Consider the following 72089-nt stretch of genomic DNA (forward strand, 5'->3'; position numbering starts at 1 on the left):
ATACACTAATTTAAATTTGATGAAAATTATTTTAAAAATAACTATAATTAAAAAAAATTGAATATAATATTGAAAAATTTAGCTATAATCATGATTAAACCTAATGTTTTAGGTTTTTATATCTAATTAGATAAATTATTTGAAAAATTAATTATAATTACAATAAATTTAAAAGTTAGAGAATTTTTATTTTTTTTGAAATTGAAAAGTTAGAGACTTTATCATTCAAAATTATAAATTTTAGTTATAATTATGATTAAATTTAAAATTTTAAGTATTTGCGTCTAATAAGTTAATAATATTTTATTATCTCTAAAAAATTGAATTAATCTTATTTGAAGATTTGTAAAATGTGATTGATTTGGACTTAAACGGTTAAAATATTATTACCTAGTCTTTGGGTGTAAGCATGCATGGGATTGATGCTGATGGTGATTTTTCCAGTAGCTGATTTTTCTAACAAAGTTGGAAACTTCAACCATCATGCATTTCCCTTGTTTTATTCCTAACCAGTCATAAAACAAGTGGCTTTCCATAATAATCTCAACCCTTTAATTCTTTAATTTCCCTTCATATATAAATAGGCATTAAAACAATATCACTCATTAAAACCCCAAGAAAAGAAAAATCAAAACCCAAAAATGAATAACATGGGCATGAAGATGAAGGCCATAGGAATATTAATGTTGATAATGGCATGCACAGGAGAAAGTGCAGATCGCACAGAATGTCTAAACCAGTGCAGGCCTTCATGTCATGAACAAACAGCTGGATCACAAGATGCTTGTGCTAAAGCTTGCACAGAATACTGCGCTACAGTTAAAGAAAGGCCTAGTTATGGTGGTTGGCTTGGTTTTGGTGGTTGGATTGACAGTGTCCATCCCGCAGGCCTTACAACTAAAGGAGGTGCAAAGCCGAATAGTGAAAGCCCTCCACCTCAGTGATTGATGCGGAAATTCAGTTCAGGAATTTAATTTAAATAAATATCTTCTGTTAATTTTTTTTATTATTGTCCTAAAATTATTGTTGACTTTTTTTTGTTATAGTAATATATAATTAACTATTATAATTCTATTTAATTTTATATTATTTTCAAATTAATTTATTATTAATTATTATTTTTCTAAATAAGTATTCAAAGTATTTTTTAATATTTAATAAAATTTAATATTTTAAAGATAATATAATTAAAAAATTAATAAAATAAATTATTTTTTTAATATACGTAAAAAAATAAAATGAATAAAAAATATAGAATAAAAGAATATAAAATAAATATACATTTAGAAAATAAATTTTTATAAAAAATAATAAACCATTATAATTAAATTTTAGTTATTTTCATTTATTTTTTATTCATTAAAATATATTTTTAATAATATCATTATTAGCATTTGTAAATATATCTTTCACTATCAGTTATCAATCAATTATTTATAATACATTATTATAAAATCGACTTTTAGAATTTTTTTTTGTTATGGTTGTAACATGCAAATATTTAAAAAAAAATATTAAAATAATATAATATTTTAATATATAGTTTATTATTAAAATTTATTTATTTTCTAAAAAATATCCTAATCCATTAAAAATTATTTTCATATAATTTTAATCATGTAAATAGATTAGTAAGTAAGTGAAATAAACACAAGAATATTATCACTTAATAATAAAAATGGTATATAAAAATAAATTAAATAATGAGCGAATAACTTTAAAAAAAAATTTAAGTAAAAACTTAATTTTGAAATTTTGAAAATAAAAAGTAAATTTTTTGAATCAAAAAATTTACAGAAGATAAGGGACTAAATAATAAAAATTTATTTGATAAATGAATTAAAAGATTTAAAATCATAAAATATAATAATTATTTAATTAAATAATTTTAAAATAAAAATGAATGGATAAATTTTTTAAATATTTAGAGATTTAGTAATATTTTTTCATGTTTTAAAAAAAATTATCTATATAATCTTAAAAAATTTTAAAAATTTCGGGCCCACGGCCTTAGCAGTCATATGTATCCGTCCCAGCTCAACCTTGAACCAGTAAAGCCACTAATGAAATATATATATTTATATTCATAGTCTTTTGTTTAGTATTAATTTATTTTATAAGAAAATTTTAAATAAATTATTATAAAATTATGTATGGTTTTTAATTTATTTTTAAAAAAAATTTAAATTAAAAAAAATTAAATTATTTTATTTATATTAAAAAAATCAATTGAATTAATTTATTTTCAAATGAATGGATTAATCTAACTATTGCAGTTGAAATTTTTGATATTATTATTATTTTATGCAATATTCACATGTTTTTATATTTTAATTTAAACATTCCAAATTTTAAATTTATTTATTTTTTATTTTTTTTATTTAGATGTAATTTTTTTAAATTTAAAATAAAAAATTTTTAGGTGAATTTAATCTACTATAAATCCAATAAATATCAAAGTGCGTTTCATCTATTTTTTTTTATAATGAGACCCATTTATTTATGTATTAAAATTAAAATATAAAAGAAATAATTCAATTATTTCAAAATTAATATAAATTTCATTCAATTTTTAAAAGTAATTATTTTAATTATATATTTTAACTCCATCAAATTATAGATATTTTTATTATTTTTTTATTAGTTGTTCATAAAAGGATCAAAATACATTTACAGATAAAATTACTTTTTAATGCTTGGATATGTCTCTTTATTTTTAAAAATTTATGATATATTTTCTATATTTTGAATCTATAAAAAAAAATGCATTGTTTTCAAATATTATCAGCTGGAATTCTAGTTTAATGAAAACATATAAAATTAAATTATTAGTAAATTTTGAAAATCAAAGGAAATATAGATTAATTTAGTGTCATTCAAGAATAAAAAAGAAATTATCCAAATTTAAAGAATAATTAAAAGAAATTAAAATAATATAAAATATGAGAGCTAGAATATATATTTATATATCCGAAAATTATGGGAGAATAACCTGAAACCACTCAGATTTACTTAAATACATTTGATTAAGTCTGTGAATTCATTTAATTGGCTGGCATTTACTCAGAATTTTTTTTTGTTTTTTTATGGATATGTGTTGTAATTTTTTGGTGATTTTATTTTTCTGGTTGTATTTAATTGCAAGTTTCTATTGAGACATGGGTTATTTAACTATTATAATTTTACAATAGAAATTTTGTTATAACACTACAAAATTTATTAATTAGAGAAAAATTTATCATGAAATATTAAAAATTGTTTTTCAAAAATTATTAATATTCATTTTATTCAGTTTTTAAGTTATTATTAGAGGTTTTGTTGTCAAAATTTTTTAACAAGATTATTGTTCCTTAATCGCAAATTCTAATTATGACAATACTATAATCGATTGTTAAAATTTTAATAATGTAATTGAGAAACATATTTGTTAAATTATTTTATGCAGAAATTTGATTTTGAATGATTGTAAATTTTTAATACAATAAGTGAATTTATTTTTTTTAAAAAAAATATAAATTTATCTTTTATTAGTGAATAATTAATATGATCATAAAAATTTTAATAACGATAATGAAAATTATTGTTAAAATTTAAATAAAAATTTATTATTTTTCTATATAATAATTTTAAAATAGTGATAGTAACCAATAAAAATATTAATAATAATTAAGTATATAATATTTTTAATAAAAAAAATTTTAATTTATATTCGCCTTGAGTTTACATTATTTATAAGTTATATGGCTTATTAGTTTACAGTTTCTTTAAGTAACACTTCATTTTTAGAATTGAAAAAAAAAAATATACTTATACTTTTAACTATGAATATTTTAATTTTTAATGATAATATTTTATGACAATCGATCGTTAAAAATTAATATAATAGCGATCAATTATATTATTAAATTATTATATATTATTAACGAGAAAGAGTTAAATTAATATTTTTTCTATTATTAATAGTTATATTTCTAGTGGTATAATATTTTGTTCTATTTTCTTAAATATTAGTAATGGATCAATTTAATAATAAAATTTCCGTTGCTAATTTTGTAACATAATAATTAGTTACTAATTCTGTATAAATTATTAACATATATTCCGTTGCAAAATCTTTTATTAATTCTAATATAAAACTAAAGTACCTACTTTAGTTATATTTTACCTAGCATAATAACCTATAAGTACTCTGACCAGCAGAAGCTGAAGACTGGTTAAATATACTCTGAGTCATGATGCACACAAGTATTTCCTTTATTTGTAATAGCTCAGAGATAGTGTGTTGATTATTTTGGGTGAGCTGTAAAAATCTCTCCTATAAGTGAATCTCATTCGGCTCATGCACTTCTAGAATCCATCTAAGATCAACAACTTCATTTTTCCATCCCTTGTTAGGACGAGCTGAGGTGAATTACTTCCAAGAGACTAATTAAGGAAAAATAAATTAATTTAATTTTGATTAAAATTAATTTAAGAAATTATTATAATTATAATAAATTTAAAAATCGAGATTTTTCAATCCAAAATTAAAAGTTTTGGTTATAAATGAAAATACTCATAAAATCCAATGGCTATTAAGCTTGCATTAACGAGCTCCTTGGTGTCTCTACTTAGTCGTTCACACTAAAATATAAATATAGTTGAATAGTTTATTATATTTATAAATTAATTAATAATAATTAAGATAATATTTAAAGAATTTATATATATTTTTAATGTAAATAATATTTTTTTATGATAAAACTTCTTTTTCTAATTGTAAAAATTATTTATTAAATCTATATTTTTAAATTTTTTATGGTAATTGAAATACTAATTTTTTTATTTTTTTAAATTATAAATAATAATATTTTATTATATTATTAAAAAAACAATATTATATTATGTTAGACTTATTTTATCCTTAATAAAAATACATGACTTAATTAATTTAAAATTTTAAATTAGACTTATTTAATCTCGAGAAAAATATAAGAATTTAATTGGACTTATATTTCAATTAAATTACCTTAAATTTTTATTGGTAGAATTCGTTAAACTCCTTTGGCACGCTCTTTCAATAATAACCATCGGCTATTACCTTTTCTTTAAAGATTAATGTTATTCTTCTTATAATTGGATGAGATGATTATAAGCTACAAAGTCAAAACGTATGAAATAAATAAATTAATATGATTGTAAGCTATAAAGTTAAATTCTTTAAAAATTTGCGTTCACCTTACCCATTTTCCGAAGTCCAAAAAGAGGGTAATGAATTTATATTTAAAAAGTATAGCAAGTTGAGTAAAACTATTGATAAAATATGAATTCAGATGTTAGTACCATTTATGGGCTAAATCTGTGAGAGTTGATGGAAAGACCCAATACAATATGAAGTCATTGACATTCTAAAACTGTATTATAATCTTGAAGATAGTCAGATGGCTTCTAGGGTATGTCGTCTCGTCGTACTTGTCCAAACTAGACAGTTTGAACTTTGTGAGAAAGGTCGCTGCAATTTCTTCTGTAGGGAGCGAGATATCATCCAGACCGTAGTCTTCCTCTTATTCCTTTTGGTACCTTTAAACAGTTCGAACCAACTTCCAGTCAATATCTCTTGGTGTCTTATTTGATGATTCCTCATTCTCAACCTTGGCTTTACCTTTGGACCGCATATGAATTGTCTCCATCCGAGTCTTTGGAGTCTCAAAGGATGCTTCATTCCTTATCCTAGAAGTCATGAATGAGGCATTCTCTCGAGTTTTGTATTGCTCAAGAGTTGTCTGCAACTTCTTGATATATTGCACTATTTGCTCATTATTTAAATTATTAAGGTTTGTCTCGTTAACTGATAGAGCATAATTTAGTCCATTTTATATTAATATTATTAATAAATATTTACATGATTTCTGTCTAATTTATTGCTTTTAATATTATTTTGCAGAAAATGGTGTAAAAGGACAATTTGAAGAAAATCTCCCTAAAACCGCCTTATTTGGGGCAAAAGAGAGAAAGTCTGCCAAATTGAATTCAAGACAAGCTGAGTGGGAAAAATATTTTGAAGCTTAAATATTGACGCAAATGGGCCACGCACATATGGACCACTCACGCCCAAATGGTCAAGCTCAATTCTTGCGCGAGGACAGCCCACTCCAGCATGGGCCGGCAGCACTCCAATTCACTCACACAATGGACCAATTCACCGTAGACCCAGCTCCTGCAACCAAGTGCCCACACTCCCGCTCCATCAACCTTGCACTCATGAGCCCACATGACATGTCCAGCACATCCAACAAGCACATGGACAGCCCGCACTTCAAAGCCATTCACGCGGACCACACTTGCACATGGACCCACCAAGCTTCCTCACGTGGACCGAGCACGCAGCCCACTCCCGCTCAACATTCACATGCAGCATGGTGGCCACACACATCATGGTGGACATGCATATCACTCCCGCACATGGACCATTGCCTCCAGTGGATCAAGACCAGCACCAAAGCACTTCACGCACGTGGGCCCGCCTAGGCGCTTCATCAATTCACGCAATGGCCCACACTCCCAACTCCTGCACACAGCGCACGGACCCGCCAAATCACATGGACCAGGGACCGCACGTTCATCAATTCTCGCACGCGGGACCGCAATTTCCTAATTAGTGCGTTCATCTGCACCTATTTAAAGGCTCTTCAGCAGACAGAGAGAGGGGAGAATTCCACAATTCGGCGATTCCGCAGGAGCAAGGCAGAAGCTCTTCGGTTCTTTCCTTCCTTTCCTTTTATTTTTATTCTTTTCTGTTTTTTTTTTAATTCAGTCAATGAGTGGCTGATTTCTTAATTCTAGTTGAGGATTGGTTGAAAGTAAGGTTGTTTAATGGGTTGGGAGATCTGAACATAAATTATTGTCTTTGATTTTGTTCAATATTTATGTAATTGATGCTTTAATTATATGATTATTTTGTTGTTTTGATCAAATTGGCCACTTGATTTTAATTGCAAAGTTAATTGATTGTTAGTTGAGATTATTTTTAGTCTGTAATTGCTGGAAATATTCTGACCTTAGAACATTTGGCGTAAAAACCAAAGAATTGCATGATCTAGCGTTATCTCCATACGTTTGGGTAGCTAGGATTGAATCTCTCTATACAATTGTTTTGATGTCTATGGCCCAAGGATATTCCTTGGCAATTTGTTAATTAGTAATTAATTAGAGGACGTTCCCTAATTAATTTAATCATAAGGAGAGACATGGTGGTGAGAAGCGTCTTCCACCCCCATAACTAATCTATTGAACCAATCAAGATAATCTAAGTTTCAATGGTCAACCCAAACAATCAAAGTGGATCCATATCTTCAACTAGGTTTTTCTCATAGTGATTTACTCTTTTATTTTAATTATTTGCTTTCTATTATTACTCTCATTATTAGTTACTACAATCAATCCCAAACCCCCCATTTTACTTTTATTGTAATTTATTTTTATTCTGCTTCCAGTTTATCTCATTTGATCCCACTTTCAGTCTTTTATCTCATCTTTAATTTATTATTGTTTCAGTTCATTTTATTGGTCTTGTTGAGAAAAATAAATAGGTAATCAATTCTCTGTTGATTCGATCCTTTCACTACTATCTGCAGTTGTAAAATTGTTGATAATCAGGAAGTTATTTTTGACAGGTTTCGACAACCGTGAGTCAAAAATTGACGCATAAAAGAACTGTCTTGTCCATTGCAAGGGTGGAGGAGACAATGGTTTCTCTATTGACAACATATTTAACGGCAAGTAGTGAATTTTCAGCCATTTTAAGAGTGAGAGATAAAAAAAGGATTCTAAGTGAAGAGGTAGATAGAAAGGTTAGACTAAAATTACGAGTGAGACATAAATGATTGAGGATTACAATTTATTAAAATTTCACCACGGGGTTCCATCGTATGATCACAGTGGATAATATACTATAAGCATTATTATGAATTATTATACCATATTATAACGTAAAAACACGAAAATGCTTTTAATTTTTCTGTTTCATTTACAATAAAATTAAAATACTAAAAATTTTATTTTATTAAGAAGACATTCTTTTATTTAAATTTTATATTTAAATTAACCGTTTAAGTAACATGAGATTTAAATGTAAGAACTTTTTTTAATGAAATAAAAATTTAAAAACTTAAATATTTTAAATTTAAAGTTAAAATATATGGCAATTTAATTTATAATTATAATCAATTGAATAAACTTAAATAAAAGAAGTAATTAATTTATTTTGACGAAAAATAAAGTAATTTATTTTGTAGAGCAACAATTGGGAGAATACATTATTTTAACCTTATTTTTTTAATAGAATAGAAAAATACAAAAGACAAATGAAGAATTAATATTTATGTGGACAAATTTACCCTTGTAATCCTCTACTTCCGTGTGTACTCCCAACTATAAAGCCCCACCCCCACTTGAAACCCCTCCACTAGTCTGGAAGACTCATCGTTCTCCGCATTCCCCGACATAAAGATGGCAGCAGCTGCTCCACCTCCTCCACCAACCCCTGCACCGGATGCTCCCACCGGCCTCCCTGACTCCGACTGCACCCCCGTTGGCCACCCTCTCTTCTTAAGGATCCGTCTCGCAACCCCCGCTGATGTCTCCCACATCCACAAAATGATCCACCAAATGGCTGTCTTCGAGCGCCTCACTCATCAATTTGTTGCCACCGAATCCTCCCTCTCCGCCACCCTCTTTAACAATCCACCGTTCCAATCGTTCACTATCTTCCTTCTGGAGGTTTCCCCCAACCCTCTTCCCAATATAGTCTCCCCAAACTTCATGCCCATTGAGCGTATAATCCACTTCGACCTCCCTGTCATTGATCCAGAAGCCGAAAATTTCAAAAGTGGAGGCAACGATGTTGTGGTAGCTGGGTTCGTCCTCTTCTTCCCTAACTACTCAACTTTTTTAGCCAAACCAGGGTTGTATGTGGAAGATCTGTTCGTGAGGGAGTGTTACAGGAGGAAAGGAATGGGGAAGATGCTTCTGTCGGCGGTGGCTGCTCAGGCGGTGAAAATGGGGTATGGGAGAGTGGAGTGGACGGTGCTTGATTGGAATGTAAATGCTATTAAATTTTATGAGGAAATGGGTGCTAAAATCTTGACAGAGTGGAGGATTTGCAGGTTGACTGGTGAATCTCTTGAGGCTTATCGTGATGCCATTTGAGGATTAGGTTTGAATTCTGCAAGTTAAATTTCATGTCTTATGGAAATTCTTGCTTTGAATTAGATTAGATTTCTTTAGAAATGTTTATTTTCTTTAGTTTTTGTGTGGCTGTTCTGTTTTGGCTAATATCAGAAGAGAGAAATGATATGGTTTTTCTTTTTCCTCCATGGCCATGATGCTCCAGAAGTGAAATGGAAGTGTTAATGAGGTTGTATGATTGATAACTTTAGAAAGTGAGAAGAAGCTTTTCTGTCCTCACCAACCGCCGCCAAAACCACCAAAGAGAAAATATGGATGAACCAAATCTTTGGCAAGAAAATTCTATCTTAAAAAGAAAAAAAAATCATAATCTAAACTATTAGCCAATTTTAAAAATAGATGAATTAGCAAACCCATTTGTATAAATGGATTGATTCAACCAAATGCTTGATTCAACAAACTTTGGATTTTTCAAAAACCTGCAAGAGTTTGCTTTGGTTTTCTCTTCCTTTATATGACTAAAGCAAAAGAACAATGAATTTGGCAAAATTAGAATATAGGGAAGTAATCAATTTCTTCAAAAGTGGGTTTTCTCTGCTATTTCTTTGCAAAAGTTATATAGTTCCAAGTAAGGTGAGGCAAATAGCAGAAGCGTAAAAGTGAAAAGGATTGCATTCTTTTTAGCTTTGCTTGCATTTAAAGATAAAACACGGTTTTCTATTTAATTCTTATAATAGAAAGAAATTTACAGTTTAATTTTTTATTTTAAAAAATATATTAATGTATATCGAACGTTTCAATCAATTTTAAAAAATTTATTAGTCAATCAATTTTAAAAAATTTATTAATTAATTATTTTATTAATTTTTATCATTAAGTGTTTTAGTATTTAATTTTTATAATTTTAAAAAAATTATTAGTTGATTTCTTAATTTTATAAGAAGTCTAATAATTAATTTTTTATATTAAGAGTATTTAAGATTTTTTTTATAATATTTAATAGTCAAAATTAATAGACAGATTAATTAATAGATTTTTTAAAATGTTATGAATATTTTAATATATTTTTTAAAATAAAAAAATTAATTAATGAATTTTTTTAATATTATAAAAATTAAATAGTAATAGATGATATCTTTAAAAACCAAAAAAAAAAGATTTGGATGATACTTTTTCTTTTTTCCTCCAAAGCTAAAAGATTCATTAACTAAAGTTAAAAGAGGCTAAGAAATTAGTATAATAGACTTGCTAAAATAAAGAACCTACCCCAAATGATAAAAACTCCAAGTAGATTTGATATGGGTAATTTCATTTAGGTATGGTTGATTTTGAGTTAAAATTTATAGAAAATTGATATTTTATCTTTAATGAGTACATATTTACTGCAAATACCTATTTTAATTCAATATTCACTATTTATTTTTTTGTGCAATTTGTGGAATAATATTATATCAGATTAAATTAGCCAATGAAAAATATTTTTCTAAATAAAGCCATTCTTAAGAAAATGATTTCCTTTGTAGGAAAATAAAAGTCATTTTCTATATTTTGACAATTTTATTAATATCTCTGTATATAAAATTTTTAATATATTTTATATTTTAAATTAAAATTAAATAATAAAAAATGTTATTTTAAAAAAATATTTTTAAAATACAAAATACAAGTTATTTTCTAAAAATAAACGGAGGTTTAATCTCCCAAATTAATCTCATTTTCAATTTTGAATTAAATACTATAAAAGAACTTTATTTGGGAGAAATTAAGGATAGCACGTATTGAGCACTAGCATTTAAACCATTAATTATGCATGGGTGAAAATTATGAAGAATGATGAGAGAAAAGTTAACTTTATTAATCTCTCAAAAATGAATTATGAGTTTGTACAAAGAATAGTGTGCTTCATATAGTCCTGTATAGCACACATGTAAAATAAAATAACCAAAATAGTCTTATTATTACTAAGTCATTAATTAAATACAAAATAATAATGTACAAATAAACACTATACATTAATATTCTTTATAATCTCTCCTCAAGTTAAAACCGGATAGGACGACAAATTGAACTTAGAAGAGATGTAGTAGTGTTGATCCACAAATAGAGGCTTGGTAAGGATGCATGGAAGTTGCTCTTGAGTTGAGAGACGAGAAGGGCTGATGAAGACTTTTTGGAGTTTCTCCCTAACAACATAACAATCAATATTAATATGAAGACTGGGTTGACTTTGTTATCACGACGAAGAGGAATGGACAAGTTAACATCCATCTGTAAATCTTGAAGAATATAAATAATCTAAAGTAATTCACAAATGATATTTATGATGGCCCTATATTCTACCTCAGCAAAGGGCGTGACAATAGTAAACTATTTTTTAGTCTTATAATGGATTAATAAAGATTTAGAGAAATACAAAACCTAGTAAGAGATTTTCTTGAAAAAGGACAGGAGGCCTGATAAAGTCACAATAAATTGTAAGTTACAAGCTGGATATAATAAGAAAATACAATCCCTATTGCAAAGTACCTCTCAAATACCTTAAAACATACATTGCTTCCTCTGATTGAGGCTTTCAAGGCATATTTATATACCGATTGAGATGTTGAACAACATAATTGATATTTAATCTGGTTAAATTAACATAAAGAAATATGTCAATTAACCTTCTATAAGCATCAAGTTCAATAACAAGATCCCCTGTATCAGGAGACAAGTGCAACCATTTAGACAAAGGGAAGGAAGCTGGCTTACATTGCATCATGCTAGCATCTTTTAAAAGGACTAAAACAAAGAGAGGAAGAACTTAAAAGAGAGTCATGTTAACAAAATCTTGCAGCCATGGTGATTTTTGGTAGATCTCCTAAAAACAGGAGGTAGATAGGAGCTGAAACTAATTGATCATTGTTAAGGGAAGGAGTGGTGGAAGGAAAATAAGATGGAGAATCTGAATCTGTCGTTGAAACAGGCAAACAACATCTTGCACTTTACTCTCATTCTTAAATGGAAATACTTTTTCATGAAACACCACATTCCTACTAATAAAAATGGTGTTATCAACCAAACTGTAGGACATATATGCCTTATGACTCTCTGCATAGCCAATCATCATAATTTTAATAGACCTATCACCAAACTTGTCTTATTACTACCTATTTTAGTTGCAACACATAGGCAACCAAATTTTCTTATATGTGAATAGTGAGGAAATATCCCAAACAATCTTTCATAAGGACTTTCCTACCTAAATCTCTCCATAAGTAATCTATTAATCAAATAGGTAGTAGTGAGGATGCATTCAAGCTAGAACTTTTAGGGGACATTGGATTGGACCTTTAAGGCTCTAGTTATATGAAGAATATGTCTATGCTTCCTTTCTATTATTTTATTTTGTTGTGGAATATAAAGGCAAGATTTTTTTTTTTGTGAATAATAGCCTGGTTTGTGAAAATTCTACTGTATTCATGACTGAAAAATTCATAACCATTATCTGTTCTGATAACTTTTGCAGTAACACCAAACTAATTTTCTACCATTCTTAAAAAATTGGATAAAACATCAACAGTTTGCCCTTTAAGATGCATCATGAAAATCCATATTGCTTTGGTATAATCATCCACTATAGTAAGAAAGGACATATCTGGCATTGGAAATCATGGTTGTTATTAATCCTAATTTCATCAACGTGTTTCAATTTTCCAATAGAAGCATGTCCCGGTCTATCATATAAATTAACAACATCCATAACATGCATACACACACTAAAATCTGGATAAAAGTTTTCTTTATTAGTGCATGTTGTAGAAGCATGGTATTTACAAATGAATTCAATACAAGCATTGCATTTACCACTTTATGTAAACATTTATGCATCTCAGTAAGAGAGACACTCATATGATTCAATCTATACAATCCTATATTTTCCCTTTCCATAATAACCACTCTCTTAATTAGAGGGTCATGTATTATAAAACAGTTAGAGTAGAACATTAGGCTCAGAGAAGTTCTGACAAGCTTACTTATAACAGAGAGAAGTTTGTAATGAAACTTTGGGACAAAGAACATTCTCAACTTGAATAGACTCAGATAGAATAATAGAACCAGCATGAAAGACCTCAACAATAATGTCATCAAGAAGATAAATAGAAATGAATTTATTAAATAATTTTAAGGATTTGAAGAAAGATTTATTGGAAGACATGTGATAAGTTGCACCAGTGTTTAAGATCCAATTGACATCTACATATGCTCTAGCACAACAAAACCAACTAAATTGAAATTACGAGCAAAAGTCATTTGGCTTAAATTAAAAACAAATCCAGAGTAGGATCCTGATTGGTTAGTGTTTATTGTCAAAGTTGTTTTGCATTTCACTAGCTTTGTGACCTTCTATTGCGAAGAGCTTAACATGACATTAAGCTCATCAATCTTAGAAGCTATATTAAGAGGGTCGATTATCCTCTTCAACTTTCTTGTGGTTTTAGGTTGCTTAAGAGACTGTTCACCAATTTTATTTCTAGGATTTATGCCAAACAAGGTACCTTATTAACTTGAAACAATCCTCCCTAACATGTCCATCCATGTTATAATAGGTACAATGCCCTTCCTTGAAATCAGGTCTCTTCTACCTCCCTTGGAGCTGCCCTTGTACTTTATTAAGCAACACAAGAGAGTCCACATTCTCATTCATACTCTCTAAAAACTTCCTTTTATGACTCAAATTTGAGCACCATAAAGTATGCTTTACTCATAGATGCTAATGGATCCATTTCAAGAACCTAATCCCTCATAGACCAAACACATCATTTATGCCCATTAGAAACAACATAAGCTTGTTTCTATTGTTTATTTCATCAATTGCTTTAGATGCTCTATATTTACATAGAGGTAGGGTTTTTGCTGACCTTAATTCATCCTAGAGTCTCTTTATTTTGGTGAAGTAGACTGATACAAAGACATTTTCTTGAGTGATTAAAGAAATTTTCCTATTTAATTAATAGATCATTGGCTCATTACACTCCCAAAATCTATCAATGATTTCGAGCTAAAGATCTCTAACCGAAGCTATACAAATGGATCCATCTAATAACTCCTTGGATATTGAATTTAATATCCAAGATGTCACCATTAAATCACATCTTCTCCATTATTCATATAACTCAGAACCCTTATCAGGCATTAAAATTGTGCCTTTAATAAACCCTAACTTCTGTTGAACTCCCAGGACTATTCTTACAACTCTACTATAAGATTTGAAGTTGGTTTCCACTAAAGGTGCAAAAACTAAGACCATACCTAGATGATCCAACGACTATAGAGTATGAGGATCTTCGATTACTTATTCATATTTTGACATTTATTGACAACAATGACGAATGTCTGATCCCTACTACTGTTATCCCGTTTTAGCATTATCAATGAAAATCTCGATAATCACATGACTCAAATGTGAGAAAGAATAAGAAGAATATTGTAGATCAAGTCATAACCCTCACCCTAACCTGCTATGATACCATGTAAGGATTGGTGAAAAAAAAATTAACTTTATTAATCATTTAAAAATGAATTAAGAGTCTACACAAAAAAAAATATTGTGCTTTATATAGTCCTGTGTAGTACATGTGTAAAAGGAAATAACAAAAATACTCCTCTTATTACTAATTAGTCGTCAATTAAATATAAAATAACAATGTACAAAGAAATCCTAATATGTATGATATTTTTTACAAAAAGTATTATATATATATATATATATAATGCGTGGGATGGGAGAAAACACGTACTCATATGAGGACTAGTATTTCAGCTGTTGATTATGCATAGGGATGGGTGAAAAATATTTCCACTATTGATTATACATGGAAAAAAAGTTTCTCAATCTGGACAAAAAAAATTGGCCTCCCAAGAGGCAAAGTCGCCTCATGAGAGCAATTGTCAAGGGCTACCGCAAAGCAATATGGGTTACTACATAGCACATTGCTAGGGGGAAGAGGACAAGCAATGAAGGCAAGGCCACCTAACAAGGCACATACCTCCATTAGCAGCAGGTCAGAGTCTTCAAAAGATGCATGGAAACTGGGAAGATCTATGTATGTAGAGCTCATTGACATTCATTTAAAGTCGTGTAGGTCATTCACCAGCCACAGCGAGCATAGACCCCAATGTTTTCCATTAATAAAGTTAAAGAACTCCATATGGATCACCAAAACACATCTTCAGCTTAAACAAAGGCTCTGCCATGAGATTTCCACCAGTCACAACAAGTAGTTATTTCCCCCGTCAAGCTTGGGATTGATGAAATCCACCGAATTGATTCCTCTTAAAGCTACAATTTTTTTTTCTATGTTTATTACTGCCTACGTGTATTAATTAAAATCGTTGTCTCTCAAATCGTTCCAAGTCTCTACTTCTTTCCTTCTAAATCATCTCTCAAATTTTAAAATCACTCAAGTCTGTCTTACGTCAAACTCCATAGATTTTTCTCTATGGAGATATTTTTTACTGCCACGTTGGCACGACAAGTGTCAACTTCAGCCTTTGAACTCACTAAATTAATAAACTAGGAAATGTTTGATTTCTTGTGGTTCATTATTTCACCTAACGTGGTCAGCCCCAACCATTGTAAGAAGTTTTGCCGCCTCAATCACACGGCAGAAAGAAGACAACATGGAAGTTTCCTCTCTATTTCAGCCATCACCCAAGGCCTAAGACTAGCTAATGCCCAAGACAAGAGCCTAAGAAACATGTTTCTTTATTTTAGCCTAAATTCATTGTATTCATTGAATCACTGCTCCACTGACAGGAATTAAGTAATCAATTATTTAGTTTTAATAAAATTTATACTATTATTTAGAAATTACTAGTAGGTGTCCGAAAATTTTTAAAAATTTATTAATTCATTTATATTTTAAAATATTTTAATAAAAATATTTTTATATTTTATGAAATTAATCTCTTTGTTACTCTTATTAAACAAATTATTAATCAATTATTTCAGTTTTAATTAGAAAAATTTTAATAAAAAAAATTAAATAGTATAAATATTTAAAATTATAAGTAATAAATAAATACACATAATTAAAATTATAGAGAATGGAACATATAAATAATTTAAGGTATTTAATAGTTTTTTTTAATTAAAAAGAACTAAAAAGTTGAATTTTATAAAATATAAAATTTTTTTAATTGAATGATATTAAAATAGAATCAACAAATTAAATTTATAAAAACTCAAAGATCAATAATAATTTATTCTATTTTTAATTTTTGTAATTTTAAGAGCACAATAAATTAGTTTTTCCTATTAAATTGCAGTTAAGGATAACTTTATCATTTGTATTTAAATTACACGTATTAATTAAATAGTTGAAGTGTATAACATTACAAAATTTTTCCGGATTAGTAATAGATTTTTCCGTTACTAATCAATGAAAAATCCGTTACTAACCAGTTTAGTAACGGATTAGTAACGGATTTACATTCGTTATTATGAACGTCATTGCTAATCCAATAGTAATCGATTAACAATCCGTTACTGATTTAGTAACGGATTTAGTAACGAATTTGTAATGAAATTTAGTAACGGATTTAGTAATGAATTTGTAATGAAATTTAGTAACGGATTTCAAATCTGTTACTAATTTAATAAAAATTAAAAATATATATATAAATTGCATCCGTTACCAAATTTAGTAACGGATAGAAATCTGTTACTAATCCGTTACTAATTTGATAAAATAAAAAATAAAAAAAATATATTAAATTTATATTCCGTTATTAAATCTATTGTTAATTTTAAAAAATATTTAAAAAATTATATTAAATTATTAATTTATTTCATTTTTTTTGAAATAGAATTAATTTATTTCATTATATTTTATATTAGATAATAATTTAATTATGGTAAACTATTAATTTTTTCATTGTATTTTATATTAAATATTAACTTTAATATTTTAAATTTTATTAATTTTATGAAAAAATTATTATAAAATTACATGAGAAAATTTAAAAAAAGAAAAAATGTGAGGGAATAGAAAAAAATGAGATATAAGAGAGAAAATAACAAAAGAAAGAAAATAATGATAAAAATGAAGAGCAAATAAGAAAAAAGGGAAAATTAAAGGAAATGAGACAAAAGGAAGAAAAAATAGAAAAAAGAAAGAAAATGAGAGAAAGATGAAGAAAAAATGAAAAAAAATAAAGAGAAAATGAAGATATACAAAAGAATGTAAAAAAAAAGGTTAGAGTATATATATGAGAGAAAAGAAAGTAAATGAATGAATAATGAAAGAAAAAGGAAGGAAAAATGATAGAAAGTGTAAGAGAAAATGAAAGAAAATAGAAGAAAATGAAAGAAAAAATATGAGAGAAAATAAAATAAAAATCAAGTGATAAAAGGAAGATCAATAATGAAAGAAAATTGAAGGAAATGAAAGAAAATTGAAGAGAAAATTGAAGGAAAAGAAAGAAAATGAAAACAAATGGAGTTAATAATTAAGAAAAAAAATAAGATAAAGGAGAAATGAAGAAATGAGGAGAGAAGAGGAGAAAGAAAATGAATGAAATGAAAGGTAAATAAAATGGGGAGAAAGAAAATGAATGAAGTGAAGGGAGATAAAATGGGTGAGTGTATAAATACGCGAATTAGTAACGGATTAAATCTGTTACTAAATTTTAAAAAAAATGCGGGCAAACTAAAATAAAAATGCGGTATTATTCTCCAAATTTTAGTAACGGATTTCTTAATCCGTTATTAATTTTTAGATTAGTAACGGATTTAGTAACGGATTTAATCCGTTACTAAATTTTAAAAAAAATGCGGGCGAACTAAAATAAAAAGGTGATATTATTCTCCAAATTTTAGTAACGGATTTCTTAATCCGTTACTAATTTTTAGATTAGTAACGGACTCAGTAACAGATTTTTTCCGTTACTAAATTAGAAATAAAAATGCGAAAATTTAAAATTAAAGCGCGATATTTTATTTTCTATAATTTAGTAACGGATTAAATCCGTTACTAAATCCGTTACTAATTATATAATAGATTGCATTCCGTTATTAAATCCGTTACTATTTTATTTATTTAGTAACCGATTTAGTAACAAATTTATTAACGGATTGAGATCAATTATTAATTTTTAGCTAATTTAATAACGGATCTCAAAAACAGTTATTAAAATTATAAATAATTTTATTAAATAATAGATTTAGTAACGGATTGTACTAAATAATAAAAATTAGTAACGGAATATAAAATCTGTTATTAATCCATTACAAATTTGCAACGAATTTAAATTCATTACTAATATCTATTACTATTCCGACAGATTTTTGTAGTGTAAAATTATAGAAACTAAATTGAATATAAAATAAAGAAATCTGGCTATATTTCTACTTCATTTTAGGAATATCCATAAGGAAACAATAGAGTAATGAAAACTCTAGAGAAATTCTGTAAAAGGAAATTCTGATGTGGGACTCATGTCAATTACATGTTAGTCCCTGAATATGGAAAAAATTTATCATATATACCATACTCTACGGTCACACATTTAAATTCGCGTTGAGTTGATATAAGCCGTTGAGATTATCCTCCAAAATAAATTTTTTTAAGATTATTTTATTTTTTATATTTTTTTAAATATATAAATATGTAATACTTTTTTTATATATTTTATTCTAAAAAAAATTTTAATGTGATAATGAAACATTTTAAATCTGTGTATTGATTACTTTTCACTTTTTTCACGCTTAATTTTTAGATTATGTGATCAAATATATGCTTTTGTCATGATTTATTGAGAACAAGCTATAGGAAATGATAAAAGAGATCATAAATCAAGAAAACACACAATTCTGCATATATTTGAAGCTTTACATATATAGCACAAAGCATAATTTTATATATATCAACTCCCAAGGATAAGGAGATTTATTCACACAAGGCTGTGAAGAAGACATTTAGACAGAGCCCTTGATGGCCTTGCTATAACCAGTTTGATCATCATAATACTTGGACCATAGCATGACTCCTCCATATTTAGCAGAACCCTTAATTGCAGGAAGAACTTTTGAAGTGAGATCAGTTGCAGGGATGAATCCACTTCCAGCTGCAGCAGGAGCAGCAGGTAATCCCAAGAAAAACTTATTAGCAGGAATACTTGAAGTCCATTGCTTCCATGCATCTTCAAGATTGGTAATACTTCCAGAGGAGTATTGGCAGGGAGGATTGTTGTAGAACTGAATCCAAACATAATCAAAAAGTCCTGTCTTAAGGGCATTTCCTATCCATGCATCAGGGAATGGGCACTGGGGAGCTGCAGTTAAGTATACTTTTTTACCTTTCTTGCTATATGCTAAAAGGAATCTCGCAAGATCGTCCCAGTGTTGGCTTGTTCCTCCTTCAATGTCAAAATCAATCCCATCTAGAACAGCTGGTCCAAGTGGTCGAGATGACGAATGACCACCCAAGAAGTTATTCCAAAGATAAGTGGCAACCTGTCTAGCATCCTCAGTAGATGCAAGATAATAACTCCCAGCTCCTCCACCAATAGAGAGCATCACCTTGATGCCTTTGGCTTGACATGATTTAATATCAGAGCTTAAGCCTGTGCAGTTGTATGGATCACAATGACCAGCGAGGTTGATCACAGGAGCCTGACCATTGCCAAAAGTGGGCAGGAAAGCTATATTTACAAAGTCATAATTTCTAGTGGCACAAGTCTCAGCCAAGGTCCCTTCATTTCCATTCTGACCCCAATAGATTGCTATTCCACCAGCATCAGAACCCAAAAGCAGCGTTAAAATCACTGACAAGAAGAATAATACTAAGATTGGAGAACTTGAGGGCATTCTTAAACTGAACTAGAAATGTTTTAAAGCACTAGCTAGTATATTCTTCTCAGGATTTTCTGCTTTGGCACTACAACGCTCAAAAGAATTTCCTTTTTATAGGCAAAACTGATCACATTCTGATGGATACAATTTTAGTCTTTGTCGAGGATGCGTGCCTCAGCAGTTGTTTCGTTACGCCTGATATGGACGAACAGATGACAACTAATTTACTGATACAAGAATTTCTCATTCACATCTTCAATTATCAAATCCTGATGACCACTTTCCACACCTTGAGCTGTTGTCTGCTCTCTACTGTTTTTGTATATTTTCTTTGCATAGTTTTCTGTAATTGTCTGTACTTGTTTGCTATTAATAGAAAAAGACAAACATTACATGTACAATAGCTTAATCATGTTCTGAGCATCTTGGGTTGTTGCACAGTTCTTTATTATCATTTATTTGTCCACTTTTACTTTATCTGTCTCTGCATTTTCACAATCAGCTGAAAATGATAAACAATAAAATGCATTAATGGAGTCAGCAGCTGAATCATATTATCAGATTTTTATTGGTTGACAAAACTGTGGCCTCTTTATATCTTAATAAATTATTAAGTGAAGAATTACCAACAACTTCATTTTCACACAGCTGACAAGGAAAGTTGACATTTTTATCAGGCTGAGGTCTGTAGTTTCAAGTTTGTCTCCCTTCCACAAGTATTTGTCCCCCAAATCAACGGAAACATAACAAAGTAGTCTTCATCTATGTGATTGCAAATCCAAATTCTAATCATAGAATTTGTACTTCTAAACTTTTTCATTTAGACCATAAAATAGAAAGTTGATATGTGGTGATGATTTTAGCATACCACGTCAGCAACTCATGTCAAATATGGCAATGACTTTAACCTGCTATATTAGAGGTGGCGATAACGTCAACATATCTAATGATATCAGTCATTATATCCTCAGAATTCTAACCATGCAAAAGTTTAAACCCTAAAATATAATGAAAGTTACCTTAGTGTCTAAAGTGAAAAAATGTGAAAATACAAGTAACTAAAGTTTATTTTTTCTTTTATTTTTCCTCATTTAAAAAATCTAATAAAGTTTAAAAGGAATTATATAATTAATTCAATTCAGAAAAAACAGTTTTTAAATAACCACAAACTACGAAAAAAATACATACAGAGAGAATAACAAATCATAAATCGAAATTTATCCTATCTTCTAATAAAATCAACAAAAGTATCAAATATATTGTAAGATACAATTTCCGAAATGATAAGAGAGAAGAGGACTAATGTTTGATTAGGTGAATTTGGGTCACCAAATAGGTATAAAGTAAGTATAATTAATCTAAAGTAAAAAACTTAACCAAACCCAGTTCATAAACGTGTCGATCTCATTATTTTTATTATTTGGAAGATTCATATATTTATATTTTAGATCTATAGTGGATTGAGTCTAGATAAGAATTTCTTCAATTAAAAATGTGCTTTATTTGACAAGGGTAAAAAGGTTGCTCTATTCATTTTATTTTTCTTCGTCATACAGGAGGATAGATGTTGCATATCATCTCATTTGTCATTGATCGAGCTTAAACATGATATCTATTTATTTTCGTTTATGTGTTTTTATATGTTTAAACCCCAAGACTAATTAAGCATATCTAAAATGTTCATGGCCCTTTTTTTTTTTTTTTTTCTAAGTCTGAATTTACAATGGGTATGAATTCTGCCCAAGAACAACAATGAGATAAAGAAGATGAAACAATATATTAGACATAATATAAATACATTGAGAGTAACAATAGAAAAGCAAAGAAAGATCGATCATAAACAAATATTACACACAATTCTGGACTTATTTACGTAGGACTTCCATACAGATACATCTGCATACAAACAGTAAAGCTTAGATAGAGCCTTTGATGGCCTTGCTGTAACCGGTTTGATCGTCATAATACTTGGACCACAGCATAACCCCTCCATACTTAGCAGAACCCTTCATTGGTGGAAGGACTTTTGAAATGAGATCAGCTACAGGGATGAAACCACTACCAGCTGCATCAGGAGCAGCAGGTAATCCCAAGAAAATCTTGTTAGCTGGGATATCCGAAGTCCATTGCTTCCATGCATCTTCAAGATTGGTAATATTTCCAGAGGAGTATTGGCAGGGAGGGTTGTTGTAGAATTGGACCCAAACATAGTCAAAAAGACCTGTCTTAAGGGCATTCCCTACCCATGCATCAGGAAATGGGCACTGGGGAGCTGCAGTTAAGTATACTTTTTTACCTTTCTTGCCATATGCTGAAAGGAACCTTGCAAGATCGTCCCAGTGTTGGTTTGTTCCTCCTTCAATGTCAAAATCAATCCCATCTAGAACAGCTGGTCCAAGTGGTCGAGACGACGAATGACCCCCCAAGAAGTTATTCCAAAGGTAAGTGGCAACCTGTCTAGCATCCTCAGTGGATGCAAGATAATAACTCCCAGCTCCTCCTCCAATAGAAAGCATCACCTTGATACCTTTGGCTTGACATGATTTGATGTCAGAGCTTAAGCCTGTACAGCCATTGCTGTATGGATCACAATGGCCAGCGAGGTTAAGCATAGGAGTCTGACCGTTGCCAAAAGTGGGCAAGAAAGCTAAGTTTACAAATTGATAGTTTCCTGTGGCACAAGTCTCAGCCAAGGTCCCTTCATTTCCGTTCTGACCCCAATAGATTGCTATTCCACCAGCATCAGAACCCAAAAGTAGTGTTAAAATCACCGACAAGAAGAATAGTACTAAGATTGATGAACTTGATGCCATTCTTAAAGAGAACTAGAAATATTTTGAAGCACTAGCTAGTATATACTTCTCAGGATTTTCTGCTTTGGCACTACAACGCTCAAAAGAATTTCCTTTTATAGGTAAAAATGATCCCATTCTGATTGATACGATCTTGGTATTTGTTCAATTGCGTGCCTCAGCAGTTGCTTCATTACGCCTGAGATGGACGAACAGATGACAACTAATTTACTGATACAACAAGTTTTCATTCACATCTTCAAATCTATTCCTGATGACCACTTTCCACACCTTGAGTTGTTGTCTGCTCTCTACTGTTTTTGTATATTTTCTTTGCATAGTTTTCTGAAATTGTCTGTACTTGTTTGCTATTAATAGAAAAAGACAAACATTACATGTACAAAAGCTTAATCATGTTCTGAGCATCTTGGGTTGTTGTCATGTATTTGTCCACTTTTACTTTTATCTGTCTCTGCGTTTTCACAATCAGTTGAATAATGACAAACGATAAAATGCGCTAATGGATTCAGCAGCTGACAAGGAAAGTTGAAATTCTGATCAGGTTGAGTTCAAGTTTGTCCCACTTCCACAAGTATTTGTCCCCAAATCAACAGAAACATAACACAGTAGTCTTCATTCATGTGATTGTAAATCCAGATTCTATTAATCGTCTCGGTCAAATGGCACAAGAAGTTTATATGGATCACAACAGTTGTTCAGGGCATTTCTTTTAAGAATGTCCAAAATTAGCAAGTGATAATGCTTTATCAGAGCAGGATGAACGCTAAATTTGCAGCCATCTAGTTCATTAGACTTAATGAACTGTGTCCCTTCTTTAAATTCAAGAATTATATAAGAATTTAATTAAATTGATTTTTTTTTGTTAATTCTCAAATAAAAGAGAATTTTAAAAAAATAGAAATTATAAAAATAAAAATTATGAACAATTTAGATTGTTAAAAAATATATTTTATAACACATATTTTTCATAGACAATATTTTATAACTACAAGTTATTTTTCTCGAATGAGTAGCCTTAGAGTGTGTTCTATAACATTGCAGAATTTTTGTTTTTAATTTTTTTATTCTTATTATTTATCTTTTAAAAGCTATTTTTAAAAATTGACCGTCATAAAATAAAGTTAATAACTTGTCATATAAAAAATATGTAATAAAATATTTTAGTAATAAAATAAGGATAAATAATTTTATAAATAGTTACATATAAAAATGAATAAATTATTTTTATAAAATATATAATATTATAATAATAAATGATATTATTATTTAGTCTTATAATATAAGAAAAAGTTTTGAAAAATACAAGTTGTAAAAGTCTCTTAGCTAATTTTAACAATTAAATGTTATAAAAATTTATAAAAAATAATATTTATAGTTTATGTTTTTGATAGTAAAAGTAAAATCGATCAACGAACAAAATTTTTATTTTTTTTTTATCAAATAAAAATAACAAACAGAAAACCACGCCACGAAACCAAACGCCTCCTGTTAGTTTTTATTTTGAAATAATTATTATCCTATCCTGTAGTTTATCTAAGTACTTCAAATATTTTTATAGTTTTAAAATTATATTAAAATATTTTTATATTTTGATTCTATTAATTAAAAAGAACATCAACTGGTTAAAATTTTTCTAAATAATTAAAATGCTTTTATAATTTTTATATTATATTAAAATATTTTTATATTTTTATTATATTAACTAAAAATGACATTTATTAATTTTTATTATCAATTTTTATTGTTAGTTTATTAGTTAAATTTGAAAAAAGTTTTTTATATTCATATTTTCCTCTTAACAAATAAAATTCACAATCTACATCTCTTTTTGAACTCTCCATATTCTTTCTTATTATGATATTTTGCATCTCTATATTTTTTCTAAAAAAATAGAGATTTATAATTAATAATAGAATATTGACGATAATATAATATTATCAATCAATAAAATTTAATATTCCTTCTTTATTAATTATATTTGTAGACAATACGATCAATCATGAGCTTACTGATAAAATTGGTGAATAGTAAGTTTTATTTAATATATGATGTTAATTTGGACATATAATTATTATTTTTAATTTTGATCAATAAATTAAAACAAAAATAATAGAAACTAACGAATATTTTTTTAGTTAATAAGATAAAAATATAAAAATATTTTAATATAATTTTAAAATTAAAAAATATTTTAATTAGTTAAGACAAATTATAAGAGCATAATATTAAAATTTTTTTAACTTTAACTAATAGACTAATGGTAAAATGAAAAAAAATGTAATGAATATAATTTTTAGTTATAGAATCAAAGTATAAGAGTATTTTAATATAATTCTAAAATTATAAGAATATTTTAATTAATTAGAATAAACTATAGAGGTATGATAGTAATTTTTTTTTATTTTTTTTATTCGACGAAATGATTGAATGCGCTAAATATCACAGTTTAGGCTAAAAGTTGGAGTGTAAATGAATAAAACTTTTCGTAACCTATTCAAAGTTCGGTTCAATAAAAGCTCCACCGAATTAGACTCGATTTTTAAACGAGTTAAGTTCGAGCATAATTTTAAAACTCATTTAATAAACAATCTAAACTTGAGTTATATAATATTTAGCTCGTTAACGCTTGTGAGCACATCTCATTTCCGAGTTTATGAACAAACTCGTAAAGAGACTTGTGAACAGTTTCGTGCAGGCTGAGACTAATATTATAAGAGAAATAAACTCAAATTTTGTATATATTTTCATGAACTAAATCTAAATATTTTAAAACTCTATATAATTTAATTATATTATTAAGATTTGCATGTATTTGGATAGTTAAAATTTAAGAGTTCATTTTTATAAATTTACAAACTAATTTATATATGTAATTATTTAGCTAAAATAATTTATTTTTAAAATTATTAATTTTAAATTAAAACTCATTATATTAATAAATTGAATTACTTATTAACTATTATAGACTAAACACAATAAAAATTTGACTCGTTTAAATTCATTTGTTAAATAAATTAAATTTAAATTTATTAATATTCAATTTAAGTTCGAATTGAATAAAATTTAAATTTAACTGAAAAATAAAAAAAAAACAAACTAAATTTAAACTTTCCAAATCTCGGCTAGGTTATTTTTACACTCAATCTTTTATTTCTTTAAAGAATCGGTTGCGATCCCATCATCACTCAATTATTAAATGTAAAAGTCAGGAATATTTTAATTTAGTTTTAAAAATCATCACTCAATTAACAAAACGTGTAGGAAATATGTTAATTTATTTTTAAAAATATAAAAATCTACAATAATATCTAAAAATTAAATTATAAATTTCTCTAAAAATTTAATAGGATACAAGTTAAATTCCATTGAAATTTAACCCTTAATCTTCTGCTTCCTCCGATTTTCATACTGGGCCGGGTTTGAAAACTATACTTGACGCTGAATTTGGCAGGTTGCGTACAATTTTTGGGTTTTAATTAAATAAAAGACTTGCCTGGAATTTTTTTCCTTTTTTTTAAAAAAAAAATTGAAAGAATTCATATTTCTTTTGATTCAACCTTAATTTTCCATCGATACTTAGACTAGAACTAAATTGAAATTGTATAATCAAATCAAACTTAACTAGAGATTAATTTTTATATATATAAAATTAATTAATAGACTTTTTTTAAAATTAATGATCAATTAATAAAAATTAAATAATAAAATATTTATCGATTAAAATTAATAAATTTTTAAAATATAAAAAATGTTCTAACATATTTTTCTCTTTTGAAATCAATTTTCTATAATATATATAGATTAAATAATAAATTTTGTTAATAAAAATATATCCTTAAAATTATCTTAAATTAATGATATATCATTATCTTCATCGTCTTGCAATTACCCAAGACCTAATTATCCACCATCATCCTCCATTAATTATTATTCTTCAGCCCTATATAAGGGTTATAAGGACACTTCAAAATCATCTTCTTCTTCTTCTTCTATCTCAGCTAAACGCTCTCTCAAAAGCCTTAAAGAAGCCTCCCTACCAGACAATCCAAATATTTATGACTTTGCTGAAATCTGCAGAGCTACCAACAACTTCCTTTCAGAACCCTTCTCTTCCTCTCCCTCTTGCACCTCTTGGCGCTGCCAGATTCGCCAGAAAGATGTTATTCTTTTCCAGCGCAAGTTCCGGCGCGTTGACCCCATTAGATTATCGGAGCTCCAGCAGCTGTTATCCACTATCTGCATGAGTCACCATAATAGCTTGATTAAGCTTCTGGGTGTTGCCACTTCAGGGAATTGTATATTTCTTGTTTACGAATACGTTCATGGAGCCAGTTTAGCTACTTGTCTTAGAAACCCACAGAATCCCAGTTACACAGTACTGTCAAATTGGCTCTCGAGGATGCATATGTAATAGTTTTTAAATATGGCATGTCAGCAGCTCACGTCAAATATGGCAATGCCATTAACATGCTATATTAGAGGTGGCGATAACATCAGCATATGTAATGATATCAGTCACTATATCCTCAGAATGGTAATGATGCAAAAGTTCAAACTCTAATATAAAATGAGAGTTACTTTAGTGTCTAAAGGGGAAAAATGTGAAAATACAAGTAATTAAAATTTTTTTTTTTTCCTTTATTTTTCCTATTTCAAAAATCTAATAAAATTTAAAAGGAATTGTATAATTAATTTAGAGAAAGTATATCTATATAAATAAGCAAGTATAATGATTTTTAAATAACCGCAGTTACGGAAAAGATATATATATAGTTAGGATAATAAATCCTAAACTGAGATTTATGCTATCTTCTAGTAAAATCAACAAAAATTTCAAGGTAAGATACAATTTCTGAAATGATAAGAGACAAGAGAACTAATGTTTGATTAGTGAATTTCAGTCACCAAATAGGTATAAAGTAAGTATATATCTAAAGTAAAAAATTATTTTTAAATAAAAAATTTATTTAAATTCGGTACACCTTATCAATAGGTTGCTCTGTTCACTTTATTTTTCTTTGGCATACCGAAGGATAGATGTTGCATATCATCTCATTTGTGATTGGTCCAGCTTAAACACGATATCTATTTATTGTCCTTTATGCGTTTTTATATTCCAAGACTTTCTTTCTTTTTTTTTTTTTTTCTAAGTCTGAATTTACAATGGGTATGAATTCTGCCCAAGAACAACAATGAGATAAAGAAGATGAAACAATATATTAGACATAATATAAATACATTGAGAGTAACAATAGAAAAGCAAAGAAAGATCGATCATAAACAAATATTACACACAATTCTGGACTTATTTACGTAGGACTTCCATAGAGATACATCTGCATACAAACAGTAAAGCTTAGATAGAGCCTTTGATGGCCTTGCTGTAACCGGTTTGATCGTCGTAATACTTGGACCACAGCATAACCCCTCCATACTTAGCAGAACCCTTCATTGGTGGAAGGACTTTTGAAGTGAGATAAGCTACAGGGATGAAACCACTACCAGCTGCATCAGGAGCAGCAGGTAATCCCAAGAAAATCTTGTTAGCTGGGATATCCGAAGTCCATTGCTTCCATGCATCTTCAAGATTGGTAATATTTCCAGGGGAGTATTGGCAGGGAGGGTTGTTGTAGAATTGGACCCAAACATAGTCAAAAAGACGTGTCTTAAGGGCATTCCCTATCCATGCATCAGGAAATGGGCACTGGGGAGCTGCAGTCAAGTATACTTTTTTTCCTTTCTTGCCGTATGCTGAAAGGAACCTTGCAAGATCGTCCCAGTGTTGGTTTGTTCCTCCTTCAATGTCAAAATCAATCCCATCTAGAACAGCTGGTCCAAGTGGTCGAGACGACGAATGACCCCCCAAGAAGTTATTCCAAAGGTAAGTGGCAACCTGTCTAGCATCCTCAGTAGATGCAAGATAATAACTCCCAGCTCCTCCTCCAATAGAAAGCATCACCTTGATGTCTTTGGCTTGACATGATTTGATGTCAGAGCTTAAGCCTGTACAGCCATTGCTGTATGGATCACAATGGCCAGCGAGGTTAAGCATAGGAGTCTGACCGTTGCCAAAAGTGGGCAAGAAAGCTAAGTTTACAAATTGATAGTTTCCTGTGGCACAAGTCTCAGCCAAGGTCCCTTCATTTCCATTCTGACCCCAATAGATTGCTATTCCACCAGCATCAGAACCCAAAAGCAGTGTTAAAATCACTGACAAGAAGAATAGTACTAAGCTTGATGAACTTGATGCCATTCTTACAGAGAAGTAGAAATATTTTGAAGCACTAGCTAGTATATGCTTCTCAGGATTTTCTGCTTTGGCACTACAACGCTCAAAAGGATTTCCTTTTATAGGCAAAAATGATCACATTCTGATTGATACGATCTTGGTCTTTGTTGAATTGCGTGCCTCAGCAGTTGCTTCATTACGCCTGATATGGACGAACAGATGACAACTAATTTACTGATACAACAAGTTTTCATTCACATCTTCAAATCTATTCCTGATGACCACTTTCCACACCTTGAGTTGTTGTCTGCTCTCTACTGTTTTGTATATTTTCTTTGCATAGGTTTCTGAAATTGTCTGTACTTGTTTGCTATAATAGAAAAAGACAAACATTACATGTACAAAAGCTTAATCCTGTTCTGAGCATCTTGGGTTGTTGTCATTTACTTGTCCACTTTTACTTTTATCTGTCTGTGCGTTTTGACAATCAGTTGAATAATCACAAACGATAAAATGCATTAATGGATTCAGCGGCTGAATCATATTACAATCAGTTTTATTGGTTGCCAAAATTGTGGCCTCTTGACATCCTAATAAATTATTAAGTGAAAAATCATCAACAACTTCATTTTCACAGAGCTGACAAGGAAAGTTGAAATTTTTATCAGGTTGAGTTCAAGTTTGCCTCCCTTCCACAAGTATTTGTTTCCCGTAGAAATATATTATTTTATTATTTTTTATGATAAAAATTATAACCTATATTAACATATTTACTTCTTATATAACCTGTAACACTCCCTATCAAGTTGAATTATAGATATTTATTATGTCCAACTTATTAGAAAAATATTATATTCGAGACCCATTTAAAGTTTTGATAAATAGATCACCCAATTGTTCTCATGTCTTCACATAACTAGTAAAGATTAAATTTTCTTAAATATTCTCACGGTTGAAATGAAAGTCAACTTCAATATGCTTAATCCGTTCATGGTATATTGGATTGGAAGCAATGTGAAGAGCAGCTGATTATCACACCAAAATTTCGCGGGTGATGCAACATCCATACCAACTTCCTTCAGTAGATGATTTATCCACAAAATCTCACAAGTCGATTGAGTCATGACCCTATATTCTGACTCGGCACTGGATCTGAATACCACATTTTGCTTCTTACTTTTCCAGGATACTAGGTTTCCTCCAACAAATACACAGTCGCCTGTAGTCGACCTTCTATCACTTTTGGATCCTGCCCAGTCAACATTAGAAAAATACTCAAGTTCAGTATGCTCATGATCTCTGTAGAGTACACCTAGTCCAGGAGTCCCTTTTAGATAACATAAAATTTGTTTTAGAACGGCTCAATGTTTCACCGTAGGTGCAGACATGAACTGACTTACAACACTTACTGTAAAAGCAATATCTGGCCGAGTCATCACCATAAGGTAGTTCAGCTTTCCAACCAACCATCTATACCTCTCTAGATCATCATAAGGGGCTCTGTCATCTTTTGTAAGATATATATTAGGAGTCATTGGTGTGCTACATGATTTAGCTCCCATCTTTTCAGTTTCTGCAAGTAAGTCAATGACATACTTCCTTTGAGACAGGAAAATTCCATTTTTACTCCTCAAGACTTCGACTCCTAAGAAATATTTAAGCTGACTCAAGTTTTTGGTATGAAAACTTGCATGCAAGTAGTTTTTGAGAGAAGAGATCATTGTACTATTATTCCCTGTATTGACAATATCATCAACATATACAACAAGGAGAATAATACCAGTATCTAAATTTCTATAGAAGAATGAATTGTCACACTTGCTTTTTTTCAACCCAAATTTTTGAACAACTTCATTGAACTTTCCAAACCATGCATGGGGACTCTGCTTCAAACCATACAAAGATTTCTTCAAATGGCAGACTTTTTCATACTCCCCCTGAGCAACAAACTCTAGTGGTTGCTCCATATACACCTCCTCTTGGAGGTCATCATATAAAAATGCATTCTTGATATCTAATTGGTGTAAAGACCAATGCTGAGAAGCAGCTAGGGAGATGAACAAGCAGACTGAGGTCATTTTTGCCACAGGAGAAACAGTGCTAGAATAGTCAACGCCATAGGTTTGGGCATAACCTTTGGCGATAAGACGGGCCTTAAGCCTCACTATGGAGCCATCTAGATTGACTTTGACGGCAAAAACTCATTTACAGCTCATAGCCTTCTTGCCAGAGGGTAAATCAACTAGTTCCCAAGTATAATTTTCATCTAGAGCCTTGATCTCCTCAAACATTGCATCACACCATCCAAAATGAGCCAGAGCCTCTTTAACTGTCTTAGGCAAAGAAATGGAATCTAGAGAGACAATTAAAGAGGTAAAAGAAGGAGACAGTTAATCATAAGACAGAAAATTAGCAACAGAATAGATAGATTTACACTGTCATTTACCTTTACGAAGACTAATGGGGAGGTCAAGGTCACTCGGTGGTGGATCTAATGGCGAATAAGATTTCGGTGTAGGACATATATCATCAGGTACTGGCTTCCGAGAGTAAACTTGAACATCTAACGGGTTAATAGGAGGTTGAGTATTAGGTGGAATGTTACCATCAGATTGTGCAATGGAAGACATACTCGAAGAGGTCCTACCATCAGATATGATTCTATAGATGAGCCACTCATCATCATCCTCTTGATCAGGAGATTTTTGTACAACAGGATAAAAAAGAACTTTCTCGGAAAAGACTATATCTGTTGAGACCAGATACTTGTTGAGGTTTGGAGAGTAACACCGATACCCCTTCTGAAGGTGAGAATATCCCAATAAAACACACTTCAAAGGTTTAGAATCAAGGTTAGTCACATGAGGTCTAACATCCCGAACATAGCAAGTATCATCAAACAATCGTGGTTCGAGAGGAAATAATAGCTTCTTAGAACATTATAAGGAGTATTACTATTTAGTACTGCGGAGGGCATGCGATTAATAATAAAGCATACAGTAAAGACAGCATCAGCCCAAAATTGCTTAGGAACTTGCATTTGAAACAATAGAGCTCTAGCAGTCTCAAGAAGATGTCGATTCTTCCTTTCAGTTACCCCATTTTGAGCGGGTGCATCAACACATGACGATTGGTGAAGAATACCATGTTGAGTCATATAAGCTTGGAATGATTCTAACATATATTTTTTAGCATTATCGCTCCGCAAAATTTTCACAGAAACATTAAATTGAGTCTTGATTTCTGCACAAAAGGCAGAAAAATGAGAAAAATACTTTTGAACGATGCTTCATAAAATAAATCCAAGTCATTCTAAAGTAATCATCCACAAAAGTGATAAAATATCTGAATTCAATCTTAGATCCAACTGGACATGAGCCCTAAATATCTGAATGAACTAATTCAAAAGCAAAATCAGTTCGTTTATTGATTCTAGGACTTAAAGAGCTTCGATGATGTTTTGCAAAACGACATGACTCACAGTCTAGTGAAGATACCTAATGAAATTGAGGGTATAACTTTTTCAAAACCGGTAAAGAAGGGTGTCCTAACCGACAATGTGCTTCAAACGGAGACACGACACTGGAGCAAGCAACAGACTGAGGTACCCATGCATCCAAAATGTAGAGACCCCCAGATACATGTCCTTTACTAATAATCTGCTTCGTCACAATATCCTGAATGAGACAATGATGGGAAAAAAAAGAAACACAACAATTTAGGTTTTTAGTAAGTTTACCCACAGAGATTAAATTAAAGGCAATATTAGGTAAACTTAGCACAGATGATAGGATAATAGAAGGAACAGGTTTAATAGTTCCAGAACCCTCAACATTATAAGTTGACCAATCGGCTATAATAACAGGAGAAGGTACTTTATGAGATCGAAAACTAGTAAAAATATGAGGATTACCTGTCATGTGATCCGTGGCACCAGAATCAATGACCCATTTATATGAAGAAGAAATAAGACACATTTTACCTGTATCAGCCGCTACTAAAGACGTTGGGATAATTTTAATAATATGGGTCTTACTGTCAAAAACTATTTCAACCAAAATTCTATACTCCTTTACCTTCAAACGAATGAAATGAAGATAATAAAATCTAACACAATGAACAATATAAAAAAAATGCCTCCACCCAAACAGCAAATGAAGCACAGATTTGACAAGCGGGTTGCAAGGCAGCTTCGGAGTCCTTTCTAGGTGGACGATGAGAGACAAATATTATCATAGATGGGTAACACAAAAGAACAGGAGCCCTAAGTCTCCAAAAATTTTAAAACTTGATGAGAGATAAAAAATTAAATCTCTACAAGAATGACTCTGATATGATGTAGAAATATAATATTTTATTATTTTTCACAATAGATATTACAACCTATTTATACATGAGAGACTATATCTCGCTGAGATTAAGTAACTAACCCATCTATTAATATTTATTTCTATATTAAAATATTTATTTTCTATATAACCTGTAACATTTCCCAAATCAACGGAAACATAAGACAGTAGTCTTCATTTATGTGATTGTAAATCCAAATTCTAATCATCTCGGTCAAATGGCACAAGAAGTTTATATGGATCACAAGTTCACAACAGTTGTTCAGGGCATTTCTTTTAAGAATGTCCAAAATTAGCATGAGATAATGCTTTATCAGAGCAGGATGAAACCTAAATTTGTAGCCATCTAGTTCATTAGACGTAATTAGGGCTGTAATCGAACCGAATCAAGCCGAGCTTTGATAAGGTCAGCCTCAATTAGAAAATAAATTTAAAAGTTCGAGTTCGAGTTCCACTCGAGTTCATTTATAAACTCGAGCTCGATTCATAAAATAAATATTAAACTCGAGTTCGGTTCGAACTCGATTTGTAATAAGCTTGTTTATCACATTAACGGGTCAACTCAAACTACACTCAAAAAGTTCGAATTTAACCTTATTTATACTTCAATTTGAGCTCGATTATATTATAAATAAGTTCAATATAATTCAGATTCATTTAAATTAAAAATAAATTTAAATTAAAAATAAATTTTAAATTATAAAATTGTTAAAAGAATTTTAAATTAAAATTTTTTATTTAATTAAAATCTCTCAAATCCAAAACTAATGAAAAAGAAGATAAAAGGGTTATCATTTTATAAAAAAGTCATAATCCTCCGTATCCTTTCAACTTTCAATGTGGGATTGGTGTTGGTAAACGAGTCTGTTCACAAGCTTGAAAATGAGCTGAACTCGCAAGTCTAAACGAGCCGAATACTGCTAAGCTCAAATTCGGCCCGTTTATTAAACGAGTCTAAAATGCGAGCTCGAGTTCAGTTCGTTTAGAAAACGAGTCGAGCCCGATCAAACTTTTATCGAGTCGAATCTCGAATAGTTTACGAATAATTTAGTTTGTTTACACCCCTAGATGTAATGAACTGTATCCCTTCTTTAAATTCAAAAATTATATAAGAATTTAATTAAATTATTTTTTTATTAATTCTTTTATTTAAAATAAAAGAGAATTAAAAAAATAAATTTAAAAAAAATAGAAATTATAAAAATAAAAATTATGAATAATTTTCTAAGAATTAAATATGAATAATTTAAATTGTTAAAAAATATATTTTACAACAAATATTTTTCATAGAAAATATTTTATAACTACAAGTTATTTTTCGTGAATGAGTAGCCTTAGAGTGTGTTCTATAACATTGCAGAACTTTTGTTTTTAATTTTTTGAAAATTAAAAATAATTTTTTGATTTTTTTGATTTATCTTTTAAAAGCTATTTTTAAAAATTGACCGTTATAAAATAAAGTTCATAACTTTTCATATAAAAAATATGTAATAAAATATTTTTTTAAAATATGATGTTTAGTAATAAAATAAAGATAAATAATTTTATAAATAATTACATATAAAAATGAATAAATTATTTTTATAAAATATATAATATTATAATAAAAAATAATATTATTATTTAGTTATCTATAATATAAAAAAATTTATTAATTAATCTTTTAATTTTAAAAAATATATCAAAATATTTTTAAAATTATAAAAAAATTTATTAATTAGTCTTTCAACTAATTTTAATTATAAAAATAAAAAATTATCTTTTAATCCTTATTATATTAAAAAATTCACTAATTAGTTGTTGATTTTAAAAAATATATTAAAATATTTTAGAGACTTTAAAAAATATATTAATTATCCTCTCCATCAAATTTAGTCGTTAAATATTATAAAAAATTTAAAACACGCTCAATCAAAAGAATATATTTGGATCGATAAGATTTAAGAGCCCATCTTTATAAATTTACAAACTAATTTATATATATAATTATTTAGCTAAGATAATTTAGTTTTCAACTTATTAGTTTTAAAGTAAAACTCATTATATTAATAAATTAAATTGCTTCTAAACTATTCTAAACTAAACACGATAAAAACTCGACTCGTTTAAACTCGTTTGCTAAACGAGTTAAGTTTGAATTTATTAATACTCGATTTAAATTCAAATTGAGTAAAACTCAAATTTAACTAAAAAAATGTTTTTAACAAACTAAATTTAAACATTTTAAAACTTGGCTTGGTTATTTTTACACTCAGGACGCAAGTCTTTCATTTCTTTAAAGAATCAGTAGCGATCCTATCATCACCCAATTAACAAATGTAAAAGTGAGGAATATTTTATTTTATTTTATTTTAAAAAATATAAAAATTTGCTTATAAATAATAATGATAATATCTAAAAATTAAATTATAAATTTCTCAAAAAAATTTAATAGAATAGAAGTTAAATTCCATTGAAATTTAACCCTTAATCTTCTACTTTCTCCAATTTTCATACTAGGCCGGGTTTGAAAACTATAGTTGACGCTGAATTTGGCAGATTGCGTACAATGTTTGGGTTTTAATTAAATAAAAGACTTGTCTGGAACTTTTAAAAAAAAAAAATTGAATGAATTCATATTTCTTTTGATTCAACCTTAATTTTCCATCGATAATTAGACTAAAATTAAATTGAAATTCTATAATCAAATCAAACTTAACTAGAGATTAATTTTTGCATGTATATTTAACGATTAAAATTAATAAAAAAATAAATTAATAAATTTTTAAAATATAAAAAATATTTTAATATATTTAAAAAAAATCAATAAATGAATTTCTCATAACATATAAATTAAATAATAATTTTTTTATAATAAATTAAAATATATCTTTATTTGTTATTTTACATACCGCTAACTAAATAACTAAAATATATAAACTATAATCAATTAGAAGTTATCAGTTACGATCCACTCTCCATTAACAAAAATATATCCTTAAAATTATCTTAACATAATGATATATCTCATTTCAGCCACCAAACTAGCTTTTTTTTTTTATTTTTTTTTATTATTATTATTTTTTAAGTTTACAAAACACTTTGATTTGCATATCTTTCGGTTATTCACTATTAGTAGCATCCGACCCTTAAACTATACACCAAAACCCAACTCACCTCATTAGGCTAGGTTTGTTTTTTAATTTAATTTTCTTCCACGATCGATTGGACGCGCAAAATATCAGGACAAGTAGGCGTACATGCCACGTCTAGGCTAAAAGGAAGCAACTCTTTCATATTTTTAAAGAATCAGTAGCGATCCTATCATAACCCTGTTTTATCTTACTAGTTTATTTTCTCCTCCATCTCCTTCCCTTGCATCCTCAACTTTTATTTGAATCAAATCTATACATCCCTGACAAGGACACCACTGCGATCGTCCAAAAATCAATCCACGTTCAAAGTCTCCATCTTTCTCCAATTTTACACATTAATTTCTTCCTTTGAAACGGTTGCTTCTATCTATACCACCCACCGGGCTTCACCACCACCACCAACCACCATTGAAAGCCCAAGACTTTTTTGTTCCTGTTTGTTCCCTCATGTGCAAATCAAGAAAGAGGACAGACGTAACCCACTCTATCATCCCAAAATCCCGCCCTTCAAAATCTTCTCCTGAAAATCTCCCAGCATCATCATTATCTTCATCGTCTTGCAATTACCCAAGACCTAATTATCCACCATCATCCTCCATTAATTATTATTCTTCAGCCCTATATAACGGTTATAAGGACACTTCAAAATCTTCTTCTTCTTCTTCTTCTTCTATCTCAGCTAAACGCTCTCTCAAAAGCCTTAAAGAAGCCTCCCTACCAGACAATCCAAATATTTATGACTTTGCTGAAATCTGCAGAGCTACCAACAACTTCCTTTCAGAACCCTTCTCTTCCTCTCCCTCTTGCACCTCTTGGCGCTGCCAGATTCGCCAGAAAGATGTTATTCTTTTCCAGCGCAAGTTCCGGCGCGTTGACCCCATTAGATTATCGGAGCTCCAGCAGCTGTTATCCACTATCTGCAGGAGTCACCATAATAGCTTGATTAAGCTTCTGGGTGTTGCCACTTCAGGGAATTGTATATTTCTTGTTTACGAATACGTTCGTGGAGCCAGTTTAGCTACTTGTCTTAGAAACCCACAGAATCCCAGTTACACAGTACTGTCAAATTGGCTCTCGAGGATGCATATTGCTGCAGATATCGCTCATGGGATCGATTATATTCACCGTTGTGCAGCTTCAAATTCAGGTTTTGTCCATAACCATATAAAGAGTTCGAGCATCATAGTAGCTGAAGATTCATTACATGCCAAGATTTGTCACTTCGGGGTGGCGGAGCTGTGCGGGGAAATGGAGGAAAGGGAAGGATACATGTCGCCGGCGCATCCTCTTGGCATGAAAATTGAAGGAACAAGAGGATACATGTCGCCGGAGTATCTAGCAAGTGGAATCGTGACGCAGAAATCCGATGTGTATGCTTTTGGTATAGTGGTTTTGGAGCTGGTATCAGGAGAGGAGGCGTTGAGGTATGTGTTTGATAAAGGGAGTGGAGAATTTATCAGAGTTAGTGTGATTAATACGGCAAGAAAGGCAGTGGGTAGCGGTGGCAGTGGGGTGAGGAACTGGGTTGACAGGAGGTTGAAGGATTCTTATCCGGTGGATGTGGCAGAGAAGATGGTGGTGGTTGGGTTGCAGTGTGTGGAGGAGGATCCAGAGAAGCGGCCGGATATGGAGGAGGTGGCTGTTAGAGTATCCAAGTTGTATTTGGAATCCAAGAATTGGGCTGAGAGGATTTGCATGCCAAATGATTTCTCTGTTTCTACTGCGCCTCGATGAATGAATAATGCATAAAAAAATTTCACAATGCCATTCCTTCAAACAAATGGATGAAAACTTGACACTTGACGAGTTGACAGCTTCTATTGTTATCTGCATTTTTAGTTATATAAATTCAAGAACAATTTCAAATTCATGGATTCGGCTAAACATTTATAGGATTCAAAGAAGGGATATTGTTGCTCCAAGTCGACGTCTTGTGATGAATCATGCAAGTTATCTTACGCCACTTTTTTAAACTGTCTTGCCAAGAAAATGCAGGGTGGCATTCTTAGAACATTAGTCAGCGAATATTAAAATAAAAATTGAATTTAATAAATTTTAGTTCTAAAAATGTAAAATTATAATACAGCCCTTTTTAAAATATTTTCCTATTTTTATCTAATTTTTTTTCCTTCAAAAATAGTTTTGATCCCAATGTTAATACTAATTAGCAATTTTCACTTTTAGATTGGTATGATTCTAATTTAGATTCTTTGATTTTTAAAAACTATTTGTAATTATATTTTTTAATTTCAACTTAATTTCAAAATGATTTTAATTCAATTCGATTCGTGATAAAGAATCAAAATCAAATTAAAATAGTAAATGAAAATTCCGTTTGATATAATTTTATTTTCACAATAGCGATTTAATTTCAATATAATTCAATATAATTCTTATTCCTACGATAGCTATTTAATTCCAATATCTTTGGTTGTTATATATATTGTTTTATGAAAAAAAAATAGATTATTTTATTTAATGAAAAACTTATTTTTTTATGTTTAATATAATATGATATTTACAAAAATAAAGCTATTTTGATTGGTCCAAAACAATTATTCCATTTGATTTCAGAATTATAGAACTTGCATACTCATATTGGAAATGACTAAATTTAGAATGAATTTAGATTTTTTGCGTAGTCCATTTAAACCTTTGCAAAGTCCGCTGATGCTACTCTGAGCTTTAACTCGGTGTCTTTTGACTTGACTCAAATTTTATAGTCTTGTGACCTAAATATTGAATAATGCTTGACCGACTAATTATATTTTCTTTTTATGGAGAATTTAAATTATAATTATTTTATTTTATTTTTTTCAATACATATTCAAACATTTATAAGATTATTAATAACATTTTCTTTATGAGCTTTTGTCTCTTTAAAAGCTTTATCAATAACGTAATTTAAGACTTAACATCACTCGATAATAAAAATTACAATCTTATTTTCGATCGCTTTATAACTACGAAATCATCTATTCTTACTCTAAATTAAATAAATTCAATTCAAAATTTTGAGCTAATTAAATTTATATTCTAACCTTAAAATCTTGAAAAATAAATTTAATCCTTCTTTGTCTGAATTTTACCCATTTGCCTTAATTATTTCTGATAAAAAAAAATTAATTCAAATTATTTCTTAAAAAACTATTAAATAAAAAAATCTAAATATTTACGTTAATTTATATTTATATTCAAAATTTTAAATTTTAAATAATAAAACTAAAATTTTTTTGTTCTTATCTTAATTATAAAGAAGAAAACTAAATCAAACATGAAAAGTTAATAATAAATTATAATATAATCCCTATAATTTTATTTAACTAATAAAATAATTCTTAAAATATATTTTTTTATTTCGCCAATATTCTTTTTTATTAATCTTATTATTTACTTTTTCATTCTTATTTTTATATACCTATTGTTGTTTAATAAAAATTTAAAATATAAAAAATTATAGTATAAAATATATAATATTTTATTTTATTTTATTAATATTACTAATTTAAAATATAATTTTTATTGAATTGGCCAATAAATTAATATACATTACAAATATTAAATATTTAAAATAACTTACAAAAGATATAATTAACATATTTATATTTTTATAAAAATCATAAAATGATAGACTTTAATTTACACACTAATATTTTATTTTATTTAATATTATTAATATAAAATATAATTTTTTATATATTAAAAATACGTGTAGTGATAGTATAAATTTTCAATAAAATATTTTAATATATAATATTTTATGCAGTCAAAATTTATTTATAATAATTATTTATTTAATATTATAAATGATAAATATAAAATAATTATACTCTTAATATAAAATTTAAATTAAAAATCCATATATTTATTAATATAAAAATTTAGTAATTATATTATAATTTATTATTAACCTTTTAAATTTAATTTAATTGTCTTGATTATAATTATGATAAATTGAAAAAATTTAGTTTTATTATTTAAAATTAAAAGTTTTGAATATAAATATGTATCCAATATAAAACTGTTACTTGGAATAAAGAGGATATTTTTTAAAATAAAGGGGCATTCTGGTAACTTCATTTTTTAAGAGAGGGATAAAATGGGTAATTTGGATTCTTTTAACTTATAAAACTGTTAGCTCAGGTAAGAGGACATTTTTTAAAATAAATATGAAGTTAAAGAATTTTATTTTAATAAATTAAAATCGAGTGATTGAAACGAAATTACTATTTGAGCACGATTTGGTGCAAATTACCCATTTGCATAATCTAGAAATTATTATTTAGTTTTTATGATATAAAAATATTAATTTATTTATTTATTTAAAAAAATATATTAAAATATTATTGAAATGTTAAAGTTTTACTAATTAATTATTTTATTAAATATTATAAAAAAATTTAAAATAATTTAAGAAGGAGAAAATAATTAATTAAAATTATTACAAAATCGAAAAACTAATAAATAAATTAAACCTGGGAGACAGAATTGAAATTTCCCATATGCGCTTAAAGCCATCTTTGGACTATAAAATGTAAATAATAATGATATGGATCATGTGAAAAAAGAGCAATAAATTCACACTGGACAAACCCACAATGCCATAAATAAGAAAAGATAAGCAGAACCATCATATCAAATATTTTACAAGAATGGATGACCTACAATCCCATATATGACAAAAACCTAAGAAAAAACAAACTGTTGCAAGAATTTTGCACTAGGTATGTCCTAGATTATGCTGCAAAACTTAGTAAAAAATCTCATTTATAATCATGAATTGAATTTTTTAAGGTGGCATTTCCTCCTGATGCTGCGGAATTCCACATTTGTATGCAGATACCAGAAGTCTACAATGCCAAGAGAATGGAGTTCAAGTGTGAAAGTCTACTTCTTTTTTAATGTTATCATACCAAAAAACGCTAAGAAACGAGTAACCATGCCGATGAGGATGAGAATGGATATACAAAGACCCCAGTGATGGAGATTGTACCCACTTTTTAGAAGCATACCACAGCGAGTAATTAACCACACCCCATAATACCTGAATAAAAAAAAAAACAAAAATATCAAGAAATTCATCATCAACGAACATAAATATTTTTAATTAATTTTTAAATTTTTTAAATTTAGATCAAATCTAACTCACGTCGAGGAGAAATGTGCTTAGGCACCCAAATCGACGTGAAATTCATGCATGGTACAATCAAGGAGGTAAATTATATCATGTGTCCCTCAACTTTAAAGATAGTTTAATGTTCGTCCTCAACTTCATTTTGTTGCAAAAAAATCGATCGACTTTAATTTTATCTCAGCAAAAGTCCCTATCACTTGCAATAGTAGGTTTGCAGGTTAAAAAGAAATTTAAAAAAAAAATTACCTTTTTCTTCTCTTTTCTTTGCTTTATAAAATTTATTTATTTAATACTTTAATTAAGATTTTTAATATTAATTTATTTAAAATATTAATACTAATTTATTTAAAACATAAGAACATTAATTAAAACATTAGGTGCATAAATAAGTATTGGGAATTTTAATAATTTTACAAAATAATATAAAAGTAATAGCATTTTATTTTAATAATAGAAGTAATAATTAACAATCACTAATTTTATTGTTAAATACAATAAAGATAATACAACATTTTATTAAATTAATTGTAAAAGTAAGAGAAAACTAAAAGGAAGGAGGAGAAGAGGACAATTTTGTTATTTTTAACTTGGAAACCTTTTGTTATAGGAATGGGGGACTTTTGTTGAAATAAAATTAAAGTTGAGGGGATTTTTGTTGAAATAAAATTAAAGTTAGGGGATTTTTGTTGAAATAACATGAAACTCTTAAAGTTAAGGAATAGTAGGTTTGCAGGCTGCTGCTATTATTAAATACTCAAATAATTTGTGCATAATTGAGACCATGCAACTTCCATCTGTGATTAACACTACACTCTTGTAGTTCAGGTTTTCATATATACCCTTCAAGAAAGTGGAAATATAACTACAATTTTTTATCGGTAAATATTCTGTAATTTTATCGTCGATATTTCAAATGGTAGATATTTCAAATGGTCGGTAAGTGATCAATAATTTATTTTAACGACCACTTTCTTAATAATTTGATCGGTAACACAAAACCATCATGCATTAGTAATGCAAAAAGAAGATGATTGTCATACCTCTCAGCATTTGCAATCACAAATGCTTCCAAAGCCCACTTTGGGTAGCATAAATTAGCTATGTTCTTCAGTGTATTACTCTGGTTTGCTTGCGTCGCAATGAGAGTCAAAACAACTGGAAGAAGAACTGACCACTGTAAAGAAAAAAAAAAAAAAAAAGAGCTTGTCAATATGAGCGAAGTAACCTATGTGAAAATCTAAATCAAAAAGCAGATGATCCTTTCATTTGAACCATCATCACTCACCAGTTGGGCTGGACCAGGTTCAAAAAAGATGGCCATTGCGTAGGCTATACCAGTTACACAGTAAATAAGGCACAGCAGGACAATATAATTATCTGTGAAGGAAGATCTTGGGTTTGTGAAAGAATAGAACATAGAGAGATACAGGACAGGCTTAATCAGCGTATTAAAATGGTCAATTGTATCCTTGGCAAGAAAGTAAGCCAAGCTGCTGATGCCAGATGCACTCTCCCTCCAGTACTGTAACTTGTCAAGAGAAAATGATCTCAGAGCCGCTATTTTGCAAAGGAGCGCTGGATCAGAGTTAAAAGCAGAGGTAAGGAAACAATTTTTTTGGCGTATAATGATAAAGTAAGTGATCCATATTAAAAATTAGATAGATAGATCAAACATCACTATCAAATGTGTTTGTGTTTTCTGCCTTCTATGCAATTTTACAGTCCAATGTGATAAACGAAAATCTGAGTTAGCTGGAGTAAAGAAATCAAATTTCTATAAATAAATAGTGATTTTCTGCAATTGCAAATCAAGACAGCAAATTGAATTCATAAAAACCAAACAACTGAGCAACTGAGAGTTTTCCAACTTACAAACTGCAATAATGGTATATGTGTAACCAGCAGCCCCAAAATTTTGATCGTTCACTTTTGCCAAAGATCCCAAGCAGGCTCCAGCTAGCAATAAGATCAAATAATCCGTTGCCTGTATTTTTGCTTCCCTTAGTCGTTGTTTACCTACTCTGCAAGATTGGGAAGAACAAGAGTTAGGAACTTTGGATAACGGAACGGAAAGCACTCTATATTATACAGATAGCTCAAGATGTTAATTCGCACTTCCCCTTCCTTGGATGCAAAAGTCCTGCTACTAATTATTTAGTCTGCAAATGCTGATTAAATGTGACTAGCATTTTGACATGCAAGGAAATCCACATGTTATTATATTTTTGAAAGACAATCCACAATTATAGTATTCTTTAACAAAGTTGCCAAGTAAAAACAACACCTTATCTAGTAATAGGACATAGGGTAGGGATGAGCAACAACGATTGGCGATATCTTTCAGACACAACCACTGCAGAAGCCTCATTATTGGTTGTACATTACTAGTTACCTCTTCATTTTAACAATTTACAATCATAAAGATACTTGTTGCCAAAAAAAAAGCAACCGAAAATACATGAGATGCTTGTGCAATTTTTATTATACTCAGATATCTTCAAATGTCATTAATCATAATTTAATAAGAAGTTACCTGCCAAGGAAGTATTTGTATTGCCGGAACACACCTGGAGTTCTTCGATTTGACAAGTCCCTGGACTTCAAAAAATTATGTCGTATCTTATCCTTGTGCAACTCCACATGACTCTTCATGTCTTGCCACAATTCCCCTGCAAAAGATTGTTCCTCCATTCCAGCATCACCGAGGTTGGACTCATGTGCTGGATTTACTGGGGATTCAAGCCCAGCAGCAAACTGCAGCATATCTGGGGGTATGGGATACCCATTGTGAAGCATCCATCTGACAGGAAGCTCTTTATAGTTCACACCTGAGCTTGCACTTGGCACCACTATACCCTCCAAAATGTCAATATAGTGGTCAGGGGGATTAACACGCTCTGGCACATTAATCCCGAGGCCTGCAAAGTATTCTTCAACTTTCCTTGCTGGACCATGATAGACAATAAGGCCGCCTTTTGCCAGCAATACTAAGTCATCAAACATTTTGAACAAGGTATAGCTGAAAAGGAAGTTTGTAGCTATTAAAAACGATTCAACTGCAGAAGAAACCAGACTCAAACTATACCAAGAATGCCAAATGAAGTTAAAGGTCATGGTATACCACTTGAAAGTTGGTTAAGGTATTTGGACAAGCGTTGTGTAGTGGTAACAACATGCAATACTTTTACCAATTCAACTATCAGACAGCACATTTATCCATGACAATGAACTAAGTTTAATTAACTTAAAAGTTCTGAATGAGCCTTCAATTTTACCTTCTGACACTTACATTTGCATGAAGTACGGGTCAATTTCAGAAAACCATTACAATGATGCATGACAGGCAATAAATATCAGATGGTAATATTGTCCAATGGAAATGATAAAACTTTAACCTGATATTTATAATTGAGTGGCATCCTCTTCTTCAAATATACATAATTACTCTGCTATAAATATTTGGTGTTTGGTTACCCTATACCATCCACATGATTTCCACTTCTTTTACACTTTTCTTAGTTAATATAAGCTTATTTTCTTCATTCATATGGTATGCCGTGCTTGTGTAACAACAAGATTCTAATGAGACTGAGTTCATATTGTGAAAAGCAAAAGATCTAAAGATGCAGATCAGGTGTTGTGGAAATTACCTAGGCTGGTGAACAACCATGCAGATGTTGACCCCTTCAAGAGCTTCACGGCGAAGTGCTTTGAGAAGAAGCTGAGATGAAGCACTGTCTAAACCAGATGTGGGTTCATCTAAGATCAACAGTGAAGGTTCCATTACCATTTCCAGTCCAACATTTACTCGCTTCCTCTGGCCTCCCGAAATTCCTCGCTTCTCTACCGTCCCAACCAAGCAATCCCGCACTGTCCGTAGCCCTAAAGACTCGATAACTCTTTCAACAATCAGAACCTTATCCGGTTTTGGCAAGTCAGCAGATAGTCTACAATAAGCAGAGTGACAGAGTCAATTATGAGAAAAAGAAGCACCAACAAGTGCAGAGGGATTAATGAAAGGCCATCATTGAAATTGCAGAAAGAAATAGATGAAACAAGGCCAAGGAAGAAGTAACATAGAAGCAAATATCCATTAGCAAATGTTTAGAGCAACTATTCGTAAATCTCATCACCAGGAGGACAACAAATGACATGGAGCAAGTTGATCACACCGCTATATCAAAGAGATGGATATGGGAATGGTATTAGAGAGATGGTTTGGCGTCTCATGCTTGATTGTTTGTTGTGTTCTTGAGTGACGGATCATGTCACAAGACGATTAACAGGGAAGGAGCATATTGGAGGGAGCTCTTAACACCTCAGAATCGTTAATAAAACAGCCTTAAATCTCAAATGTGTTTGTAAGTAATCTACTCTTTTATTGAATAAAGAGAAATCCCAACTTCTAATTAAAGTAAAAGTCTTATACAAGCAATCATTAGATAAGAAATTACTAAGATAAAATAATAGAAATCTAATAAGAAACTATGAGATAAGTGCAATATGTTTTTTGCTAATAAAATATGACTTTGTTAAAATATGGATTTAGTTTATCCATTATCTATAACATTGCTATTCAGCAAAACATCAATATTTTTTCTACTTTTTGAATAACTTCCCAGTTCCCCTTCTCTATTGATTCAGGGAGAGGGGTGGGACTCCTTTTCTCTTTGTTTTCCTAGTCTGGTCCTGTAATGTTAAAATTGAAAAAGAACCAGAGCAAAATTCTAGATATACTTATTCCAAATTTGTATTAGAAAAAAATAATTCAAACCAATCATATGATGCTTAATTTCATGAAGACAACGATGCAAGAAGAAAAAAGTTTTACCACCTTGCATCTAGCATACATTTAATTAATTTAGCTTCACTTAGATTAGATGAGAAGCTATTGAAAGAAAAAATAGTAGGGCCATAGACTGAGCCAATAAGTTCGAATAAGATATTATAGCAAATATAGCTACTGGCCCCTTGTCTTTTTTTCCTTTTACTTTTCTGAATTAAATTGATGACTTTGCTCTAATTATTTAATCTCCTCAAGCTAGACATTAATTTCCACATTCAAGTAACAACCTTTCGACAAACAAAAAATTAACAATCTCATATAATAACTCCTGAATAACTGCATAGCTGCACCCCCCTCCTACAGTCCTCCATATAACACAAGCTATTATTTATTAGTCTTGAACTCATAGTTACCACCTAACAACAATATGATTTATCCTGTATAGGGAATTGATAATACCACATGAAATTGCTGTTGACATGTTAAAAAAACATGACATATACCTGCAATGAGCGCTGAACCAGAGATTTTCTTCCACAGTTAAGTTTCCATGTACAATATCATCTTGTGGAACAAAACCAATGATTTTCTTATATGAGTGGATGGATTGATTTTTCCCATTTATGAGAATCAAACCAGTCATCCTGCATCCAGTTGGTTTTCCTGCAAGAGCAGAAAGAAAGGTTGTCTTTCCAGCTCCTGATGGACCCATGACAGCTGTAATACGGCCAGGCTTTATTATTCCTGTTACACCCCTTAACAGATGCTTGTTTTTGGCTTTCAAAGTAAGTGTTAGGTCTTTGAATGAAATCTCAATTAAAGGCCTTCTCTTGATTTCAGAGTTAGTAGCCATCTTAACTACTCCTGAGAAGGTAAGGTTCTTGTTCGCTAGCTCCATAGCTTTCTCTTTCTCAATTTGAGCATAAGCATATTTGAAAATCTGGGTATTAGTGGTCATTTGTTCTCCCTTGGGCATATGTCCTGTAGCATTTGGATCTGCAATTTCAAGATTGATACCCTCATAACCATCAGGGTCATACTCAATTTCATGCATCACTTGCATGAGGTCACCAGGTTCCTTTTTCTTTCCTTTTGATGGTGCAGATGATGGCAGAGATGTAGAAACAGAAAATGTACTCGAGTGTGAAGGTGGATATAAATCATCTTCCATATCAGATTTATCTTGATTCAAAATCTTAAGTTGTTCAGGATGTTTTCCATATTTTTTACGAGAAAATGTTCGTGAGAGATGAGCTTGCAATCCACTTGCATGTTTCTTAGCAGCATCTTTTGCAGCTTTCCACCTTTGATGTGCTCTTGCTGTTTCCCTTGCACTTCTTGCTGCTGTTTCTCTTGATTTGGCCAGTCTCCTCTCTCGAGTGGTGATAACTTGGTCAGAGCAGTTGTAAATAATGAGTAACACAGTAGTCAAAGCAGCCTGCATAAGCAAACAAATGCATCCATGTCCATTAGTAGATGCTTCATGTAGAGATTTAGAGAAGAATGTAATGCATGCACAAAAAGGTCATGAACATGCAAAAACTGAATTAAAGAAATACTCTTAAGAGTTTTCTAGGAGGCATAAATAAGTTGTATGAGCATTAGATTCAAATCATTTGCCTCAACTTAAAGGCTTAACAATGTTTTCGTGAAGCAAGTTAAGTGTAGTTATTACACCACTGCATCAGATGTAAATTGACCGACTTACTATGAGCATAATTCCATATGCATGAATATTTTGACTTGTAGAGTTTGCTTTGCATGAAGTCAATTTGAAACAACCTGCAAGATAATCAGCAAGGGTCAAATCCAACAATATAGGGGAGAGGAAATGTAAAAATCCAGATATAAAACAAGACATATAATATTGCTCCTATATGAATCCTGAATACCAAACCCAAAGAAGCAAGGGCACATTCACACAACACTAGAAAAATTTACTAATAAAAATGTCAATGACAATAAAAAGAATAACAAAATCCTTACGTTTCTCAGATGTGGAGCCCATCCTGCAATAATTTCTGAAATTGCATGAAGACATGAGATAACATCAGTAAATGAACAAGAAAGACAGCCAGAAATGTTTAATAGTTGTCAAAATCACACATCAACCGGTTAATCACAATGTTAAAACATTACAGCCTTATTGTGAACACATTACACAGGATAGTCACAACCAGCAAAAGTAAGTGAGGTTGGGGAAAAACTAATACCCACTGCTGCAAGAATTTTTCTGGACTGTTGTCGGACAGTATGATCCTGCAGAACAGAATATCTCACTACTACTGCCAACATCGGCCCATATGTTAGCTCCCCCACAAGTAAGGTTTGGTTGTCTTGGAGGTAGTTGATAATGATATCTGCCAAATAATATACATGTTTTGCACATCATAGGCCAGTCAGATGCATAAAATGATAATTGGAGAACTTGATTCTGAACTTACGGTTCACAAACACCAGTTGTCTTATTGAGTTTTGCAAGTGGGCAATAGGAACCTAGTGGGCATGCTTCAGAAAATAATAAAAATGGCAACAGACAAAAAATATCAGAGGTTGACCAGAAAATTTACATACAATCACATCAATCAAGCAACATTTTCCAACTTGATTCTTGGGATACACAAAGTGATTAAGTAGTAAACTAAATGGTAAACTAGAGAACTACATGATGTTTGATTTCTTCTTCTTCTTTTTTTTGTATGAGTGATGTCCTAGTAACATATAATTATAAAGCACAAATCATCATTCAAGTTTCTGGTTTGAGGTAATCAATACATATATAACACCTAGAACATAGTACCCCCAATTCCAGCAATTCCAAATAAGTTAAATTAGCATATGAAGGATTCTCAATTGACATATGCAAGTTACTTGCCAGAAAAAATTCCAGCATGATCGAGTACTTACGTATCATGCACGTGATACCATGAGGACAGAAGAAACCCTCACAACAAGCGTGACAGTTGTGAGTTCTTGCAGGAATGTTACGTGAATTTTCAAGGTCAACTGGCTGATCCTGACCAATGCTGCATGCCCATCCCGGCTCACAACCAGAAAACCATGAAGTTAAATTACAGTTCTTGTTAGGTTTCAAATAATTGTCCTGTGTTGATGGCTCAAAGAAACTGTTGAAGTAAAATCTCATTTCTGCTGCTGTACATATCCTTCGTGTGATATCTCCTATTCAACACAACAAATCAACCAAAACATTTCAAAAAACCTAAGAATACGCCAATCTTATGGAATCATATCAGAGAAGAATGTTTCAATTCAGATAAGACGGAAAAAATCAACAAATGATGTAGTCACTGTTCTGTCCAGGAATTTTTATCTTCCTTAGATGCAAATTATTTCGGCCTAATTGTATACTTCTAGCAAGTTGCAGAAAGCAATGGAAAATAAAGAACACACTGTCATGATTGCACCACCAAAAAATTACCATCACTTTACTGATGAAGAAAATAGCCGACACAGTTAACTGGATACATTTGAGAAAAAAAAATGTGACATCTAGCAAAATCAACTTGAATAAACCTCATATACTGTTATTTATGTGGCTTGAATTTTGGATATAATGTCTTAAGAGCTGGATTGTGACTCAGACCTAAAAAGTTCCACATTGCAACCCGAATTGGATAAAAAATGGAAATCTGTGTCAAGAGTCGAGAGCGAGAGCTGATAGGCCTAAGCCTGTAGCCCAACATGGATTCCACATGGAAGTGCAAGGGGCTTTGCCCCACAATATAGAGGGTTATAAATACTTGTACTTTTTCCTGCTCTGGATTGTGTGAGATTTCAGGAAACACTGGGTTAGGATTTTAAGAGTTCTGAGAGATTGAATCACTTTTTTTTCTCAATCATAGTAGAACTTTATCTCTGCCTTATCCGTAGACGTAGAGCTCTTTCTCTATTATTGCAATGCGTGTGTGTGTGTTTTTAATATTGTGGTTAGTCTCAACGTATAAGATCCCAGTATTTATCTTTTTGTCAGAGCACAACGATGTAGCCCAGCCATCCACATCTAGTAACTAAATCAAACAGAAATAACATAATGCAAACTATATTTTATTATGATTTGTTATCCAGACGTGAAAATCAGCTAAATCAGTTATCACTCTGGTTTCACAACTCTTACCTAAATGGGTGCTAGAAGAGAATAAAGTTTTAAAGTATCTTGCAAATATTCATTTCTCTTCCACATTTCTCAGCACCCAAACAATGTTGTCATTAGTACCTTTAGATTTTTGAATGCAAGCAGACAGGAAATCCAAATTGGAAGAGTAATTGAATGCTTGATTCCAGTCAGCTTCCCTGCAACAAAATAAGCTTTTAAGCTAAACCCATATTGTATTCAGCAAAGACATGGAACCTTAAAAGAATAGAAATAGGACAAAACATGTGCTTTTAAAACAAAAACAAACTATTCTGAGACTAAAAAAGAAATGTTTTTTTAAAACAAATCTAGAACAAGAAATCAAGGAAGACACACACGAGGAGGTGCTATTTAATGCATAAGATTCCCATTATTAGCAACCTAACAAAACAAAAAAGCAGCACTACACGAAGCATACTTCGAAACATTGACACAGTTAATCATTAACAACCCAGATTCCAGAACAACATATTTTTACGCAAACCAAACGAAAATAGAAGCTCTATAAAGAAAACTCACGGATCCTTCACGCAGAAATCGGACCGCTTACTGATCTCTCGACTAAGAACAGCTGTCAAATTTGATAGCCGGCTATAGACAAGCTGGGTGATGAGAGGACGAATAGCAGGATTGTCGATTTCATTATAGTCACCCACATCCTGACAATGGACGAAATGTAACAAACCAAGAGCAAAAATTACCCATAATACCAATGACCAAAAACTACTAAATTTGATCTTCTTTATGTTCATTTCCCACATTGATGACAAGTCAAGTGAACAGAAAAGGCTAGATTTGTGCCCAAATGGAAGTAAATGGAGACTCAAAAGTTATCAAGATAGTAAAGGAAGCTCATTTTAGGCAATAATGGGAAAGGTGAATCTAGAAAACAATGAACAAATTTTCAACTGAAAAATAAAAAAGAATACGGTAATGATGAAATCCAGAGTTCATAGGAAAAGGGTAGGGCATAGAATTTGAAACTTGAAGCTGGTTTTGTTGGGGCCAGGAAAGGAGTTAAGGAAGCATATGGGTAGCTTCAAGTCAATGGTGTTTGGAGGAAGGAGAGCGTTCATGTCTTAACGACTTGGCATAATTGCCGGCTGTTAAACATGTCGTGTCGGGGTTTGATTCTGTTGTTTTATTAACAAGAAAGACTTGAAAGGAGTATCATGTTTTATTCGAATTTTCCATTGGAAAAGGCATTTGGCAAAAGGTCATTAAGCTCTTGAAAATATTTTTCTAATGTTTGGACCCGAAAATTTACTATTTAACCCAATGTTATAAAAAAATTATCATTTAATTTTTAAAAAAAATACTAAAACATTTTAACCGTTTTAAAAAATTAATTAATTAATTATTCGATTAATTTTAATTATTAAATATTTTATTATTTAGTTATACGATTTATAAAAACTCATTATAGTCTCTCAATTTATAAAAATTTACTAATTAATTTTAAAACTTTTTACAATAATATATGAATTAATTAATAAAATTTTAAAATATCAAATATATTTTAATATTTTATTTAAAATTAGAAGATAAATTAATAAATTTTTTTATAATATAAAAACTAAATAATATTTTTTTTTAAAAAAATCAAGAGAAACTTACTTAAATTCTAAGTATTGTCTATTTATGAGTTAATTTTTATATTTTTAAAAATTTATTAAAATATTCATATATTTTAATTTAATAAATAAATTAAATTTTTCATCCATTTTTCCATTAAAATCTTACGAAAAGTGGAGAGAAAAATTTTAAACTCCCATATTGCTCTTCCTCTTTAGTCTATTAATTAATAAAATCATTCTCTCTCATAGAAATCTCTCTTTTTTTTTTGAAATAAAAGAAATCTCTCTTTATAAGCATAATTATCCCTGTTTCGCTGAAATACTTTTTAATGTTAATATATATAATTTATCTTTCAAAAAAAAGTGTTAATATATATAATTTATATTTTATTTAATAATATAACAACCCGAATTTTTTATTTAAAATATTATTTTATTAATATTATAATAGTTGAGAATTTTAAATATTTGTTCAAAAAATATATATTTTAAATAGTGGAGATTTTAAAGAATATATTTACATTTATTGTTATTATTTTAAGAAATTTAATTTTAATAATTTTTATTCATCAATATGATTTTATATTTATCAAGTTAGTTTAATTACTAATTACAATTACATATTATTTAATTGGTAAATTTTAAAGTTATAATTTTGTATTATTAAGGACTAGATTGAAATACATTTAGAATTTTTTTGTTTGTCTTGAATATTATTTTGAAATTTTAGTTTTAAAAATTTAAAAAAAAATAAAAGAAAGAGGTGAAAACTATGAAAAATCCGACCACCATCCGAGCTCACTTGCCGACGACCTCCAACTCAACATCAGAATCCAAAGGGCAGCAAAACTTTCATGATGCCTGGGAGAATCGCAAAACAGGAGCAACGATGTTTTTCGCCGTTTCTCGGCGACTCCGACCACCTTTAACTGGCAAGGTTGGTCACTACGGATTCCTATCGGTCCAAGCTTCGGTTCAAGACCAATCTTAAGCTATTGGCTTCTCGATTTGGTGTACCAAACTTTTAAAGTTTTTGTTCTACGACCTTTACGTTTAGATCTAGGCCAAACTAAAAATTGCTTAAATGATTCAAAACCACTATTGGACTATTCGTGTGGAAGGCTTTGATATTTAGAGACTTATACAACTTAGCGGGCCAATTTTATAATTATTTTCACTATTTTTAGATATCTCAAATGCATGATATTGGTATTGGTGTAGATTATTTTTTCCTTCCAACCAAACCAATAGCAAATAAGTTAGCGAGTTGAATATTAAATATTTTTATAATTTTAATATTATTTATATATATTTAATAATGCTATGCATCAAACTTTATATATATATATTTAGTTATATATTAAAAATATTTTAAATATTGTATAATTATTTATTGCTATTGTTTTTGGGTATTGATTGAGATAATTTGGACTAAAATATATGAATGTATATATATATGTTCTGAATATGATTTGGACAAATAGATTACTCGAGTTAATCTTATTTGGAATCCGATATAGATATAAAAAATTAGAGTGAATTGGTTTGAGTTGAGTTTGTTGTCTCTCACACTTGATTTAAATTAATTAATTTCATTAAACCTATCGGATCATAATAGTTTGTATAGGTTCAGCCATATGTTTCATATATATGTAATATACACTACAAAAAAACAAGGTATCAGTGACGGATTTAGCGACGGAATTTACTTCCGTCGGAAAAAAAAATTAGCGACGGAATTAGCGACGGATCAGCGACGAATACTTTATGTTTAAATTTCTGACAGATTAGCGACGGATTTTTAAAATATTAGCGACGGAATTTATTCCGTCGCTAATCCGTCAGAAAAATCAAACAATATAAAAACAAAACCCTAAACTTCTCTTTCCTCATCTCTCTTAATTTCAGCCACGCTTTTCCTCTCCTATCTTCCCCTCAGCGCCGAATCGATCTTCCTGCCACTCTCGCCGTCGCCGCCGCCGTCACCGTTGCGAGTCCCAAGGCTGCCGCAAGTTGCTGTCGCGCGCCCCGTTGCCACTCACCGCCGCCGTCGCCTCGCCGTTCCCGTGACGGATTTGTTGTCGCCTCGTCCTCGCTGTCGCCTCCACCGCCGTTGCCACCCGCCGCTGCAGCTTCCGATCGTCGCCACTCCATGTAAGTTAGTGAACATGAGATTGTTTTTATGGTTGCAGATAGTAAAATATTTTTAATTAATTAAGTATTTTAAAAATAAAAAAAATTAAAAATATTTTCTTGCTGCGTGCCCAGCAGCAGCTTGCTGCGTGGGCACGCAGCAGCTTGCTGCGTGCCCAGCAGCAGCTTGCTGCGTTTAATTAATTTTATTATTTAAATAAATGTATATTTAAATAAATAAATGTATATTTAAATAAATAAATGTATATTTAAATAAATGATGCGTTTAATTTATTATTTAAATAAATAAATTATTCATATATCACTGATTATAGATATTTATCATTTAAAATTTTGATATTTTTTAACATATCATGATTCATTTTCATTGGTCAGATATTTCAGTTGGAGATGAGTATCTGCCAATTGCAACTGCAAATGGAAGCATTCTGACTTGGTCTATATTAGGCAGTGTATATCCCATACAGTAGTTCTGATTATTTTATCTTCTTTGATTTATATTTTATTGAATGTTTTGGTTGTCCTAGTTTATACACGCACATGCACTCCCACTTATTTGTTATAAAAATGCTCATGGCTGGGTTATTTTGAAGTCAATTGATTTAAGCTTTTCGTTTACCTGATAGCAGGGGAGGATTTGGTAGAGGTCAGTTTCATTCTGGTGGAAATGAAACTGTTACTGGAAGGGCCTGTCCAAAAGGGCTTTATGGTATATTCTGCAAGGTATTTTTATTAATACCATCTTGTCAATTTCTCGTGGACCATTTGAATATTTTGAACATCTTGTGATCTTATGCCTGTACAATTTCTAGGACCACTGGCCTTGATATATTATTATATTTATATCCTCATTCTGGTTGCCCTATATTGAGAATCCCATTTGTGTTGAAAATTTATTATGACCAAGGATATGTATTTGTACATCTCTATGCCCAAAAATCTTAGCTAGATCTATAAAATAATCAGTCAGGGTTCTTACTGTTTGTCGATTGCATTTTTAATGTTCCCTTGTTAGTGGATTAGTCAAAGATGTTTTTTGGTTAATTGCTATAAATTGCAAAACAGGAATGCCCTGTTGGGACTTTCAAGAATATTAATGGATCTGAAATTTATTTTTACTTATTATATAAATTTATTTTTATATATTTTTAAAGACTTATTATTTGATGTTTTATTATTATTTACAATTATTGTTAATTGAAATTTATATATAAATTTTTTTTTCATATGTCTAGAAGAGCAGTATTATCTTAGAGGTAGAGGGCATGGCCAGCAGCTCTCTATGAATGAAAGACATGAGGCAACAGAGATGCAAAAGGAAACACGAGAGCATACTCCACAAGCAAACATATTTTCATCATCACACAACTGTAGATTCTACTTCTCCATCAGATGTTTCAGCAAACTGATAGATTTGTTTTAAATTTTATGAATATTGTTAAGTATATGGATTTGTTCTAAACTTTCGATTTTGTAAACATTGTGAAGTATTTGTGTGTATGAATGTAATACCCGGCTAGACTCCGGTACCGGAATTCCTACCGTCCGGTGGAATCTCGGATGTCGGAGACCTCTAGAAGGGTAGAATCATGTTTTATAAAAATGTTTTCATGTTTTTAATGGTTTTAAAGTATGGAACTAAATGAGTTTTTGCATGAAAAGTCTTTGGAGGAAAACCCAGGTTCGGCCGCCGAAAGTCAAGTTCGGCCGCCGAACGTGCATGCGTTTTGGAGGCACGTTAGGCCCCCGAAAGCCTGAGTGAGGAAAGTGCAGGTTCGGCCGCCGAACCTCATGTTCGGCCGCCGAACATTGCATGGATGCGGAGGCACATTCGGCCCCCGAACGTGGCCTGGCCAGCCACTATAAAAGGGTCCCTTAGCCGAAAATGGGCGAGCTTTTTCTCCCCATTTCGGCCAAGGTGAGCATTTCTGCCATCCTTCCCCAATCTTGAGTTTTTCCTTCCTTTTTCCATGATCTTTACAAGTTTATAACTTTGGTTTTGAAGATCTTTGAGCTTAGAACGAGTTTTGGAGCTTGGAGACCAAAAGTTGGAACTCCTCCCATCTCCAAGTTTAGATCTCCTCAACCCTCGATCTTCAAGAGGTAAGAGCCGATCTTAAGCTCAATGTATGATTTAAACAAGTTTTATGAAGTTTTAAGGGGTAGAATGCATGTTAGGGTATATGTTGAACCTATGGGTTTTTGATAACTTTTTGAGCAATGTAGCTTGATTGTGTGTGATTGAAGTGTTGTAGTTGGGGCATTTGTTTGTTTGAGGCCCCTAGGAACTTGTATGCATGTTTTGGTTGAGATATATGCATGATTTGAGAGTTTGGAGGCGAAAATGCACAAAAGAGCCAAGTTTCTGTCCTTTGGCAGAAACCAGGTTCGGCAGCCGAAGGTACTTTCGGCCGCCGAACATGGCTGGGGAGGCAGGCCTTTCGGCTGCCGAAGTTGCCCCCGAAAAGAGAGACTTTCGTCTCTGTCTGGCACTTTCGGCCGCCGAAGGTGCCGCCGAACCTACCTGAGTTTCGTCTCTGTCCAGGACTTTCGGCCGCCGAAGGTGCCGCCGAAAGTGCCCTGTTCAGCCACTCCATGCATATCTCTATGTGATATTTTCAGGATGTTTTAGAGGGTTTTTGGGGAATATTTTAGAGTTATGTTTTTGTATGTTTGGTCCCTCATTGGAGTCCACCTGTGTAGGTTCGGACCCGAGGAACCAAGGACCCCAGCAGTGAGCCAGCTGCTACAGAGTTGTCAGAGTCAGCCAGAGGTGAGTGGAACTAAGCTTAACCTTTTAAATTAAGAAATGAAATGCTTTTATCATGCTTCATGCATCATGATCATATTATAGGTTGTTTGCATTAGAATTCACGACTATGCCGCATTGTATTGTTGTGATAGATGATAGTGGATGGACATTAGGATGATTCATTAGCCTTCTATATACGAAGTCCTGTGGTGCCCATAATAGGGCCGGGCAATACGAAGACCTGTGGTGCCCATAATAGGGCCGGGCAATAACTCCGAGTACGAAGTCCTGTGGTGCCCATAATAGGGCCGGGCAATACGAAGTCCTGTGGTGCCCATAATAGGGCCGGGCATGGAGTTGAGGGATTTTTGAATCAGTCCATCCGTGGTGTGATTTGTTTGTGCAGTGACGCATTTCATGATGGCATGTTTTAAATATTCTTTTCACAGTTCTACTCACTGGGCATCTAGCTCACCCCTCTCCCCTAACCCCCAGGTTTGCAGGTACGGGATAGATAGAGAAGGCAAGAAGAGGAAGGGTCATATGTATGTAATAGTTAGTTTGTGGACATGACAAATGTACTATGATGAAATGTAAAAAGATTACAGTATGTATGAACTGAGGTTATTGAGGATAGAGTTGTGCTTGACCATAGTATATTGTTAATCCCTTTGTATATACATGATCTTATGTTATGATGTTTATGTAAACTAACTCAACACATGATGTTTTGCCTTTGAGGCTTGATGAGATCCCACAGAGGGACTATGTTATGTATATGTTCAGAGTATGCTCAGGTTGAGTTAGTTGGTGACAGTATGTATGAAGAAAAGTTTTAATTTTTATGCATGTTGTTGATCATGTATGGGATTATACAGGTTTACAGGTTATATGTCAGGCTTGCTACGGGTCCCGGCGGCCTTAAGTCGACCCGGATCCTAGCGCCGGTAGCGGTCCGGTTTTCGGGTCGTTACAGAATGGTATTAGAGCCCTAGGTTCACATGGTCGGACCTAGAGTGTCGGGCACATAGATGTTATAGAAGGTCAAGCACAATAGGAAGGTCATGTCCACTAGGATAGGATGTTGAGTCCTGTCTAGTATGATGATGTGAAATGCCATGATTTTGTACATGTGCATTGATGATATGCTATGCTATATGACGTATGTGATGAGGGTTCATGTGTGTCCACATGAACCATATGATGCTAATGTTTGCTTGTTATGAGCTGTTTTTCAGAGAATAGTGTAATACCCGGCTAGACTCCGGTATCGGAATTCCTACCGTCTGGTGGAATTTCGGGTGTCGGAGACCTCTAGAAGGGTAGAGTCATGTTTTTATGAAATGTTTTAATGTTTTAAATGATTTTAAGTATGAATTAAATGAGTTTTTGCATGAAAATAGCTTTGGAGGAAAACCCAGGTTCGGCCGCCGAAAGTCAAGTTCGGCCGCCGAACATGCATGCGTTTTGGAGGCACGTTAGGCCCCCGAAAGCATGAGTGAGGGAAGTCAAGGTTCGGCCGCCGAACCTCATGTTCGGCCGCCGAACATTGCATGGATACGGAGGCACATTCGGCCCCCGAACGTGGTCTGGCCAGCCACTATAAAAGGGTCCCTTAGCCGAAAATGGGCGAGCTTTTTCTCCCCATTTCGGCCAAGGTGAGCTTTCCGCCGTCTCTCACCCATTTTTGATGTTCTTCCTCTAAATCTTTCGAGATTTTTACTTGTTTTCACTTGGTTGTGAAGATTTAAGCTTTTGAAACAAGTTTTGGAGCTTTGGGAACTCAGGAGCTCACTTTTGTGGATCTCCAAGTTTAGGTCGTCTTCCTCTCGATCTTCAAGAGGTAAGGGCCGATCTTAAGCTCCTTGCGTGTTTTAAGTAAGTTTTATGCACGATCTATGGGTAGAAATGCATGTTAGGTTATATGTTGAGTTATGAGTTGATATATGTGTTTTTGAACAATGTGGTTAATGTGTATGTGTTGTAGATGGGGTTTAAGGTAGTTTGGGACCCCTAGGAGCTTGTGGTATGAGTATGCATGTTGTAGAGTAAGATTTATGCATGATTGATGATATGGGAGGCAAATGTGCGTGTTTGAACCAAGTTTCTGCCCTTTGGCAGAAACCAGGTTCGGCAGCCGAAGGAACTTTCGGCCGCCGAACCCCCTTGTGGAGGCAGCTTTCGGCTGCCGAAGCTTGCCCCCGAAAGAGGAGTTTCGGCTCTGTCGGGCAGTTTCGGCCGCCGAAGGTGCCCCCGAACATGCATGAGTTTCGTCTCTGTCGGGGAGTTTCGGCCGCCGAAGGTGCCACCGAACCTGCCTGGCTTTCGGCTCTGGAGGGACTTTCGGCCGCCGAACCTGCCGCCGAAAGTGCCCTGTTCAGCCGTTTCTTGCATGTTTTCATGTGATATTTTCAGGATGTTTTAGGGGGTTTTTGGGGAGTATATTAGAGTCGTAATTTCGTATGTTTGGTCCCTCATTTGAGTCCACCTGTGTAGGTTCGGACCCGAGGAACCGAGGACCCCAGCAGTGAGTTCAGCTGCTTAGGTGTTGTCAGAGTCAGCCAGAGGTGAGTGGAACTAAACTTACTCTTTTAAATTAAATGTTTTATCATGTTTCATGCATCATGATTATGCAATAGGATGATTGCATTAGCTTCACGAATATGCCGCATTGCATCATTTGTTGTTGATGTGGGTGAATGTTGGATGACCCAATTAGTCCATGACAGGAAGACCAGGACCCCATTCTACGGCCTGGCACGGAAATGAAAGACCAGGACCCCATTCTACGGCCTGGCACGATTGTGGACTCGAAGACCAGGAGCCCAGAGGAGGCCCTGGGATAATGGTAAGTAATGTATGTATGACAGGAAGACCAGGACCCCATGCTACGGCCTGGCACTATGTTAGCTTGGACTAATTGGTGACAAGTTCACCCAACCCTTACGTGAATTGTTTGTGTTATGATGCATTTCATTTGAGCATAGTGTTAATGTGTTTTTACTAGCTCTACTCACTGGGCTTTTAGCTCACCCCTCTCCCTTTTCCCCTAGGCTTGCAGGTACAGTATAGTGCAGGAGTCCGGATAGAGTAAAGAAGTCATGCTTATGTAATAGCTAGAAATGGACATGATCAAAATTGTAATGTAAAAGTACAGTATAGTTATGTAATGAGTTTTATGGATGTTAGTATGTGCTTGACCATAGAATGTTGTATCCCTCTTTATACATGATCTTAGAGATTTTGATGATGCTTATGTAAACCAGCTCAACACAGGTTATGTTACCCCTTGAGGGCACAGATGAGATCCCACAGAGGGATCAGTGTTATGTTAATGTTATGCACAGGTTGAGTTTGGTTGATGAGTATGTAAAGAAAAGTTTTAATTTTTATGCATGTTGTTGATCATGTATGGGATTATACAGGTTTACAGGTTTTATGTTAGGCTTGCTACGGGTCCCGGCGGCCTTAAGTCGACCCGGATCCTAGCGCCGGTAGCGGTCCGATTTTCGGGTCGTTACAGAATGGTATCAGAGCCCTAGGTTCATATGGTCGGACCTAGAGTGTGGGGCTCATAGAGTTTATAGAAGGTCAAGCACAATAGGAAAGGATCATGTCCACTAGGATAGGATGTGGAGTCCTGTCTTGCATGATGATGTGAAATGCCATGATTTTATGCATGTGCATTAATGATATGCTATGATATGTGATGTATGTGATGAGGGTTCATGTGTGCCCACATGAACCATATGATGCTAATGTTGCTTGTGTTGTGTACTGTTTTTCAGAAAACAGGATGAGAGGAACTCGTCGATCAGCAAGATTGACTGGAGTACCACCTGAGGATGAGGGCATGAGCGCCCGTCCTCCAGCATTGCCTAGGGCAATGTCTAGCAGGTCCCACAGGGACAGAGTAGCAAGAGACCCTAGAAGGTCTTTGGATCTGGATAGAAGCAGATCAGTAAGGGGAACAATGCAAGGAGGAGTGTCTGAGGATATGGAAGTAGATCAGAGGAGGGATGGCAGTCTCGGTGTGAGTATGCCGGAAGAGGGCATGGGAGAATCAGAAGGAGGCATTCAGGCCTCGAGTTATGTCCAGCCACATCATTACCCACCCTACTCACACCATCCAGGGTATTCGATGGGAGGTACATCGGATAACCCTAGTTTTAGCCCTTATCCTTCACATATGCCATACCCACCATACTACCCACCATACTCTCAGTATCCAATGCATCCACCTCCACCCTACTATCCAAATCCAGCAAACCCTACCCCAGAAAATGTTGCACCACCTCCACCACCTACAGAACCAGCAGCCCCTGTTGCTCAACCTCCTAGACCTAGCTCAGCCAGTGGGAGCAAGGTTAAGATGACAGACTATATGAAGCTGGGTGCTCCCCAGTTTGAGACAGGTGATGATCCGTTCGTGTATTTGGAGCGGGTCAAGGCAATTACAGATGAGATAGGGGCAAATGACAGTAGAGCCATTCAGATGGCTGGGTTCACGCTTAAGTGCAAGAAGGCACGGGAGTGGTTCAAGAATTATGTGAACCCGAGAGTGGACAGCATGACTTGGGAAGAGTTTGCAAATGAATTTACAGGATGGGCTTTCCCTGATAGTTCAAGGGAATTGAAGATGATAGAATTCGAGCAGTTGAGGCAGACTGATGACATGAGTGTAGACGAATATATTGACAGGTTTATGGAGTTGCTGCCATTTGCAGGGCAAGACCTTAGCACAGACCAGAAGAAGTCGAGGAGGTATATCATGAAGCTCCATCCCAGGTATTCCTCCTTGGTACAGTCAGCAGATAGAGAGAGTTTTCACGCCATAGTAGACATGGCTAGGAGAATGGAGGCTAGTGCCATCGTTCAGGGGACAGTTAAGCAGACAGTGGCACAAGCTTCGGGTTCTAAAACTCCGGGAGGGGGAAGGTTAGATCCCTCTACCCTTAGTGCAGCAGCTTCAGGCAGCAAGAGATGGGGTAAACCCAAGGGTAAGAAGAATAAGTTCTGGAGTAAAGTCAAGTCCAGTCTGGGATTTGGGAGTGGCTCAAGCTCTGGTGCGGACAATGCAGTTTGTGCAAGGTGTGGTAAACCACACAGGGGAGTATGTCGGTTTGGGACGAACACTTGTTTTAGATGTGGTCAGGAAGGGCATATGGCTCGAGATTGTCCAAGAGCAGTCCCGATGGCTCAGTCCCAGCAGACAGCTTCAGGCAGTGTAGCACAGCCAGCAGCTCCAGCCATGACTCAGGCCAGTGGCAGAGGCAGAGGGAGAGGAGCAGCCTCTTCTTCAGCGGGTTTCAGAGGTGAAGGTCCGTCAGCCCCAGCACGGATCTTCACAATGACACAGCAGGAGGCAGACGCATCCAACACCGTGGTGGCAGGTAATCTCGTCATTGGATGTTCGGATGTATATGCATTGATGGACCCTGGTGCATCTCATTCATTTATTGCTCCGAGAGCCGTTCAGAGGTTGGGGTTGATGATCTCTGAGTTAGAGTGTCCTCTCTGGGTCAGTGGACCCAAGTGTGATCCATCAGTGGCAGAGTCGGTCTGTCAGTGTAGTCCAGTTTTTGTTGAGGGGAGATGCATGTCCGCCGACCTTGTGGTTCTAGATTTGACAGACTTTGACGTCATTCTAGGGATGGACTGGTTATCTACCCATGGTGCTACCTTGGACTGCAGGGACAAGGTAGTCAGGTTCAGAGGTCAGGATGGATCAGAGGTTGTCTTCAGAGGAGACAGGAGGGGTACACCTAGAGGTATGATCTCAGCTCTTCAGGCTCGTAGGTTGCTTAGGAGGGGATGTCAGGGGTATTTGGCTCACGTGAGAGAGCTAAATAGTCAGGTTAGAGAGCCCGCCTCGGTGCCAGTGGTTAGAGAGTTCATAGATGTGTTCCCGGACGAACTGCCAGGTTTACCACCTGCTAGGGAGATAGAGTTCAAGATTGAACTGATGCCTAGAACCCGACCGATCTCTATCCCTCCCTACAGGATGGCGCCAGCAGAATTGAAAGAGTTGAAGGAGCAGTTACAGGAACTGGTAGACAAGGGCTTCATCCGACCGAGTACCTCACCTTGGGGTGCTCCAGTTCTGTTTGTGAAAAAGAAGGATGGATCTCTTAGACTTTGTATCGACTACAGGCAGTTGAACAAAGTCACTACCAAGAACAAGTACCCATTGCCAAGGATCGACGATCTATTTGACCAGCTAGCAGGAGCGGGTTGTTTCTCCAAAATAGATCTGAGATCGGGGTACCATCAGTTGAGGATCAGGGAAGAGGACGTACCAAAGACAGCTTTCAGGACCAGATATGGGCATTTTGAGTTCCTTGTGATGCCGTTCGGGTTAACCAACGCCCCTGCAGCATTCATGGATCTCATGAATAGAGTGTTTAGCCAGTACCTGGATCACTTCGTTATTGTCTTCATAGATGATATCTTAGTGTATTCCAGGAATGCAGAGGAGCATGCCCATCATCTGCGGTTGGTACTACAGACCTTGAGGGAACATGGCTTGTATGCCAAGTTCTCTAAATGTGAGTTCTGGCTGAGGAGCATTTCGTTCTTGGGGCATGTAGTGTCAGAGAATGGTATTGAGGTAGATCCCAAGAAGACAGAGACTGTGGCTAACTGGCCTAGACCCACTTCAGTGACAGAGATCAGGAGTTTCTTGGGTTTGGCAGGTTACTACAGGAGGTTCGTTCAGGACTTCTCAAAGATAGCAGCTCCTCTAACCAGACTAACCAGGAAGAATCAGAAATTTCTGTGGACCGACCAGTGCGAGGAGAGTTTTGAAGAGCTCAAGAAGAGATTGACTTCAGCCCCAGTGTTAGCTCTGCCATCTAGTGGAGAGGACTTTACAGTCTTTTGTGATGCGTCCCGTGTGGGACTGGGTTGTGTGCTTATGCAGAATGAGAAAGTGATTGCTTATGCTTCTAGGCAGCTGAAGAAGCATGAGTTGAATTACCCCACACATGACCTTGAGATGGCAGCAGTAATCTTTGCACTCAAGATGTGGAGGCATTACCTCTATGGGGTAAAATGTGAGATCTTCACAGATCATAAAAGCCTGCAGTACATCCTGAGTCAAAGAGATTTGAACCTGAGACAGAGGAGATGGGTAGAGTTGCTGAGTGACTATGATTGCAAGATCCAGTATCATCCGGGTAAGGCGAATGTTGTGGCAGACGCCCTAAGCCGGAAGTCACTAGGCAGTCTATCCCACATCACGGCAGAGAGGAGACCGGTGGTGAAGGAGTTTTACAAGCTCATTGAGGAAGGTCTACAGTTGGAGTTGTCTGGTACAGGTGCCTTGGTTGCTCAGATGAAAGTGACACCCGTGTTTCTGGAGCAGGTGGCTCAGAAACAGCATGAGGACCCAGAGTTAGTGAAGATTGCCAGGACTGTTCAGTCAGGCAAAGACAGTGAGTTCAGATTTGACAATAGGGGGATCCTCCGCTATGGGAGTCGATTATGTGTACCAGATGACATTGGGCTAAAAGGAGACATTATGAGAGAGGCTCATAATGCAAGATACAGCATTCACCCCGGAGCCACCAAAATGTATCAAGATCTGAAGAAGGTTTATTGGTGGCCAGCTATGAAGAGAGAAGTGGCACAGTTCGTGTCAGCCTGCGAAGTTTGTCAGAGGGTGAAGCTGGAACATCAGAAGCCGGCTGGAATGCTTAACCCGCTACCTATCCCAGAGTGGAAATGGGAGAATATAGCTATGGACTTCGTAGTGGGGTTACCGGCGACGTCCAACAGATTGGACTCCATATGGGTGATTGTGGACAGACTCACCAAATCTGCTCACTTCATCCCTGTCAGGAGTGGCTATTCTGTGGACAAGTTGGCGCAGGTGTACGTTGATGAGATAGTCAGACTGCATGGGGTTCCTGTTTCCATAGTGTCAGATAGAGGGCCCCAGTTCACTTCCAGGTTTTGGCGGAGTCTGCAGAACGCCATGGGTTCTAGATTGGATTTTAGCACTGCCTTCCATCCACAGACAGACGGACAGTCAGAGAGGACCATCCAGACCATAGAAGATATGCTGAGAATGTGTGTGCTGGACTTTGGCGGTTCTTGGAGGCAGCATCTACCTTTGGTGGAGTTTGCCTACAATAACAGCCATCATGCTAGCATCGGGATGGCTCCATATGAAGCTTTATATGGAAGGAAGTGCAGATCACCTGTTTGTTGGGAAGAGGTAGGAGAGAGGTCCTTAGCAGGACCCGAGCTAGTGGAGATCACCAGCAGGGTGGTGCCCATGATCAGAGAAAGAATCAAGACAGCTGTAAGCAGACAGAAGAGTTGTGCAGACATCCGCAGAAGATTAGTAGAGTTTCAGGAGGGGGATCTGGTATTGCTTAAGGTGTCTCCAATGAAAGGAGTGGTTCGCTTTGGGAAGAAAGGTAAACTAGCCCCACGATACATCGGACCCTTCGAAATCTTGCAAAAGATTGGGAATGTATCGTACAAGCTGGATTTACCTACTTCAATGGAGAGAATCCATCCGGTTTTCCATGTTTCTATGTTGAGAAAGTTCGTGTCAGATCCGGGCAAGGTTCTTAGTGAGCCTGATGTGGAGATCCAAGAGGATCTCACCTATGTTGAGCAGCCAGTGCGGATTCTTGACACTCAGATCAGAAAGTTAAGAAACAAGGAAATCCCAATGGTGAAAGTCCTTTGGAACCACCACAATATTGAGGAGTGTACCTGGGAGACACGGGAGTCTATGCTCCAGCAGTACCCTCATCTCTTTTAGAGGTTAGTCTCTATGTGTTTATGTATGTATGTTATATTGATTGCTATGCATGTACTAGTTGAGGAACATTCGGGGACGAATGTTCTTAAGGGGGGGAGAATGTAATACCCGGCTAGACTCCGGTATCGGAATTCCTACCGTCTGGTGGAATTTCGGGTGTCGGAGACCTCTAGAAGGGTAGAGTCATGTTTTTATGAAATGTTTTAATGTTTTAAATGATTTTAAGTATGAATTAAATGAGTTTTTGCATGAAAATAGCTTTGGAGGAAAACCCAGGTTCGGCCGCCGAAAGTCAAGTTCGGCCGCCGAACATGCATGCGTTTTGGAGGCACGTTAGGCCCCCGAAAGCATGAGTGAGGGAAGTCAAGGTTCGGCCGCCGAACCTCATGTTCGGCCGCCGAACATTGCATGGATACGGAGGCACATTCGGCCCCCGAACGTGGTCTGGCCAGCCACTATAAAAGGGTCCCTTAGCCGAAAATGGGCGAGCTTTTTCTCCCCATTTCGGCCAAGGTGAGCTTTCCACCGTCTCTCACCCATTTTTGATGTTCTTCCTCTAAATCTTTCGAGATTTTTACTTGTTTTCACTTGGTTGTGAAGATTTAAGCTTTTGAAACAAGTTTTGGAGCTTTGGGAACTCAGGAGCTCACTTTCGTGGATCTCCAAGTTTAGGTCGTCTTCCTCTCGATCTTCAAGAGGTAAGGGCCGATCTTAAGCTCCTTGCGTGTTTTAAGTAAGTTTTATGCACGATCTATGGGTAGAAATGCATGTTAGGTTATATGTTGAGTTATGAGTTGATATATGTGTTTTTGAACAATGTGGTTAATGTGTATGTGTTGTAGATGGGGTTTAAGGTAGTTTGGGACCCCTAGGAGCTTGTGGTATGAGTATGCATGTTGTAGAGTAAGATTTATGCATGATTGATGATATGGGAGGCAAATGTGCGTGTTTGAACCAAGTTTCTGCCCTTTGGCAGAAACCAGGTTCGGCAGCCGAAGGAACTTTCGGCCGCCGAACCCCCTTGTGGAGGCAGCTTTCGGCTGCCGAAGCTTGCCCCCGAAAGAGGAGTTTTGGCTCTGTCGGGCAGTTTCGGCCGCCGAAGGTGCCCCCGAACATGCATGAGTTTCGTCTCTGTCGGGGAGTTTCGGCCGCCGAAGGTGCCGCCGAACCTGCCTGGCTTTCGGCTCTGGAGGGACTTTCGGCCGCCGAACCTGCCGCCGAAAGTGCCCTGTTCAGCCGTTTCTTGCATGTTTTCATGTGATATTTTCAGGATGTTTTAGGGGGTTTTTGGGGAGTATATTAGAGTCGTAATTTCGTATGTTTGGTCCCTCATTTGAGTCCACCTGTGTAGGTTCGGACCCGAGGAACCGAGGACCCCAGCAGTGAGTTCAGCTGCTTAGGTGTTGTCAGAGTCAGCCAGAGGTGAGTGGAACTAAACTTACTCTTTTAAATTAAATGTTTTATCATGTTTCATGCATCATGATTATGCAATAGGATGATTGCATTAGCTTCACGAATATGCCGCATTGCATCATTTGTTGTTGATGTGGGTGAATGTTGGATGACCCAATTAGTCCATGACAGGAAGACCAGGACCCCATTCTACGGCCTGGCACGGAAATGAAAGACCAGGACCCCATTCTACGGCCTGGCACGATTGTGGACTCGAAGACCAGGAGCCCAGAGGAGGCCCTGGGATAATGGTAAGTAATGTATGTATGACAGGAAGACCAGGACCCCATGCTACGGCCTGGCACTATGTTAGCTTGGACTAATTGGTGACAAGTTCACCCAACCCTTACGTGAATTGTTTGTGTTATGATGCATTTCATTTGAGCATAGTGTTAATGTGTTTTTACTAGCTCTACTCACTGGGCTTTTAGCTCACCCCTCTCCCTTTTCCCCCAGGCTTGCAGGTACAGTATAGTGCAGGAGTCCGGATAGAGTAAAGAAGTCATGCTTATGTAATAGCTAGAAATGGACATGATCAAAATTGTAATGTAAAAGTACAGTATAGTTATGTAATGAGTTTTATGGATGTTAGTATGTGCTTGACCATAGAATGTTGTATCCCTCTTTATACATGATCTTAGAGATTTTGATGATGCTTATGTAAACCAGCTCAACACAGGTTATGTTACCCCTTGAGGGCACAGATGAGATCCCACAGAGGGATCAGTGTTATGTTAATGTTATGCACAGGTTGAGTTTGGTTGATGAGTATGTAAAGAAAAGTTTTAATTTTTATGCATGTTGTTGATCATGTATGGGATTATACAGGTTTACAGGTTTTATGTTAGGCTTGCTACGGGTCCCGGCGGCCTTAAGTCGACCCGGATCCTAGCGCCGGTAGCGGTCCGATTTTCGGGTCCACTGGGCATCTAGCTCACCCCTCTCCCCTAACCCCCAGGTTTGCAGGTACGGGATAGATAGAGAAGGCAAGAAGAGGAAGGGTCATATGTATGTAATAGTTAGTTTGTGGACATGACAAATGTACTATGATGAAATGTAAAAAGATTACAGTATGTATGAACTGAGGTTATTGAGGATAGAGTTGTGCTTGACCATAGTATATTGTTAATCCCTTTGTATATACATGATCTTATGTTATGATGTTTATGTAAACTAACTCAACACATGATGTTTTGCCTTTGAGGCTTGATGAGATCCCACAGAGGGACTATGTTATGTATATGTTCAGAGTATGCTCAGGTTGAGTTAGTTGGTGACAGTATGTATGAAGAAAAGTTTTAATTTTTATGCATGTTGTTGATCATGTATGGGATTATACAGGTTTACAGGTTATATGTCAGGCTTGCTACGGGTCCCGGCGGCCTTAAGTCGACCCGGATCCTAGCGCCGGTAGCGGTCCGGTTTTCGGGTCGTTACAGAATGGTATTAGAGCCCTAGGTTCACATGGTCGGACCTAGAGTGTCGGGCACATAGATGTTATAGAAGGTCAAGCACAATAGGAAGGTCATGTCCACTAGGATAGGATGTTGAGTCCTGTCTTGTATGATGATGTGAAATGCCATGATTTTGTACATGTGCATTGATGATATGCTATGCTATATGACGTATGTGATGAGGGTTCATGTGTGTCCACATGAACCATATGATGCTAATGTTTGCTTGTTATGAGCTGTTTTTCAGAGAATAGGATGAGAGGAACTCGTCGATCTGCGCGATTGACTGGAGTGCCACCTGAGAATGAGGGCACGAGCGCCCGTCCTCCTACATTGCCTAGGGCAATGTCTTGTAGAGCCAACAGAGAGAGAGGGTCAAGGGACCCTAGAAGGTCTTTTGATGCTAGCAGAAGGGGGACTGATAGAGGAGAAAGTTCTTCAGATATGAGGGAGGTTATGGAAGAGGATCAGAGGAGGGATGGGAACCTGGATGTGAGCATGCAGGAAGAAGGGACAGGGGAGTCACAGGGAGGCGTTCAGGCCTCGGGGTATGGTTTTCCACCCCATTATCCACCCTTCCCACAGGGTTCAGGGTATCCGATGGGAGGTACATCGGATTACTCCAGCTTTAACCCCTACCCTACCTACATGCCTTATCCACCTTTCTACCCACCCTACACACAGTACCCAGCTTATCCACCCTCACCCTTCTATCCAAACCCGGCAAACCCCACCTCGGGGAATGCTGCACCTCCACCTCCACCACCTACAGAACCAGCAGCCCCAGTTACTCAACCTCCTAGACCTAGCTCAGTCGATGGGAGCAAGGTAAAGATGACAGATTACCTCAAGCTAGATGCTCCCAAATACAAGTCAGGGGATGACCCCTTTGAGTATCTGAGAGTAGTGAAGACAATAACTGATGAGCTAGGGGCAAGTGATAGCAGGGCCATTCAGATGGCAGGGTTCACTTTAAAGTGCAAGAAGGCACGGGAATGGTTCAAGTGTTATGTGGACCCGAGACTAGACGGTATGACATGGGAAGAATTTGCGAATGAGTTCGCTGGATGGGCTTTTCCAGACAGTTCTAGAGAACTGAAAATGATTGAGTTTGAGCAACTGAGGCAGTCAGAGCACATGAGTGTAGAGGAGTTCACGGATAAATTCTTGGAGCTATTGCCTTTTTCAGGGCAAGCTCTAGATTCAGATACGAAGAAAGCCAAGAAATATGTTATGAAGCTGCATTCCAGGTACTCCTCGTTGGTTCAGTCAGCTGAGAGAGAAAGTTTCCACACTGTGGTGGATATGGCTCGAAGAATGGAGGCAAGTGCTATAGTTGAAGGGTCAGTGAAGCAGTCAGTGACCCAATCTTCAGGGGTTAAGACCCCAAGCAGAGGAGGACCAGGTTTCTCTTCTCAGAGCTCAGGTAAGAAGAGGTGGGATAGCACCACCAAGAAGCCGAAGAAGAATAAGTTTTGGAACAAGTTGAAATCCGGTCTGGGTTTCGGCGGTGGCTCGAGCTCAGGCTCAGATGGTACAGAATGCCAGAGATGTGGAAGACCGCACAGGGGAGTGTGTCGAGCTGGGACTAATGCATGTTTCAGATGTGGACAGGAGGGACACATAGCTTGGGATTGTCCTAGAGCGCCTTTTATGGGCCAGCCCCAGCAGACAGCTTCTGGTAGTGTGGCACAGCCAGCAGTTCCAGCCACAACTCAGGGCAGTGGCAGAGGTAGAGGGAGAGGGGCAGCCTCTTCTTCTGGTTCCCGAGGTGAAGGTCCATCAGCTCCAGCCAGGATCTTCACCATGACACAGCAGGAGGCTAACACATCCAACACCGTGGTGTCAGGTAATCTCGTCATTGGGTGTTCTGATGTGTATGCATTAATGGACCCGGGTGCATCTCATTCATTTATTGCTCCGAGAGCCGTTGAGAGGTTGGGTCTGATAGTCTCTGGGTTAGAGTGTCCCCTATGGGTCAGTGGACCCAAGTGTGACCCGTCGGTGGCAGTGTCAGTCTGCCAGTACAGTCCAGTTTTTGTTGAGGGAAGATGCCTCTCCGCCGACCTTGTGGTTCTAGATTTGACAGACTTTGACGTCATTCTAGGGATGGATTGGCTATCTACCCATGGTGCTACCTTGGACTGTAGGGACAAGGTAGTCAGGTTCAGAGACCAGGACGGGTCAGAGGTAGTCTTCAGGGGAGACAAGAGGGGCACACCTAGAGGTCTGATATCAGCTCTTCAGGCTCATAGGTTGCTTAGGAAGGGATGTCAGGGGTACTTAGCTCATGTGAGAGAGCTAGACAGTCAGGTCAGGGAGCCGGCCTCGGTGCCAGTTGTCAGAGAGTTTCAGGATGTCTTTCCTGATGAGCTTCCAGGTTTACCACCTGCTAGGGAGATAGAGTTCGAGATATAGTTGATGCCTGGAACTAGACCGATCTCTATCCCTCCCTACAGGATGGCTCCAGCCGAGTTAAAGGAGTTGAAAGAGCAATTGCAAGAGCTGGTAGAAAAGGGTTTCATCCGACAGAGTACCTCACCTTGGGGTGCTCCGGTCTTGTTTGTGAGGAAGAAGGATGGATCCCTTAGACTTTGTATCGACTACAGGCAGTTGAACAAAGTCACTACCAAGAATAGGTACCCATTGCCTAGGATCGATGATCTATTCGACCAGCTAGCCGGAGCGGGTTGTTTCTCCAAAATAGATCTAAGATCGGGGTACCATCAGCTAAGGATAAGGGATGAGGATGTGCCAAAGACGGCTTTCAGGACCAGATATGGGCATTTTGAGTTCCTTGTGATGCCGTTCGGGTTAACTAACGCCCCTGCAGCATTCATGGATCTCATGAACAGAGTATTTAGCCAATACCTGGATCGCTTTGTTATTGTCTTCATAGATGATATCTTAGTGTATTCCAGGAATGCAGAGGAGCATGCCCATCATCTGCGGTTGGTCTTGCAGACTTTGAGGGAACATGGCTTGTATGCCAAGTTCTCTAAATGTGAGTTCTGGCTAAGGAGCATTTCGTTCTTGGGGCATGTAGTGTCAGAGAATGGTATTGAGGTAGATCCCAAGAAGACAGAGACTGTGGCTAACTGGCCTAGACCCACTTCAGTGACGGAGATTAGAAGTTTCTTGGGTTTGGCAGGTTACTACAGGAGGTTCGTTCAGGACTTCTCAAAGATAGCAGCTCCTCTGACCAGACTGACCAGGAAGAATCAGAAGTTTCTGTGGACCGACCAGTGCGAAGAGAGTTTTGAAGAGCTTAAGAAGAGGTTGACTTCAGCACCAGTGTTAGCTTTGCCATCTAGTGATGAG

General features: G+C 34.0%; 6 protein-coding genes across 6 annotated transcripts; 2 read left to right on the plus strand and 4 right to left on the minus strand.

Moving 5' to 3' along the window:
- Positions 1-8257: 8257 nt before the first annotated feature.
- Positions 8258-9353, plus strand: LOC110624136 (probable acetyltransferase NATA1-like). The gene has a single exon (XM_021769241.2). It carries the CDS (start codon positions 8488-8490, stop codon positions 9184-9186), a length of 699 nt encoding a protein of 232 aa, XP_021624933.1. The 5' UTR covers positions 8258-8487; the 3' UTR covers positions 9187-9353.
- Positions 9354-19001: 9648 nt separating this feature from the next.
- LOC110625366 (hevamine-A) lies at positions 19002-20073 on the minus strand. The gene has a single exon (XM_021770991.2). It carries the CDS (start codon positions 20015-20017, stop codon positions 19127-19129), a length of 891 nt encoding a protein of 296 aa, XP_021626683.1. The 5' UTR covers positions 20018-20073; the 3' UTR covers positions 19002-19126.
- Positions 20074-21719: 1646 nt separating this feature from the next.
- LOC110625376 (hevamine-A) lies at positions 21720-22913 on the minus strand. Its single transcript, XM_021771004.2, has one exon. The coding sequence runs from the start codon at positions 22813-22815 to the stop codon at positions 21919-21921; it is 897 nt and encodes a 298-aa protein (XP_021626696.1). The 5' UTR covers positions 22816-22913; the 3' UTR covers positions 21720-21918.
- Positions 22914-27968: 5055 nt separating this feature from the next.
- On the minus strand, positions 27969-29166 carry LOC110625378 (hevamine-A). Its single transcript, XM_021771008.2, has one exon. It carries the CDS (start codon positions 29066-29068, stop codon positions 28172-28174), a length of 897 nt encoding a protein of 298 aa, XP_021626700.1. The 5' UTR covers positions 29069-29166; the 3' UTR covers positions 27969-28171.
- Positions 29167-36815: 7649 nt separating this feature from the next.
- On the plus strand, positions 36816-38372 carry LOC110623901 (lysM domain receptor-like kinase 3). Its single transcript, XM_021768922.2, has one exon. It carries the CDS (start codon positions 36975-36977, stop codon positions 38259-38261), a length of 1287 nt encoding a protein of 428 aa, XP_021624614.1. The 5' UTR covers positions 36816-36974; the 3' UTR covers positions 38262-38372.
- Positions 38373-41111: 2739 nt separating this feature from the next.
- On the minus strand, positions 41112-51756 carry LOC110625032 (ABC transporter G family member 24). Its single transcript, XM_021770520.2, has 14 exons — positions 51120-51756; positions 50682-50758; positions 49355-49627; positions 48892-48955; positions 48661-48807; positions 48434-48468; positions 48156-48229; positions 46951-47885; positions 45312-45608; positions 44195-44680; positions 43534-43682; positions 42947-43236; positions 42702-42835; positions 41112-41571 (listed from the first exon to the last, which is right to left on the minus strand). Exons 1-14 carry the CDS (start codon positions 51359-51361, stop codon positions 41415-41417), a joined length of 3360 nt encoding a protein of 1119 aa, XP_021626212.1. The 5' UTR covers positions 51362-51756; the 3' UTR covers positions 41112-41414.
- Positions 51757-72089: the final 20333 nt, after the last annotated feature.

This window comes from Manihot esculenta, chromosome 10 (assembly GCF_001659605.2).
Source record: "Manihot esculenta cultivar AM560-2 chromosome 10, M.esculenta_v8, whole genome shotgun sequence".
Lineage (NCBI taxonomy): Eukaryota > Viridiplantae > Streptophyta > Magnoliopsida > Malpighiales > Euphorbiaceae > Manihot > Manihot esculenta.

Coding starts and splice junctions, on each gene's coding strand:
- LOC110624136 (XM_021769241.2), top strand. CDS start 8,488: ATGGCAGCAGCTGCTCCACCTCCTCCACCAACCCCTGCACCGGATGCT.
- LOC110625366 (XM_021770991.2), bottom strand. CDS start 20,017: ATGCCCTCAAGTTCTCCAATCTTAGTATTATTCTTCTTGTCAGTGATT.
- LOC110625376 (XM_021771004.2), bottom strand. CDS start 22,815: ATGGCATCAAGTTCATCAATCTTAGTACTATTCTTCTTGTCGGTGATT.
- LOC110625378 (XM_021771008.2), bottom strand. CDS start 29,068: ATGGCATCAAGTTCATCAAGCTTAGTACTATTCTTCTTGTCAGTGATT.
- LOC110623901 (XM_021768922.2), top strand. CDS start 36,975: ATGTGCAAATCAAGAAAGAGGACAGACGTAACCCACTCTATCATCCCA.
- LOC110625032 (XM_021770520.2), bottom strand. CDS start 51,361: ATGTGGGAAATGAACATAAAGAAGATCAAATTTAGTAGTTTTTGGTCA. Junction 49,628..50,681: donor TTGCATTCAAAAATCTAAAG/GTACTAATGACA, acceptor TGTGTTGAATAG/GAGATATCACACGAAGGATA. Junction 43,237..43,533: donor ATATACCATTATTGCAGTTT/GTAAGTTGGAAA, acceptor ACTCTGATCCAG/CGCTCCTTTGCAAAATAGCG.